Below are 72,089 nucleotides of genomic sequence, written 5' to 3' on the forward strand. Positions count from 1 at the left end.
TGTCATCACCTTTTTACTTTTTCATTTTCCTCTTTTTTTTCTATTTATTTTTTTATTAGTTCTTTTATTTAATTATCGATTCTGAAATTTTCTTTTCTCCGATTTTATTTGACAGTTAGGTCAGGAGTCAGCTCTCGGGGTCAATTGATCAAATTGCCCCTCGCCGGTTCATTCCGGTTTGCAATTAATTCCATATTTCTTCCAGCTCTCTGACTTAATTATTTGACTGGCTTAACAGTTCTTTTTCGTGATTTTATCTTTTCTACTGTGTTTATAAGGGTCCTAAGGACCGCGGCGTCACATTTTACGGTTCAAAATTTGAGTTTAAAACGACTTCACAGTCGTTCCCGAGAAGGTCATCTATCGCTGTGACTCTCGGCTCATTTAATTTCTTATGTTCTGTTTTTCTTGTTTATACTTAACTAATTGGATATTACTAATTATTTGTGTTTATGGCTTCTCTAGTTGTCTTAAGTGTGGTTCTAATCTCCTTAATTTTTCGGACTGACTCTGGTCACCGGAACAGTGAAATATACCAGGCTATACAAATGGGGGTGTTATATTACCCCTCTGTAAGGCATGACATGATCCTGTAGAATACCTAATGACCTACCGAACTTCACCTACCGATAATTCATTACGTACACTACAAGGGATTTTAAATCATTTTCTCACATTTTGGAAGTGGTGAGAATGTTGGTACGAATTAAAAATATTTAATTGAAGTCTCAAAATTAGTAAAAAAAATTTTCCATTTTATTCTTTTGCAAATTTTATAAAAATTTCGGCAGAGTACCATTTGTATTTGGAGAAAATAGTTCTTCAAAAACCTATGAAAACACTTCCAATAAATTTTTCCACAACTCCTACCCTCCAAATAATCTCAATTCAACATAACTCAAGTCAAATCCACTTCAAAATAATTCCACAATTTAATCCCAGTTTGTCATCTCAAAATATTTCATCATTTCATTCAATAAAGCTAATTTACATTCACAAGTTTAATTTACAGATATTAAATACAAAAATAATATTTACATCAAATAATTACATTGATACATACAACATTAAAATATTTACATCAAATAATTACAAGGGTATAAATAAGTACCCGTACAAAAATATCAGTGTAGTCCTCAATATCAATAGCAGCTCACTCTATTGCTTTCTCCTTGCTCTTATCTGCGACAGCAAAATAAGCTATCGCTGAGTATAAAAATACTCAGTGGTGCAAAATAAAAATTTGAAATACAATACATAAATCATTCATTAACAAAACACAATTTAAATGTTACACAATTAAATTTCACAAATTATCAAAGCTCATTATAGCAAAATTTTTGGGTCAAATAATTTAATAAACACAGTGTTGTCAATTCATACACAACTTTAGCCATGACACAAAATTTCTGATCAATGCCGCGTTGTACACCACGACAAAATAATCTACAACCCCACTAATCGAAATCAATGAGGGAGGTGGCTAGCTAGCTAATGAGTACTCGTCCGATCTACAACCTCAACTGGTAAACTAGAAAGTGTGGAAAATAATCGATCTCAACTCCATAAATGGAGGAGGAATAATAATTCATTGTCATGCAAAGTGTGAATCAGAAACCCATTTCAAACATTTTATTCAAATATTGCATACAAAAATCAAATCAATTTCCAAAGTTACAATTTCATCACAAAGTGGCAACACAAAAGTTCTTAAACTCATAATGAGTACTAAATCAATTTTTCAAGGATAAAATGCTTAAATAGGGCTTATTGTGGACAAACCTGATGTGAGTTGCCTCTAGGCCTTGACTCGGTCTCTTAGACTTTTCGAGCCTTTTTCAGTTGAAATACACAGTTTCACAATATTTCAGTACCATAACTTAGCATAAATCTAAAAATAAATTCAAATTCACTTTTATCTAGCTTATATATGCGAAACTTGACATTCTTTAAATTTTGTGTTTCGGGGTTACTATTTACTATACTATTCAAGTTAATTTGTTGACTTTCTAAGGCTTAATAGGTATGGGTATTCCAACTTTATCTACATACCACATTTTGGTCACTAAATTTGTTGGTTTTGGTCATTTTCTCAAAACTTAGGTCTTTTAGGCAAAATTGCAAATTTTCAGTTTTGGTGTCTTAGGTTGCACTGTTCCATTGGTCATTTTGCTGTTAGAATTTGGCAAAATTTTCTTCATAGAAAATGTTCCATATTGTCTTAAATTTATTCTCCTTTTTGAATTACTCCAATTGGAGTTTTGTAGCTCAAGTTATATCCATTTAAATCATGGCTGCTGGATTGGACTTAACCCAGATTTTTGGGCACTAAACTGGTTCTGGCAGTTTTAGGTCACCAATTTTGAGTGGCCAAATGACTTGGTTAAGAGCACAATTTGGGTTTTTGTTCTTCATAAAAGTTTTAGGTCTATATCTCAGCTGTCCACTGGTAAAATTTCAGGTCATTTAGACCTGTCTAGCCCAAGTTATGGCCAAATGAACAAACACTGTTCATTTAGTCATTTTTGTATAGGTCAGACTGTAATAATCCGGATTTGGTCAATTTGTTCACTAGGCTATGGTCACTTTTTGGGCATAATTCCTAAATGAAAAATATTCCATTTTGTGTCTATTTTCATTCCCAATTGGCCTCACACTAATTGGACTTGTAAATTTTCATTTTTTGCCCCGCAAAGGGACCTTGGTCATGCTGCCTGCAGCATGACCCTAGGCAACCCGAATTTGCATTTGGTTCCAACACTTCTAACATACTCCAATTGGTCACAAATGACCATTTCTCACCTCAAACTAAGTCCAACACACCATTTAATACATTCTCACATTTTTGTCTCCAAAACCCTAGATGCCAAAACCCTAGTTCATGCCATTTGTTGCATTAAACCAATTCAACACCTATAACATACTTCCTCAACTCAATCAAGCTTAGATACAATTTTAATTCCATCAAAATACATGTATATTCATATCAAACCCTAGCTGGCCAAAATTACTTCTAGTCCTCCAACAATTATTTTCATTTCATTTTAAGCATAATTCTAAGTTAGTTAAGCTATAATTACAATAATTAAACTATAAATTCCAAGTTTAGCTACTAACCTTGAATGAAGCTTTTCAATCTTCAATTCCCTCAACTTTTTCTTCTTTCTTTCTCCTTTAACCTTCTTTCCAAGGTTTGCTTATAATTTTTCTTCAAGAAAATTAAAGGATTTATGGTGAAATTTAGTGTTTAGAAAGCTTAAGAATAAGCTTTCATGGAGGAAATTTTGAGAGAGAGACAAGGGAGAGATGAGAGACGGCAATGATAAAGATGATGACCCAAAATGATTTTCTTTCTCTTTTTTTTTTCATTTGTGTATATTTATCCATTATTTGACTTAGTCAATTGAAGTAATTAAATTAAAATGAATTTTGACATCATGATGATGTCATAAGGGTGATGTAATAAACTTTTCCTTTTTCTTTTTTTTATTTATTTTTTTATTAGTTCTTTAATTTAATCTTCAATTTTATTTGACAGTTAGGTCAGGAGTCAGCTCTCGGGATCAATTGACCAAATTGCCCCTCGCCGGTTCAACTCGGTTTGCAAATAATTCAATATTTCTTTTGGCTCCCTGACCTAATTATTTGACTAACTTAACAAATCTTTTTCATGATTTTCTCTTTTCCAATGTGTTCGTAATGGTCCTAAGGACCGCAGCGTCACATTTTACAGTTCGAAATTTGAGTTTAAATCGACTTCGCAGTCCTTCCCGAGAAGGTCACCCATCATTGTGACTCTCGGCTTGTTAAACTTCTTATGTTCTATTTTTCTTATTTATACTTAACTAATTGACAATTACTAATTATTTATATTTAGGGCTTAGCTAGTTGTCTTAAGTATAGTTCTAATCCTTTTAATTTTCTAGACCGACACCGGCCACCGGAATAGTGAAATATACCAGGCTATGCAAATAAGGGTATTACAATCGAGGTGAAATCCTAGCATATGCTTGATAAAGAGATGATTAAGGCATTCTTTGATATAGCCACACTAAGCCTTAGCCATCCCCCAACTAAAATATTTACCCCTTGCAGCCAACTTGAGCCTATAATTTTACCTGTATAATTTTTCTTGTTTACTTATATATATTTACCTAGCCCCTAGCCTAAACACTCGCCTCACCCTTTTGAGGAAGTCTAGTGTATGAAGGATAGGTATATTAAGTGCAAAAGAAAACATGGGGAGAAGGTGTGAAAACCAAGAAGAGTGCAAGTGTGCAATTAAAACCAAAGAAAAATTTATCTTTCCAACCCAACAAAAGTAATGAGTTTGGGGGAAAAAACAAAAAGGAAAAATTAAAAAAAAAAAAAGAAAAGAGAGAGAAATCCCAAAATAAACATCATAACAGCATACTAGGCACTATAAAAATCCTCTTCTACCCCATGCAAAATCAACAAGAGTAAACTTAGTATACTTACAACCTTATGCATGAAAGGCTATCCTCATATTTGCATTCCTTAAGACTCTTAATTGGTAACCAAATCATCATCCCTTAACCCCGTTACAACCTTTCTGAAGATCTTTTGATCTTTTCAAAGTTTGTGCTATATTAGTGGAGATAGAAAATTGAGATATGCATATGGAGTAGAAATTTGAGTACTTCATCACAATTATCCATAATAGTGGCAAATTTCGAGGGAAGTGAGTATTTCTCAAGTCCATCCTAATAAAATAGGTTATTTGTGACTCATTAATAGCCTTGCATACAGGAATAACTAGTTAAAACACCATGAAGGGTGTGAAGGTTTAAGTAGGCAACTATTGAAGCCCTTATGCCTTGAAGGAAAGGAATTGGTATGAAGGTAGAAGGAGTTCAATTATATGCATATTGAGTTTATGGTTATGTTTCTAAGTTATCCCCTAAAAAGTGTTCTAAAAAGGTTTTGATTTGCTTAAGGACAAGCAAAAGTTTGAGTTATGGGTTATTTGATGCACTTGTATTATATAGATGTTTTTAAGTATATTTACATAATATTTCATAGCATTTAGACTAGTAATCTAATGCATAATCATTAATTTCATCAACTTTTATAAATTTCATTGCCAAGCTCTAAATTTCATATTTTCTGCATCATTTCAGGTGTTTGGATGAAGTTCCAAGGCATAGGAGTGCAGAAGAAAGCTTGGAAAGACCAAAGGAAAGAGAAGTGTTGCTGATACACTTTACACAGGTCATGTAAGCAAAGCCATAGACCCGTGTAACCTACTGCCAAGAGAAAACTAAAAGAGCCAATGGAGAACCACAGTACACGGGCCGTGTACCACAATCTGTGTAAACTATGGAGACCCATGTAAGTCTCTACCAGACCAAGCTTGAAGAATTCTCTGAAGAGCAGAAGAACACGGGCTGTGTAATCAGACCCATGTAACTAGCAATGCCCCGTGTAATCTCCTGTGCCAATACAAGATGCAACCATTCAAACTCCAGTAAGTTACATGGCCCTGGACCATGTAGTGACACACGGGCCGTGTATCATGTGGTAGCCAGTTTCCTGATTCGATTCCAGCTCCAGTTTACACACTCAAAACAAACTTCTAATGCTTTTGAAACTCTAAAAACCTAACCCTAGGCCATTTAATATAAATAGAAGCAGCAGATAACAACAGAGAGAGCTTTTTCATTTATTCATATACAAATTCTTCACAGCCGTCTTGAAGAACAAGAGCATCAGCACAAAAGGGAAATCCTCAGCCGAAGTTCCACAAGTTCAAGGCTGTAGAAAATCCTCATTGGTTCTTTTGTTTTATTTCTTTAAGCAGACTCTTTATGTTCTTTCATTTTATTTTCATTATATTTGTTAAACTCACCATGAGTGAGTAATCTCTTTATTTTGGAATTAGGAAAGTAGCTCTTGTAATCATTATTATGGATCAATATTGAGTTTTATTTATTGGATCTGAGTTTTGTTCTTTGATTTAATATTCTGTGTTCTTAATGCATGCTATGTGTTGTTACCCACTTAGCCATGATATAAGATACTAATTGAAGGACTAAAAGATGAAGATTAGTGTTGAAAAATCAGAATATTGAACTTAGGAAATCTGACATAGAGATAGGCTGAAATCCTTCGTGGGGTCCCATAATTGATCATAGGTCTTAAAGGGTTTTCATTAGGACTAATCACCAACGAAAGTAGGGTTTAGTTCTGGTTGAAACACCCCTTAGGTGCTTTAAGATAGGACCTAAGATACCTTAGGATTAATTCCCATCAAAGCAACAATCCTCAATCTAATGAATAGACAATATTAAAATCCATAATAAGGTTAAAATGTGAAATCTTAATTCTGGAATTGCTTTAATAGATAGTTCAATTCAAAATTTATTTTCAGCATTCAAAATAGATCTAATTCACTCTCCATCTATATTCGGTAGCCTAGACAGCTAGAATTGCTATGTAGCTTGGTACTTGCTAACTAAATTCCTCATGGAAACAATACTTCACTCACTACTTTATTACTTGTTAGCGATCCGTGCACTTGCAGGGTTGTAAAACCAGCAAACAAACAACCTTGAATGAACTCTCAGAACAAAGAATTTACAACTCAAATATCAAGTTCTCAACATTAACTATGGTAGCTCAAGTTCTAGAGAGAGAGAATGAAGAAAATCTTTAGAACACAATAAATTTCTAAAAAGATTGTTGTTAAAAACTTATTTCCAATCATAAATAGTGTCTATTTATAGTTTTTGCAAGAAAATAACCGTTGGCAGTACATTAAATGTTAAACTAGCCGTTCAACCACCCAAAGCTCTATTTTTTCGAGTTGCAGAAACCCAGGTTCAATTACCGAAGTTATTTACTTTGGCTGCCGAAGGTTGGAGCTCCAAAAAATAGCTTTTGAAAAGTCACTTTCAGCTGCCGAAGTTTCCACTTTTGGCTGCCGGAGTGCTCTCTGGATAAAATGGCTTTTAACACTCAAAAACCATGATTTAAAGAGTGAACTTCGGTAGCTGAACTTCCCACTTTCAACTGCCGAAGTGCTCTCTGGACAGAAAGTGTCAAAAGGGTACTTAGGCTTCAGAAATGCGTAACTTTTTCACCGGAACTCGGATTTTCGATCCGTTTGAACCATTATAAAGCTAATTTGATAAAATTTTTAATGAAAATACTTTCAAAAACAAATTTGTATTTCCCAAATATGAAAATTTCATTTTACTCCCCCTTGGTCAAGAAAAAGTTACAAGTAAAGACACTAAGAAATTAAGAGTTTAAAAAACTCATAACTTTTTTATCCGAACTCGGATTTTTGATCCGTTTGAACCATTGGAAAGTTAATTCAATGTATTTTGCAACTAAAATACTTTTCAAAATTAATTTTATATTTTTGAAAATTTTATTTAATTTTTCCTTGATAAAGAATTAGGTGAAAACTAAGTTGAATAAGATATTCTTAGTACTACCTAGACTTGAGCTAACACAATTAATTAAATGAGATTTACAAGATATAAGATAAATGAAAGTTACATTGTAGGGTCCCATAAATATTTGCTTCCTTATCTTGCTCTTTCTTAACTTTGATTTGAAGCAATTTGGTAATTTTGAATCTAGTGCCTACAAACTCAACACAAACACTTCCAAAGTATATTAGTAGCACACTAATTATTTATTGTCATCAAAGCATAGGTTAAGACACCTAGGTCCAGCAATCTTTCCCTTTTTGATGATGACAAACAATTAATGGATGAGGAAAATTAAGCACAAGTGAAGTGTGTGTTTTTCAAAAATTTTCCCCCTTAATGTACTCCCCCTTTCATAAACAGTTTGTGCCTTAATAAATAGAATTTGGAGAACACATAAGAGAGGCTTTGACTCAATGAATGCAATTTCATGAGTCCTAGATGAATGATGATGCAAAGTTATTTTGATATCAAAAACAATTCAAAATATGTATCAAAGGATTACTAAGAACCATCACATAAGTATACCCAAAACATGTATCCCACTAAATCATCATTTATATATCATGTTTAAAGCCTAAAATTTGGAATTATTCATCCACTAGCTTTATATCTCCCCCTTTTGGTATTATTAAAATACACTCTAGAAGGAAAGATATACAAAAATTATAGCATTATTCAAAGGCATACCACCATGCCAAAAGATATAAGAACATAAAGCAATATATAAATATTACAAGAACACTTCATATAATGGCAAACTTACAAGGTGCAATTCTAAGACAAGGCATAGCTTATTGAATTTGAATCCTATCGTGAATACAACTGTATTGTTTAGACACTCAAACCACATATCTATTGTATGTTCAATCTTGTCACACCTTACCCCTCTGTAAGGCATAACATGATCCCGTAGAATACCTAATGAACTACCGAACTTCACCTACCGATAACTCATTAAGTACCCTACAAGGGATTTTAAAACAATTTTCTTATTTTTGACAAGTGGTGAGTATTTTCTAATAAGTACCTAAAACATTTAGTTAAATTAAAACTAGTTAATATTTTTGGCCCATTCTATTTTTACGCAAATTTTATAAAAATTTTGACAGAGTTCCCTCTGTATTTTGAGAAACCAGTTCTTCAAATACCTGTAAAAAGGCACTTCTAAAAATTTTCTCAACAACGGCTTCAATTTCATACTCAATCTCAATCAATTTCTCAACACATTTATCAACTTTCAAACTTCAAATCCACTATTCAATGATCATCAAAATACTAGCAATCCATTTCATTCATATTTCATTAGAATCAAAAAAATTTAGATACATCATTACAAAATTTACATTAAGAGAATTTAAAACTACAATATATATTACAACTTTATACAAATTTTATACAAACTGCTCAAGACCCATTTTTACATGTCCATACATTTATGTGCAATATATACATCAAAAGAAATATTTACAGTTAGGGTATAAATTATACCCGAATACTTTAAGCTGATAGCTCCTCACACCTCAGCAGCTCAATCTGCTGCTCCTCTAGTCTCTGTATCTGCGACAGCAATAGAAGCTATCGCTGAGTACTAGGACTCAGTGGTGCACAACATACTAAAATAATCTTTATGCAAAAATTAAATCACATTTATTCAAAATTTGAACTGAGCATGCGAGTTAAACACAAAATATAATTTATGAGGTTTTAATCCCAAACAATTTCATTTTGAAGTATCAAATCACATTTCATAAAACCCACAGTTAGATCATGCCATTCGAAACAAATAGAATCTCAATAGCCAGAGGCTAAAGAGAAATCACATCACAAGGCTAGCTAGCTCAAATATATGGATATCCATTCAAATCCTCTTCTACTGGCACACCTCAACACTTCTCCAGAGAAGGAATCAAAATTCGAAACTAATTACCCCCACTAGTCGTGCTAGTGAGGTGTTCAAATATATGGTCATGACACTGTGGTTTCAAAACTTATCTTAACAATTTGCTAAACATTGTCATTTCAAATATACACAATAACTTTCACAATTTAAATCAAACATCATAAGAATGCCATAATTCAATATTTCACATTGTTCAAAACAGTATGCAGAAGATAATTATAAAAGTATACGTTGTGCACAAACCTTAAACGAGTCACCTGTTGGCCTTGACTCGACTCCTCGGGTTCTGTCCCGGTATTCTTTTCCACTGAAACATACAATTTCACAGTGTTTCAGTACCATAACTTAGCATAAATCCAATAATAAATTTAACTTCACTTTTATCTAGCTCTAACGTGCTAAATTCGATGTTCTTGAAATTTTGTGTTTCGGGTTACTATTCACTACACTATTCAAGTCAAATTGTTAACTTTCTAAGGCTTAATAGGTATGGGAACTCCAACTTCACCTACATACCACATTTTGGTCACCAAACTTGTTGGTTTTGGTCATTTTCTCAAAGCTTAAGTCCTTTTTACAAAATTGTCAAATTTTAGTTTTGGTGCTCCTAGTTGCACTGTTCCATTGGTCAATCTACTGTTAGAATTTGGCAAACCTTCCTTCATAGAAAATGTTCCTTATTGTCTTAAGTGTATTATTATTTTTGGATCACCCCAATTGGAGTTTTGTAGCTCAAGTTATAGCCAAAATACAGTTACTGTTCACGTGCACTATTCATACTGCTATTTTGGTTCTGGCAGATTTTTTATCCAACTTCGTTCAGTAATTTGATCAAGTTAAGTCCATAATTTGGTCTAATTTCCGTCATACAAAATGTTCTTCTATGTCTTAGGTTTCCATCGGTTCAAGAATCGCCTAAATCGGAGTTTTCTAGAGAGAGTTATAGCCATTGGAACTTTACTATTCAAATAGAAATCTGCAGTTTTGCAGGTTCAGTAACTCAACTTTGCTCAATAATTTGATTAGGTTAATGGCATAATTTGGGTTAGTGTTCTTCATGAAAGTTTTAGATCTATATCTTATCTAATTACTGGTAAAATTTCAGGTCATTTTGACCTGCCTAACTCGAGTTATGACCAAATGAACAAATACTGTTTATTTGGTCAGTTTATCTTGATGTGATGCTCTTAACCAACTTTGGTCAATTGGTTCACTAGGTTTTGGTCAGTTTTTGGGCATGGTTCCTTAATGAAAATTGTGTCATTTTATGTCTATTTTCATCCCCAATTGGTGGCATATCAATTGGACTTGTAAAATTTCCGTTTTGGTCCTTCAAAGTTGGCTTGGTCATGCTGCCAGCAGCATGACCATTTACCCTACGAATTTGACTTCCATTCTAACAATTCAAACACAACTCATTTGGTCACAATTGACCATTTTTCAGTTCACAATAGGTCAAACATTCCATTTACTCATTTCTTGCATTTTTGGTTCACAAACCCTATGTCCCAAAACCCTAACTTACTAAATTATTGTATTTAACTACATTTATGCATTTCCATCTTACTACCATACTCATACAAGCTTACTAACACCTTTAATTCATTCAAAATACATCAAACTCTCATACATCCATGGCTGGCTGAAATTTCAGTAATGGTCCCTCACAAATTTTTTTTTATTTCATTTTAAACATATTACAAGTTAATCAAGCTATAAACACAACTACTAAATCTCAAACTTACAAATGGATGTGCTTACCTCACTTGAATTTGAATTCTCTAGTTTCTTTCCTCTTTTCTTCTTTTTTTGATGATCAATCTCCTTTTCAAGTGACTAAAACAAGTTTTTATGGGTGAATTTGGGGTAAGGTAAGATCAAATGGGTGTTTAAAAGCTTGAAGCAAGCTTTAATGGGGTTTCACTAATGGTGAGATGAGGGAGAGGGTTTCGGCTAGCTTGAGGAAGATGAGGGAAATGATTTTTTTCTTTTCTTTATTTTGGATATTTAACCTTTAATTGACTTAGTCAAAATATTAAGTAAATGAAAATTATTTATGACCTCATAGGTGATGTCACCTTGATGATGTCACTACTCTTTTTACTTTTTCATTTTTCTCTTTTTTTTCATATTTTTCTATTAGTTCTTTAATTTAATTATCGATTTCGAAATTTTCTTTTCTCCGATTTTATTTGACAGTTAGGTCAGGAGTCAGCTCTCGGGGTCAATTGACCAAATTGCCCCTCGCCGGTTCATCCCGGTTTGTAAATAATCCAATATTTCTTCCGGCTCCCTAACCTAATTATTTGACTGGCTTAACAGTTCTTTTTCGTGATTTTCTCTTTTTCACTGTGTTCATAAGGGTCCTAAGGACCGCGGCGTCACATTTTACGGTTTGAAATTTGAGTTTAAAACGACTTCGCAGTCGTTCCCGAGGAGGTCACTCATCGCTGTGACTCTTGGCTCGTTTAACTTCTTATGTTCTATTTTTCTTGTTTTTACTTATCTAATTGGACATCACTAATTATTTGTGTTTATGGCTTCTCCAATTGTCTTAAGTATGGTTCTAATCTCCTTAATTGTCCAGACTGACACCGGTCACCGAAATAATGAAATATACCAGGCTATACAAATGGGCTGTTACAAATCTAGAGGTAGCATAAAAAGCTATTCTTAAGAATAGCCTACAAAGAGCTAAAAAGACTAAAATACAAATTTAGTAATTTCATTTGCATAAGATTTGTAAAACCATCAAGGAGTTTATTCAAAGCAACAATAGAATTTTGGCAAATAACGTTCATAGAGCAATCAAGGAGAACAATCTAAATTAATGAGGAATGGTATTATAATCATATGGCAGCTAAAAATAGGAAATCAATATTTTGTTCATGTGAACAGTAAATCACAATCTCAAGCATCAAGGTTATCATGCATGCCTAATTCTTTCTTAATGAAATTAAACCTATCCTCACACAAAGGTTTTGTAAAGATATAAGCTAATTGGTGATGTGTATTAACAAACTCAAGAACAACATCACCGTTCAATACATGATCACGTATAAAATGATGTCTAATGTCTATATGCTTGGTTTTAGAATATTGTATGGGATTCTTAGTCAAATTGATTGCACTTGTGTTATCACATTTAATAGGAATGTGATCAAGAGATACTTTGAAGTCTCTCAATTATTGCTTAATCCAAAGTATTTGGCTACAACAAAGATCCGCAACCACATATTCGGCTTCGGCTGTGGAAAGTATAATCGAGTTTTGTTTCTTGCTACACCAAGAAACTAAAGAGTGTCCTAGGAGTTGACAAGTACCTGAGGTACTCTTCCTATTAAGGATACTTCCAGCAAAGTCCGCATCCAAGTAGGAACATAAATCAAAGGATGCATTTCTAGGATACCATATACCTAAATGCAATGTACCATTCAAGTATTTGAGAATACGTTTAACAGCATGCAAATAAGACTCTTTAGGACATGATTGAAAATGTGCACATAAATATACGAAAAACATAATGTCCATTCTACTAGCTGTGAAATATAAGAGACTACCAATCATACCTCTATAGAGCTTTTCATCAACCATTTTTCCTTTTTCATCCTTGTCAAGTTTGATGTTTGTGCTCATTGGAGTTCTACTTGGCTTGCTATTCTGCATTCCAAACCTCTTGATCAATTCTTTGGTGTACTTGGCTTGGTTGATGAAGATGCCGTCCTTAGCTTGCTTGATTTAAAGCCCAAGGAAGAACTTGAGTTCTCCCATCATGCTCATCTCAAACTCACTCTTCATGGTATTAGCAAATTCTTCACACAAACACTCATTAGTAGCACTAAATATAATATTATCAATATATATTTGTACTACAAGGATGTCATTTACATGATTTTTAACAAAAAGAGTTGTATCAACTTTTCCTTTTAAAAAACCATTTTGCAAAAGAAAGTTACTAAGCCTTTCATACCAAGCTCTAGGAGCTTGTTTCAAATCATACAAGGCTCTAGTCAATTTAAGAACATGGTTTAAAAACTCATGATTTTCAAAACCAAGAGGTTGCTCAACATATACCTCCTCATCAATTAAACCATTTAGAAAAGCACTTTTAACATCCATTTGAAAAAGCTTAAAATTCATGTTTGATGCATATGCAAGCAAGATTCTAATGGCTTCTAATCTAGCTACGAAGGCAAAGGTTTCATCATAATCAATGCCCTCTTCTTGGTTATAGCCTTTGGCTACTAACCTAGCTTTATTCCTAGTTATGTTTCCATCCTCATCTAATTCGTTTCTAAACACCCATTTGGTGTTTATGGATGGATGGTCCTTTGGCCTAGGAACTAAGATCCAAACCTTATTCTTTGCAAACTGATTGAGCTCCTCTTGCATTGCCAGTACCCAACTCTCATCATTAATGGCCTCATCTATGCTCCTAGGTTCTATATGAGAAATGAATGCAAGGTTATTATATATATTTCTAAGCGAGGATCTAGTTGTTACCCCTTTTAATGTATTACCAATGATTAGGTCTTTAGGATGATCCTTCTTGAATGTCTAATTTTTGGGTAGATCTTATTGAACTTGTTGATATGGAACTGGTTGACCTTGTTGCTCTTGAAGCTCAACTTGATCAACTCCCAAGTCCTTCAAGGGATCTTTCATGTGTTGATCTTGAATTCCATTAGATTGAGGATCTTCAAGAGTCAACTCATCAAGATTACCTACAATATCATTATCATAAGAAATATCCTTTCTAGGACCAAAGGGGTTAGCGTCATCAAATACAACATGCATTGACTCCTCTTATTGAAGACTCTATATGCTTTACTAGATGTAGAGTACCCCAATAAGATACTTTCATTAGTTTTGGAGCTAAATTTATCTAAATTATCTTTGGTATTCAAAATGAATCATTTACAACCAAAAACTTTAAAATAATCTATTTTAGGTTTCTTGCCATTCCATAGCTCATAAGGGTTTTCTTCAAAATAAGTTTAATCAAAACTCTATTTGAAACATAACAAGCCGTATTAATGGCTTCCACCCAAAAATAAGTAGGCAAATTATATTCATTTAACATAGTCCTCCCCATGTCTAAAAGAGTTCTATTTTTTCTTTCAATAACACCATTTTGTTGGGGAGTCCTAGGAGAAGAAAATTTGTGAATGATCCCTAGTGAGTTATAAAACTTATCAAATTTCTCATTTTCAAATTCTCTACCATGATCACTCCTAATAAAAGAGATTTGAAAACCTTTTCATTTTGAACCCTTTTTGAAAATCTCTCAAAAATATCAAAACATTCATCCTTATGAGCAAGGAATACAACCCAAGTATACCTAGAGTAGTCATCAACAATCATCAAGGCATAATATGCACCACTTAAACTAGCTAATCTAGTAGGACCAAACAAATCCATATGCAATAGTTGAAGGGGTCTAGAAGTAAATACCTTATGAATAGATTTAAAAGAGCTCTTGACTTGCTTACCCATTTGGCATGCATTACACACCTTGTCCTTTTGAAACTTGATCTTTGGCAGCCTATCAACTAGCTCATCCTTGTTCAAGTTTGCAAGAAGGTCCATGCTAGCATGTGCAAGCCTTCTATGCCAAGTCGAAGAGTCATTACTAATAAAAACAAAATACTTGACATCTTTGTTAGAAAAAACATGCAAATCAATAACATAAATATTTTCAATTCTTTCATCAATAAACAATATTTTGTTATCACTCATCCTAGACACAAAGCAAAATTTGGACTCAAAATTAACTCTACAGCCCTTATCACATAATTAACTAATACTAAGCAAATTATGTTTTAAACTATCTATCACACCTTACCCCTCTGTAAGGCATAACATGATCCCATAGAATACCTAATGAACTATCGAACTTCACCCACCGATAACTCATTAAGTACCCTACAAGGGATTTTAAAATAATTTTCTTACTTTTATAAGTGGTGAGCATTTTCTAATAGGTATTAAAACATTTAATTAAGGTTGAAAACTAGTTAAAATTTTTGGCCCATTTTATTTTTCCGTAATTTTTATAGAAATTTTGGCAGAGTGCCGTCTGTATTTTGAGAAAACAGTTCTTCAAATGCCTGAAAAAAAGCACTTCCAATAATTTGTCTCAACAACTTCTTCAAATTCACAACCATCCCAATCAATTTCAACATCATTTATCAAGTTCCAAAAATTTAAATCCATAATTTCCAATATTCAACACTCATCAAAATACCATTAATCAATTTTATTCAATTTTAAGCAAAATACTTCCATTCATATTTCATTAAAGATAAAACAATTTATATACATCATTATAAAAATTTACACTAAGAGAAATTCAAATTAAAATTTATTACAAACTTTATACAAACTGCTCAAGACCAGTTTTACATATCCATACCTTTACATACATTACATACATCAAAATAATTTTTTTTACAGTTAGGGTATAAAATATACCCGATAACTCCAAGCAAGTAGCTCCTCTAGTCTCTAAATCTGCGACAGCAATAACAGCCATCGCTGAGTACTAGGACTCAGTGGTGCACAACATACTAAAATAATCTTTATGCAGAATTTAAATCATATTTATTCAAAAATTGGACTGAACATGAGAATTAAATACAAAACATGAATTATGAGATTTTAATCCAAACAATTTCATTTCGAAGTGTCAAAACCAATTTCATAAAACCCACAGTTATATCATGCCATTCGAAACAAATATAATCTTAATAGCCAGAGGCTAAGGAGAAGTCACATCACAAGGCTAGCTAGCTCAAATATATGGATATCCATTCAATTTCTTCTTCTACTGGCACACACCTCAACACTTCAGCCAGAGAAGGAATCAAAATTCGAAACTGATTACCTCTACTAGTCATGCTAATGAGGTGTTCAAATATATGGTCATGACACTGTGGTTTCAAAACTTATCTTAACAATTTACTAAACATTGCCATTTCAAATATACACAAATAACTTTCAACAATTTAAATCAAAAGCATAATAAATATTTCATCACAATGATGTCACAATTCAATATTTCAAATTATTCAAAACAATATGCAGAAGAGAATTTACAGAAATTCTATGTTGTGCACAAACCTTATATGAGTTGCCTTTTGGCCTTGACTCGACACTTCGGGTTCCTTCTCGGTATTCTTTTCTACTGAAACACACAGTTTTATAATGTTTCAGTACCATAACTTAGCATAAATCCGAAAATAAATTTAAATTCACTTTTACCTAGCTCTAATGTGCTAAACTTGACGTTCTTTAAAATTTGTGTTTTGGGGTTACTATTCACGATACTATTCAAGTCAATTTGTTGACTTTCTAAGGCTTAATAGGTATGGGAATTCCAACTTCACCCACATACCACATTTTGGTCACTAAATTTGTTGGTTTTGGTTGTTTACTCAAATTCTAAGTCTTTTAGGCAAATTTGCAAATTTTCAGTTTTGGTGTCTTAAGTTGCACTGTTCCATTGGTTATTTTTCTGTTAGAATTTGGCAAAACTTTCTTCATAGAAAATATTCCCTATTGTCTTAACTTTATTCTCCTTTTTGAATCACTCCAATTGGAGTTTTGTAGCTCAAGTTATAGCCATTTGAATCATGGCTGCTGGATTGAACTTAACCCAGATTTCTGGGCACCAAACTGGTTCTGGCAGTTTTAGGTCACCAATTTTGGGTGGCCAAATGACTTGGTTAAGGGCATAATTTGGGTTTGTATTCTCCATGAAAGTTTTAGGTCTATATCTCAGCTATCCATTGGTAAAATTTCAGGTCATTTAGACCTGCCTAGCCCAAGTTATGGCCAAATGAACAAATATTGTTCATTTGGTCATTTTTATACAGGTCAGACTGCAGAAATCCGGATTTGGTCAATTTGTTCACTAGGTTTTGGTCACTTTTTGGGTATGATTCCTAAATGAAAATTGTGCCATTTTGTGTCTATTTTCATTTTCACTTAGTCTCATACCAATTGGACTTGTAAATTTTCAGTTTTGGTCTTTCAAAGGGACCTTGGTCCTACTGCCTGTAGCATGGCCATTTTCAGTCCGAATTTAAACTCACTTCTAATACTTCCAACACATCTCAATTGGTCACAAATGACCATTTTTCATCTCAAACAAGGTCAGACACAACATTTGACCCATTCTCATATTTTTCCTGCAAAACCCTAGATGCCAAAACCCTAGTTCATGCCATTTGTTGCATTTAGCTAATTAAACACCTATAAACATGCTTCCTTAACCCATTCAAGCTTACCCACTCTACTAATTCAATCAAAACACATGTATACACCATCAAACCCTAGCTAGCTAAAATTCAACTTTGGTCCCTCAATAAAAATTTTCTTTTCATTTAAGCATATTTCCAAGTTCATTCAATCATAAACACATGTATTAAACTCAAAATTCCAAAGTAAATAGCTTACCTCAACTTTGAAGTTCAATAACCCAATTTCTTCTTTCTTTTCTTTTTTCTTTCTTGCTCAATCTCCTCTTCTAGTTGTCAAAGCAAGTTTTAATTAAGGGGCTTGCAATTTCTATGGCTAAAGTTTGATTTCTTCAAGCTTAAAAATGAGCTTTCATTGAGTATTTTGTAAGGGAGAGGGTGTGAGAGAGAGAGAAACGGAAATTGAGGAAGAAGATGATTTTTTTTTTGTTTTTTTTTCTTTTCTTTATGCTTTTAGTCTTATGGAAGACCAAAAAATCAAATTAATTAAATTTATTAATTATAATATTTATGGCATCATGCATGATGTCATTTCTTTTCACCTTTTTCATTTTCTTTTTTTTTCTATTTATTTTTCTATTAGTTTTTTAATTTAATTTCCGATTCCAAAATTTTCTTTTCTCTAATTTTATTTGATAGTTAGGTCAGGAGTCAGTTCTTGGGGTCAATTGACCAAATTGCCCCTCGCCAGTTCAACCCGGTTTGCAAATAATTCAATATTTTTTCCAGCTCCCTCTCCTAATTATTTGACTGGCTTAACAGTTCTTTTTCATGATTTTCTCTTTTCCACTGTGTTCGCAATAGTCTTAAGGACCGCGGTGTCACATTTTACAGTTCGAAATTTGAGTTTAAATTGACTTCGCAGTCCTTCCCGAGAAGGTCACCCATCGTTGTGACTCTCGACTCATTTAACTTCTTATGTTCTGTTTTTCTTATTTATACTTAACTAATTGACAATTACTAATTATTTGGGCTTATGGCTTATCTAGTTATCTTAGATGTGTTTCTAATCCCCTTAATTGTCCGGACCGACACCGGTCACCGAAATAGTGAAATATACCAGGATATACAAATAGGGGTGTTACACCATCAACCAAAAGCACTTTGTCAAAAATAGGGGAATTTTCCTTACCAACCATACCTATTCCCACAATTTTACCTTTACCATTATCACCAAAAGTCACTTGCCCACCTCCATTTTTCTTTTTAAGTGAAAGGAAGAGATTGGCATTTCTGGTCATGTGTCTTAAACATCCACTATCCAAGTACCACTTGCTTTCAAGCTTTGAGGATTTCAAGCACACCTACACATGATAATTCAATTTACTTTCGGTGCCCAAATGTACTTGAATCCTTGAGGGTTAGTAGTTTCATCATTAAAATCAAATATTCCATCATATCCAAGATGGATTTTCCTAATAGCACACCTATAGTTGGTGTGACCAATCTTACCACAATAGTGACAATGTCCATTGAACCTTCTATGTGTATGAGGGTGAGCAAATGGTCTCATATGACCAATCTTTTTATGTCCATTATGTGAATGTGAGTATGAGGCATGGTGAGTGTGATGATAGTTATGAGGCCTAGTAGCATGTCCCCTATGAAGGTTTGGCCTAGATGCAACTCTTTTGGATGTATATGTCCTACTTACATTTTGTCTGGAAGCATATTGATGAATTGAGATCTTTCTAGTTTCATTTCCCCTAGATGTCTTTAGTTCTTGTCCTCTAGGATTAGAAACCTTTAGGCTAGGCATTTGAGGACTAGGCTCATTAGAACTAGATGCTTTAATAAAGACGGTCTTGGAAGGAGGTGCTTGGGCAAATTTACTATAGCCAAGTCCATACTTAATGCTAGGAGACCTTTGAGAGTCCAAAATTGCATCAAGTTTGTCCTTTCCTTTAGCAAATTTGGAAAGAGAAGTTTTTAGCTCAATAATTTCATTTTTCAATTTTTCATTTTCTAATGAGAGCTCATCTAATGATTTTTGCATATCATCCCCTAAAGGTTTATCATCCTTAGTTAAGGTCTCATTTTCCTTCCTCAAACTAACTAGTTCTTTTTTTAAGAGCTTGTTTTTCTTATAACTCAACTCAAGTTCATCATTCATAACTTCAAGTGCATTAACTAGTTCATCATAAGAAAATTCAACAACATCATCATTTAAAGTTACCTCATTGGAGCTTTCCTCCATTGCCATGAAGCACATTTGGGCAACTTGATCACCAATCTCCTCATCTTCAGAGTCACTTGATTCATCCCATGTTGCTTTAAGTGCCTTCGTCTTGAACTTTTTGAAAAGCTTCTTCAATTTGGGACAATCCACTCTAATGTGACCCAGCTTGTTGCATTCAAAGCATATGGGAGGATCCCTCTTGCTACTTTCACCCTTGTCCTTCTTAAAGATCCTTTTTGGGATGAACTTCTTATTTTCGAAGAACATCTTCCTTATTCTCCTTGTCACTAGAGCCAATTCTTCCTCATCAAACTCATCATCTTCATCACTTGAGTTTTCAGAAGATACTTTAAAGGCAATGGTCTTTTTGGCTTTGTTAGGTTCCTCCACTTGCTCTCTTTTGAGGGTCATCTCATAGTCAATGAGATTTCCTAAGAGCTCATCAAGTTATACCTTGCTTAAGTCCTTGGAATCCTTTAATAAAGTTACTTTGGGTAGCCACTCCTTAGGAAGACTTCTTAAAATCTTCTTTACTAGCTCCTCATTTGTGAATGTCTTTCCAAGGGATTTAATTCCTCCTTTAATCTCCACAAATCTATCATACATCTCACTTATGGTTTCATCTGTCTTCATCTTGAATAATTCATATTGATAGATGAGGGAATCCATCTTATTCTCCTTTACTTGACTAGTACCCTCATGAGTAATCACCAAGGCATCCCAAATTTCTTTTGCAGTAGACTTCATACACACTTTATTATATTCACTTATATTTAATGCACAAAATAGAACTTGAATAGCCTTATCATTTAAAGCCAATCTTCTTTTCTCTTGCTCACTCCATTCACCGTTATGTTTAGCTACATGCACACCATCCACAATTTTAGTTGGGGTGAATGGCCCATTTTCTACAACATCCCACAAGTCAACCCCTTCTGATTTAAGGAAATAATATATCCTATTTTTCCAATACAAGAAGTCATTACCATCAAAGAAAGGAGTTCTTACCACCGATAGACCTTTTTGTGCGTTGAGGTTTGCCATTGATCTTTACTCCAAGATAATTAAATCTTATAGAATGAAGACTAGCTCTGATACCACTTATTGTCCCTTGTAGCAACCCAAGATGAGGGTGAATTAGGTTCTAATTGCAAAATTAAAGATTAAAAGAAATTTAAACACAAAGAAGAATAAAGGAAGAATGATGACACAAGAGATTTATAAAGGTTCGGCTATCCCAAGCCTACTTCCTCTCTTCAAGGCCCTCCTTGAGAGTCAACTCCAGTAAAATTCTTCTTTAGGTGAAGAATAAACCCCTTACAATCATCACAAGAGTAAACCCTTGCTCTTTTATAAATCTCTTTACACTCAATAGCTATTTAAAGCTCTATCACACTCAAAATTACAATAAGTACTCACAATAATCTTGAATAAACTCTCAGAACAAAGAATTTACAACTCAAATATCAAGTTCTCAACATTAACTATGGTAGCTCAAGTTTTAGAGAGAGAGAATAAAGAAAATCTTTAGAACACAATAAATTTCCAAAAATATTATTGTTAAAAACTTGTTTTCAGTCGTAAATGGTGCCTATTTATAGTTTTTGCAAGAAAATAATCGTTGGGGGTGCATTAAATGCTACACTAGCCGTTCAACCACCCAAAACTCTGTTTTGTCGAGTTGCAAAAACCCAGGTTCGGCTGCCGAAGTTATTTACTTCGGTTGCCGAAGGTTGAAGCGCCAAAAAATAGCTTTTAAAAAGTCACTTTTGGTTGCTAAAGTTCCCACTTTCGGCTGCCGGAGTGCTCTATGGATAAAATGGCTTTTAATGCTCAAAAATCATAATTTAAAGAGTGAATTTCGACAGCCGAACTTCTCACTTTCGGCTGCCAAAGTGCTCTCTAGACAGAAAGTGTCAAAAAGGCACTTAGGCTTCAGAAATGCGTAACTTTTTGACCGGAACTCGGATTTTCAATCCTTTTGAACCGTTGGAAAGCTAATTTGATAAAATTTTCAATGAAAACACTTTCATAAACATATTTGCATTTCCCAAATGTGAAATTTTCATTTTACTCTCCCTTGGTCAAGAAAAAGTTACAAGTAAAGATACTAAGAAATTAAGAGTTTAAAAACTCATAACTTTTTGATCTAAACTCGAATTTTTGATCTGTTTGAACCATTGAAAAGCTAATTCAATGTATTTTGCAACTAAAATACTTTTCAAAATTAATTTTACATTTTTGAAAATTTTATTTAATTTTTCCTTGATAAAGAATTAGGTGAAAAATAAATTGAACAAGATATTCTTAGTACTACCTAAATTTGAGCCAATATAATTAATTAAATGAGATTTACAAGATATATAATAAATAAAAGTTACATTGTAGGGTCTCATAAATATTTGTTTTCTTATCTTACTCTTTCTTAATCTTGATTCGAAGTAATTTGACAATTTTAAATCTAGTGCCTACAAACTCAACACAAATACTTTTAAAATATATTAACAGCACATTAATTATTTATTATCATCAAAATATGGGTTAAAACACTTAGGTCTAATATTATATATCTCATCATTTTTGTGGATTAGGTTCCACTCAACGAAGCTTAACATTATCTAAAAATTTTCAAGATATTAATATATTATATTGATATAAGGAAATATACTTTTAAATTTATTAAAAAAAATCAATTTCAATATATTTTTAAATTTATTAAAAAAAATCAATTTCAATATATATTGAAATTGATTTTTTTTTTATAAATTTAAAAGTATATTTCCTTATATCAATATAATATATTAATAATTTGAAAATTTTTAGATAATGTTAAGCTTCGTTGAGTGGAACCTAATCCACAAAAATGATGAAAGGGTAAATAGTAAAAGGAGGTGATAAATCGCTAAGAAAATGAAGAGAGAGTATCCAATCGTCCATGTGGAGGCTGATAAATGGTTGGAATTTGTCGTCATCGCTGACGAGTTCACACGTAGACTTTAAACAACTCGCAATCAGAAACGTGGTTTTGGTGTGAAATAGTATAGTAGTACACTTTGTCAAACCACATGCATCTCATCCTCTTTCTTTATTAATTGCAATTAATCGCGTTTTTGTTTCCAGTGGTAGCGACTTTGGAAATGCCTTTCTTAGCACTTAATATATTTCTTTAAAATAGAATTTTTAATCCTCTATTATGCTATCTTGACGTGTGCCAACCGGCGACATTTTACTATTTTCTGTATTATTAAATTCCGATTCTTTATAAAAAAAAAATAGATTCAATTAAAAAAATTTTGAAAAATTATTTTATTAACAATTTAATTTATTTTTTTTTTTAAAAACCCATCAGAAACATCTCAATCAAACACTATTATTATGTTTTTAAAGATAATGTGCCCTCAGGCACATGAATTTTGACTTAAAAAAAATCTTCTAGAGTGGGGCTCTCCTTCTCTTTAAATTATTTTTCTTTTATATTTTTTTTTCCTTTGATTTTATCTTTAATAATGTATTTTCACCGATAACAACAGTTTCTTTATATATTCATTTTAAGATTTATGTTTATTTAAAATAAATTTTAAATATATCTTTTTAAATTTATTATTATTAATAGATTTTGATTAAATAAATTTTAAAATTTATTATTAGTGATAGATTTTAAATTTTATGGTGTTCTTTATCTTTTCATGAAACTTTTATATGTTTTTATTATTGAAATATTTTATTTTCTTCAAAAGTGTACTTTATAAAGTGTAAATCTTCTTTTCCATATAAGATCTAAATTTTGAAGCAATTTAGAAGATAATGGAGTAAAAGTGGAGCGTACAATCTATGCGTGAGTGATTAATTTTATTTATATAAAATTATAATATATTAATTTATATTTTTATTTATATACTATTTTTAATTAATAATTTTTTTTCATTTCTATATATAAAAAAAAAAAAGGATAGTGCATCCTCATATGGAAAATAATTAATTTTTTATTCCCATAAAGAGTTAAGTTTAAGAAAACTCTTTTAAAAAAAAATAGTTTTTATTAAATGGGATATAATATAATTTTGAAGTAAAAAATTTTGTATTACTATATTTTTATATAAATACATGTAAAATAAATTATTTATATAAATAATAATTATTATTATTGTTATATTAATTTAAAAGATCTAATAATATTAATAAAATACTTAAGTTATTAATCAACGAGAACCGTGCTCCATCTAGTGAATATAACTTCATGATCTTTCGATAAATTCAATCTAATAATTATTAAATTTTTAATTTTATATTAATTAAAAAGAAAATTTACATCTCGTATTATACTCTTATTAAAAGATAAGCACAATGACTCCATAATATAGATAAAAAAACAGATCATCACAAAAATTAAAGGAGTAAAATGATTATCCCAAAGTAAATCATCATTAAATTATGATTTCAAAGCAAATCATTATTTTGACTCAAAATAATTTATAATCAATGGTTTAACTTGAATTTAATTTAATTTAACTTTTTTAATGTAAAATATTTAACAAATAACTCAAATTAATCTACAATTTATCTTAAACTTACATGTAAAAAACCATTATTCAAGATTATATGCTAAGTCAGTCCAAATCTAAATGATACAAACCTATATATACCCAAGCTGGCTGCTTGCCACCTCTGATTATAAGTTTTTTTTTTTTAAATCAATAAATAATTAATGTCTCAAATCCTCCTAACAAAATAAAATATTTTATTTGAAATTCATAAATTCATCAATATCATTTTTTTTTCCCTTCTCAGAGAGCAGGTTCAATGCCTAACAAAAACAAACCGCCAAAAGAAAAAGAACACATGCATAGAGTCTGTCGGAAATTAAAAAATCTATGAAAAGACATCCAAACCTAAGAAAGAATTCAAGAAAGTTAACAAAGGATATAAATGGATTATCGTTAAAATTATAATAATTTTAATAAAATTTTTATTTTTGTATAATTTACATATATTTATATTTTATATAATTAATTTGAGATTTTGAAAAATCAATTCACTTACAGATTGATTTACCTCGAGTTTTTTTACTTTTAAGAGTAAAATGCATATTATAATAAAATATTGCAATGAAATTTTAATGGTTCAATGAAATATGAATTAATAATTTCTAAATATATCATCACACAAGATTTTTATATAATTTTTAATTATATTTATTTCAATTGTTTAAGAACTCACATTTATTTTTCCACATTACAAATTATTTATAAAAATTTAATTGATAATATTTTCATTTTAAACAAATAAACTTTTGTAAAACATAAATTTTAAGAGATTAAAATGTTTTATTATATTAATTATTAAAGTGTACACCCGCTTTAAAAGTTAAGGAATAAAGTATAATAAAAAAAATTTTCTTTTAAAGTAATAAAACTTTAATTATTGAATTAAGTAGATTAAGTAAATAAAATAAAAATTAATATATTTTATTCTACAAATTTCATTGTTCCATTGTAAATTCATCAAAATAAAATACATTTTTTTTGGAATAATAGAGATTAAATCATTATTTTTAGAAACCTTTAGGACCGTTTATTGTAGAAAATTAAGTAGTTTTTCCAGGAAAGTTTAGAAGAATGAATAATAGGGTTTCGTATTCATATATGTCAATTTTTCAAATAAGAACTAAAAAATTAGTTTTATAATGTTTCCAAATAGAGAACTGAAATTGAAAATCATTAATTTTAGCATGGATAAGTTGGGGGGACAAAGTTGAAAGGTATTTATGCATTATGAAATGCATGTTTAATTACTTTCATTTTCGTGGATTGATTTTTCGCTTTTACTTTTCTCTGATCTTTGTTTATTTGCGGAAACCATCAACGATAATTAAGCATTATGTACTTCACAACTCTACTTTTATTCATCCAATAACAATTTTTTATTGTACGATAATGACCTTTTTTTTCATTATTATTATTATTATTATTATTATTACTTATTCATTCTAAAATCATTCTATAGTACCTCCAAAGTACCATGCTATTTTTATATTTTATGATATTAGGAGAATTTAAAAATATTAATTAACAGAACATTTTTTTAATAAAAAAATAAACCATTTTCAAAGAAAATAATTTTCATTTAAAAAAATTTATTTTTTAATTTTTTAATTTTAATAATATAAATATATTTTTATGCATAAAATAAATTCATATTATTAATTTTATATTATAATAAAAAATTTTAAAAAATATATTTTTTATAAATTTTTTTTATATATAAGTTATTTTCTATGATAAATTCATTTATTTTATGAAAAATAAATTATATATAAAAATATTTTTTTATAAAAGTTATTTGTTAAGAAAATATTTTTTATTATTTAATTATAATATTAAATTAATAATTTATATTTAAATATTTTTTTAAATAATTTATTTTTGCAATAAAAATATATATTTTTTATTAATTTATTTTTTAAATATATTATATACTAAAAGATAAAAAATATTTTTTATAAAATAAACGTAATGATTTATTTATTTATTTATTTGGTTACATGCTCGACCAATTATGCAAATAAGTGTCAATAACATGAAATCGACTATTCAAACTCTCTTAATTTCTGTTTCTATCATCTGATGGTGATTATTTTGACCAGTAAATAAAATTTATTGGCAAGAAAATGAGCGACTGATTGCTCCATTTAATCTTTGCATTGGCTTTTTTAAGGCATTCAGTGACATTGCTACGTTATTTTGCTACACCTTTGTTACAAGTTTGGAGCTGCACAGGCACTCGTTCTTTTTAAGATTTTTATGATTAAGAAAATAATTAAATAATTTTATTTTTATTAAAAAAATAAAGTATTTTTATATTTAATTAAGATAGTGAAACGCAGTTAAAAAAAAAAAGATTGATGCATGCAAAATTTTAAAAAAATAATTAATAATTTTTAATTTTTATAAAAAATAAATAAAGTGGAATAACTTTTTTTAATTAAAAAATATCACTTAAATTGGAACGAAGAAGCAGGTTTTAAAATTTAAATTGAAGGCTTATGTTAGTTTTACAAAATTAATGACATCATTGTAGGTGACAAAATAGGAGTCAATTAATCCTTTTTTTCTATTATATTATTTGTAAATATATGTATTTATAAATGTTGATTCCTCATAAATTTAATTATTATATTTTTTAAAAAAATTAAAATTAATTAAAATAAAAAAGCATATTGTCTATTCAAAAAGTTGTCATTTTTAAAAATTTAGTGTCATTTTTTAATAATTAACTTTATCGAGAAAAAATAGAAAATGTTATATGTGATAAATTGATAATCTATTTATTTATTTAAAGAAATATGTATACTTTTTTATAATTTTTTAAAATATTAAATTTCATTGAATCTAATTATAAAAAAATAATATTATATTTTTAAATTTTAATATATTTATTTTTTATATATTGACTAAAAACAATTCTTGATCTACTGACGCCATTAAATTTTGTTTTGCTGCTAAGACTTTTAGTGGTGTTCTTATGTTTTTATATTATAATTTCAATTTTTTTTTTTAAAGAAGTTTGTATTTCATAATTTCAATTATTGAAAAATAAACTAAAAAATTCACTATATGTTTTCATAATCTAATATGTTTTCATAATTTGTTTCATCCACTCTAAGATAATATATGTGCAAAAAAAATTAATTCAAAATCTAACCTCCAAAAGTTAGATAATGAAAATAATCGAATTTGAAAATGTAAATTATAAATAAGATAGAAAGATATATAAATTTTAATTTATTATGATTAAAAGTATTTAAATATATCAATTAAAAATTATTGATAAAAATTATCAATAATTACAAATTTTACAGTAAATAGAAAATTAATGTCTTCTGAATTCATAACTATCCTTTTTAACAATTGCACTCAATATTTATTGTAACACCCCCGTTTGCATAGCCTGGTATATTTCACTATTCCGGTGACCGGTGTCGGTCCGAACAATTAAGGGGATTAGAACCACACTCAAGACAATTAGATAAACCATAAACACAAATAATTGGTAATGTTTAGTTAGTTAACTATAAATAAGAAAAATAGAACATAAGAGGTTAAACGAGCCGAGAGTCACAGCGATGAGTGACCTCCTCGGGAATGACTGCGGAGTCGTTTTAAACTCAAATTTCGAACCGTAAAAAGTGACGCTGCGGTCCTTAGGACCCTTATGAACACAGTGAAAAAGAGAAAATCACGAAAAAGAACTGTTAAGTCAGTCAAATAATTAGGTCAGAGAGCCGGAAGAAATATTGGATTATTTACAAACCGGGATGAACCGGCGATGGGCAATTTGGTCAATTGACCCCGAGAGCTGACTCCTGACCTAACTGTCAAATAAAAACGAAGAAAAGAAAATTTCGGAATCAAGAATTAAATTAAAGAACTAATAGAAAAAAATAAATAGAAAAAAAAAGAAAAGAAAGAAGTTAGAAAAGTCAAAGGTGATGTCATAAAGGATTAATTAATTTATTTTATTAATTTGGGATTTTTGGTCTTAAAAAAGGGGATAAGATTAAAGAAAATAAAACAAAAAAATAATAGAAAAGTCTTCTTCTTCTCCCTTGTTTTCACCCCATCTCCTCCATAAGCTCCCATGAAAAATCTTTCCTTAAGCTTACATTAAGCTTAATTTTCTTCACCTAATCAACATAACTCCCACCTAAAAACTTCATTCTTGCATCTTGAAGAGTATAGAAAGGAAGAATAGAGGAAATAAAAAGTGTGAAGTTGGAACAAAGAGTAAAGATTAGAGGCTTCACCTAAGGTTGGTATTCTAACCTTCAAATTCTATTTTAAGTGCATGCTTATTACCTAAAATGAGCTTAGAATTTATTAAATGAAGTGAATATATGGGGGAAGGACTATTAGTGAATTTTCAGCCAGCCTAAAGGGAGTATGAATTGCATGAATTTAATGGGTTTGAATGAGTTTAGGAACCATACTTAGTTGAATGATTAGCATTAAAACCATTAAATGTAGTTAAAGGCATGAGGTGAAGGAGATTAGGGTTTGGAGGCTAGGGTTTGTGAACCAAATTTTGGAGAAATGCTTAAATGATGACTTTGGTCTATTGTGAGATGAAAAATGGTCAATAATGACCAAAAGAGATGTGTGGAAATTGTGAAAATGAAAACCAAATTCGTAGGTCAAATGGTCATGCTGCTGGCAGCATGACAAAACCCACTTTGAAGGACCAAAACGGGAATTTTACAAGCCCAATTGATATGCCACCAATTAAGGATGAAAATAGACATAAAAGGGCACAATTTTCATCAAGGAACCATGGCCAAAAACTGACTAAAACTGAGTGAACCAATTGACCAAAGTGAAATGAGAGCAGGCTGCCACTGCACCAAACTGTCCAAATGAACAGTAACTGTTCATTTGGTCATAACTCGACCTAGACAGGTCAAATTGACCTGAAATTTGGCCAGTTATTAGATGAGATATAGACCTAAAACTTTTATGAAGAACATCACCCCAAATTATGCCATTAACCCATTCAAATTATTGAGCAAAGTTGAGTTACCAAACCTGCAACTCTGCAGAATTCCCATTGAGCAGTAAAGTTCCAATGGCTATAACTCTTTCTAGAAAACTCCGAATAATCGATTCTTGAACCGATGGAAACATAAGACATAGTAGAACATTTCATATGAAGAAAGTTAGACCAAATTATGAACTTAACTTGACCAAATTACTGAACAAAGTTGGATCAAAATCTGTCAGAACCCAAAATCTCAGCATGAACAGTACACGTGAACAGTAATAGTATTTTGGCCATAACTTGAGCTACAAAACTCCGATTGAGGTGATCCAAAAATGAGAATACACTTAAGACAATAAGGAACATTTTCTATGAAGGAAGTTTTGTCAAATTTCAACAGTAGATCGACCAATGGAACAATGCAACTTCGGAGCACCAAAACTGAAAATTGGCAATTTTGCCAAAATGACCTAAGCTTTGAGAAAATGACTAAAACCAACAAGTTTAATGACAAAAATGTGGTATGTGGGTGAAGCTGGAGTTCCCATACCTATTAAGCCTTAGAAAGTCAATAATTTGACTTGAATAGTGCAGTGAATAGTAACCCGAAACATAAAATTTCAAAAACGTCGAATTTAACACGTTAGAGCTAGGTAAATGTGAAGCTAAGTTTATTTTGGATTTATTTTAAGTTCTAGTACTGAAACATTATAAAATTGCATATTTCAGTGGAAAAGAATACCGGGACAGAACCCGAGGAGTCGAGTCAAGGCCAACAAGTGACTCGTTTGAGGTTTGTGCACAACATCACTATGCTTTAAAATGTATTGATAAAGTGAATGAAATATGTATTTTACATTTGCTTGAATTGTTGAAAATTTATTTGTGATATTAGTTATGATGTTTTGACTTAAATTGTTGAAAGTTATTGTGTATATTTGAAATGACAATGTTTAGCAAATTGTTAAGATAAGTTTTGAAACCACAGTGTCATGACCATATATTTGAACACCTCACTAGCACGACTAGTGGGGGTAATTAGTTTCGAATTTTGATTCCTTCTCTGGAGAAGTGTTGAGGTGTGCCAGTAGAAGAGGATGTGAATGGATATCCATATATTTGAGCTAGCTAGCCTTGTGATGTGATTTCTCTTTAGCCTCTGGCTATTGAGATTCATGTGATTTCTCTTTAGCCTCTGGCTATTGAGATTCTATTTGTTTCGAATGGCATGATCTAACTGTGGGTTTTATGAAATGTGTTTTGATACTTTAAAATGAACTTGGTTTGTATTAAAACCTCATAATTCGTGTTTTGTGTTTAATGCTCATATTTAGTCAAATTTTTGAATAAATGTGCTTTAAGTTTTGCATAAAGATTATTTTAGTATGTTGTGCACCACTGAGTCCTAGTACTCAGCGATAGCTTCTATTGCTGTCGCAGATACAGAGACTAGAAGAGCAGCAGACTGAGCTGCTGAGGTGTGAGGAATCATTCAGCTTGAAGTCTTCGGGTATAATTTATACCCTAACTGTAAATATTTCTTTTGATGTATATATTGCACATAAATGTATGGACATGTACATGGGTCTTGAGCAGCTGTACAAAAATTTGTATGAAGTTTGTAATAAAGTTTAGTTGCATTTCTTTTGATGTAAATTTTGTAAGAATGTATATAAATTATTTTGTCTCTAATGAAATATGAGTACAACTATTTTATTTAATTTGAATGAAATGGATTGCTAATATTTTGATGATCATTGGATAGTGGATTTGAAATTTGAAAGTTGATAAATGTGTTGAGAAATTGATTGGGATTGAATATGAAATTGAAGTAGTGGTTGAGAAAAAAGAAGTGCTTTTTACAGGTATTTGAAGAACGGTTTTCTCAAAATATAGAGGAAACTCTGTCAAAATTTTTATAAATTTTGCGTAAAAATAAAATGGGCCAACAATATTAACTAGTTTTAATTTTAACTAAATGTTTTAAATACTTATTAGAAATGCTCACCACTTATCAAAAATAAGAAAATTGTTTTAAAATCCCTTGTAGGGTACTTAATGAGTTATCGGTAGGTGAAGTTCGATAGTTCATTAGGTATTTTACGGGATCATATTATGCCTTACAGAGGGGTAAGGTGTGACACTTATTACTTTAAATATTTATTTATTTATTTATTTATTATGAAACATATGATATAATTTCTTCTAGAATACCTCAAAGATTATATGGCACTCAACTAATCTATAACCAATCTATGTAAGATGTGCGACCCTTTGAAATTTCTGTGATATTGCTTACTATTACATGAAAATTGTTACAATAATACATGTCTTTAAAATTCTGTGGTTAATATGTCTCTTGGAACAATGAAAAAACACTAATTTTAATGCCATGTCATCTTTATATATATCTTCATTATTTCATTTTTTTTTTAAATATAAAATATTCAAAAAACACATATGTATGTACGTACCATTGGCTGAACTAATTTAGATTTAGGTGCATACCATTGAGTATTCTCATCAGTATTTACTTCCTCCTCATTCATATTTTATAAAGTGTTCGAATGTGTATTTTATTATCTTGATAGGAATATAGCATGAGGTGTATTTTTTTATTAAAAAATTAAAATTTAAAAATTATCAAATTAATGAAATTTATAAAAAGACTATAAAGTTAAACATATATTAAGCATAAATTATTAAAGAGTGGAGCGTGCTTCTTCTTGATAGACTAAATTAAGTGCTCTATCACTCTTCAAATCAATAAAATTATTATTTTTTTAATATAAGTTATTTATGTTGGATTTTTTTATTTTTGCAAAATATAGTAACTTAATATTCATATTTGAAATTTGTATTTAAAAATGAAATATATTTTCTCTAAAAATTAGGGTCACATTTTGTTAAAGAATAACAAAAAATAAATGATTAAAGACAAAATTAAATAAATTTAAAATACATTCTAAAATATAATTATAAAGAAATTAATTATTTCTATAATTAATATTAAATTTCAAAATAAAAAATATTTTTCCAAAATTTAACTAAATAATATTAAAATTATTTTTAGATTATGAGCCTAAAAATTTAAATTTCAGTCAAAATTTTACTTTTACTTTTTAAATTTGTATAAAAGAAATAAATCTATAGAAAATAGAATAAAATATTTATTCATTAATATATCAATTACCAACGGCCATAAGCACACTTTATTTTTTTTTTTATATTCAGCCTAAAAAATTTTAAAATAATTTTTTTTTTCAAATACAAGGAAAAATATTTTCTAATTTTCAAAAATTAACAGAGAATAATTCCATTTTTCATAAAAAGAAAGTTCCTCAAAATATATTTCAAAAATAAATTATTTTCCGTCAAAAGACGGATCAAGCTTAACTCATTTGGTTCTTGCTAGTTGCTACATACATATCCTTAAAGATGACGTGTGTTAAAGTTGAGTGAAAGACTTGGAAAATTTTAATTAGTTTTATCATAAATTATTTATCTAATTATTGTGGCTATATAAGCATGCAGCTCCAATGAAATGGTGCTATAGCTGCACACTACTCTTTCCAAGCTAAATATGGCATCTGCTACTGCCACCGTTGACAACTTCCCCCCTGTGGTCAGTGTTCAGGAGCTCATCAAACAGCCTTTCGTCTCAGTCCCTCAAAGCTATGTTCAATCTGATCAAGGAATCTTCAAGCCTGCAGATTGCTTTCCATCAGTTCCCACTATTGACTTGAAACTCCTGCTTTCAGAGGAAACTGCAGAGTTGGAGCTTGAGAAGTTGCACTCTACTTGCAAAGAATGGGGCCTCTTCCAGGTTTTTCCTTTTTTCCAAGTTTATCTTCTTCCATGTTTTTCTCAATTCTATCTTTCTTTTTCCTGGTTTTTAATTTCTTCCATCATTTGTTAGAGCTTCAAGTAGTTGTATATATATTTGATTTCAAGAATCCAATAATACGGAGAGGAAAGCGCCTAGAGTTTTCGTAAATGATTAATATAAGATTTTGGATAAACTTGCACACTTCCATGTTTATTTGTTAATTTTATTAAAAAATTTCTGGATGATTTTAAAAAGGACGAGTGCAAATACAGCCAATATATATAGAATAATATTAATCTAACTGCTGTGAGATACAAATGGGTTTAAACAGTTGGTGAATCATGGAGTTAGCTCTTCATTGCTGGAAAATATGAGGAACGAGATTGAAGAATTTTATAATCTTCCATTAGAAGAGAAAATGAAATACAAGAGAAGGCAAGGTGATTTTGAAGGGTATGGAACAATGGCCAGAGTAGGAGGAATTTTCGATTGGGGTGATAGACTCTCCATGATAACCAACCCTATCCATAGGAGAAAGACTCACCTTCTCCCAGAGCTCCCTTCATCTCTGAGGTCTTCTGTCTTTGACCTTGTCCTTTCTCTTCATAAAAAATAATAATTATGTTATTTAATTACCAACTTATTTTGTGTTCCGCAAACAGAAATAACTTGGAAAGTTATATACTGGAACTGCAAAAACTTTCCATGAAGCTTGTTGGTTTTATGGCAAAAGCTCTGAAGATAGACAGAAAGGAGATGGAGGAGATGTTCGATGATGGGATGCAATCTGTGGGGATGGCATATTATCCTCCATGTCCACAACCAGAGCTAGTTCTTGGCATTTCTCCTCATTCAGATGCAACTGGCATCACAATCCTCAATCAGATTAATGGAGTGGATGGTCTTCAGGTTCAAAAGGATGGGGTTTGGATCCCTGTGAGCTTCCTCGAAGGTTCTCTTGTAGTAAATGTGGGAGACATACTTGAGGTTTGTCATATTTAATTTTCGTCTCCAACTTTCTCTCTTGACCTGAAAGAAAACACTAATTATTATGCTATAAAAAATAAATAAATTATTAGTCATGTATAAAAAATTAATTTTGAAAAAAAAGAGACACGTGGTATATTGAATCTAGTTTGTGTATTAATTTTTTTTTAATAGAAACTAGAAACCCTAGCTAAATGTCACCTTCATAGTTTATTTTGTTGGCTTAATTTCCTTTTACAAAATAATTTAAAATAATAATAGTTGCACCTATAATGCAATGACATATACCTATTAATATTCCTAACATTTTCTAACAATGATCTAATCAATGATCTAATCAATTATTCTTTTGAAAGATCTTTAGGGATTGTGCATATCTTGATATAAATTTTCATATATATTTATATTTATGATATTACTGTGGACAAACCCATTTATTTATTTATTTTTGGTTTTTTAAAGATTTTGAGCAATGGACTCTACCATAGCATCGAGCACAGGGCAGCAGTGAATTCAGAGAAAGAAAGGATTTCTATTGCATTTTTCGTCAACCCCAAATTTGAGGCAGAGGTTGGGCCTGCAGCTAGTCTGATTAACCCTCAAAACCCACCATTATTTCGAAGAATTGGGATGGAAAAATATGTCAAAGATTTCCTCTCTCGTAAGCTCAATGGGAAATCATACTTGGAGCATATGAAAGTTCAGATTGAGGATGGCAATTAGCTATTTATCTATCCATATCAATTAATGTTATACATGACATCTCCATCTATGATGAGATGATAATATAAATTACACATTAAAAAAAAAAAAGAAAAAAAAACTATACCCATCGTATATATATAGTGCATGTGCAATGAAAAACAAATTAGTCCCAGGATTATGGTCTGTGTGTTTATTTAAAACAAAAAAAAAAAAAGAAAGTATTGTGGTTTGTGTAATATATATATCTTTTCAATGTATAAAAAATATTTATGGAAATAAAAATGAAGTATTTATTATAAAAGAATATGTGTTATTTTATGTTACTCAAGGTATATATAATAGATGGATATTATATATTGTGTCTTGAATTCATAATAAATTAAATTTAAATACAAAAATTCTTTTATATTAAACCATGCCTATATAAGATAAATCTCTCTTAAATGTCTATGAAATGAAGGCTAGACATCTTATAGTTTGTGGTATATATGATCGTTCGATCATTCATTCTCTTTGTTTTAATTCTTTTTAAAGTTGCAGAAATATATAATATGACAACTGTAACAACTCTTCAAAAGATATATATAAAAGCTAGTTATGAGTTGCATATGTGGGTGTGCAATTACGACTATACTGAATAGGTATAGATGTGAATATTGGTTGCTGCATGCAGGGACAAGATCATCAATATATATATATATATATAAATGCATTGGCATCATGTGTCAAAATAAGGAATGTAAATTCAAGATATAATAAATGAAGACTCGAAAGGGCCACGCCTGCGTGATTAATGTCTTGTCCCCTGACCCCTCTCCTCTTCAATACTACTACATGTATTAAAGCATGTAGATTGTTCAATTAATTTAAATTGTTTGTCTACTCTTTTAATCAATTATCAATTTATAGGTTACAACTCATCTTAATTGGCATTCATTTTTATTAGATCTTCACCATATTCGAGTGAAAATTTTTATTGTAATTGGAGTGAAAATTTTTATTGTACATTAATTATGGAAATGAGTGATATAATTATAACAAGCATTTTACACGCATATAATTCTTTGATTTTTTTTTATTAATTAATGGAAAAGGTAAATATATTAAAATAAAATATAAATATTTTTCATTGTTTTTTAAAAAATTTTAACTGTTTTAACCTTTAATCTCTCATACTATGAGGTGATCATTGGACTACTAAACAATGGCATATAACTATATAGATTTACACATAAATTTCTTGATATAATGTACTTATTTGGAATTTATTGAACGAGTAGTCTAATAATTGCTTTTTTTTAAAAAAAAAAAGGAAAAATAAAGAGTATTCTAATAATTGAATATCATATATAATATAGGAGGTTAGAAAATTCAAATTTTTACATACTCATTTCACATTTGGGGGAATAAGTTGATCATGCATGTGTGTGTGTATATATATATATATATATACATGTAGATTCTTTTAAAACTTTTAAAAGAATTTAATCTTTTATATTATAAAGTAAATACTCGATTACTGAATTACTGTTTAAAATAAAATATACCTAAATTTATTAAATAGGGTGTAATTGATACATTTAGAAGCCATTGACTAAGTAACCTGATTAAGTGTTTATGTCATAATACAAGTTTAGATACCTGGAAGAAACCCCATTCTCTGCAAGCGGAATGCAAGCTCTCCAACCCCGAATCCATGGAATCTCCAACGGCCAATCTTTGAAGATCTATGACTGGAACTGACGAAGGCAACAACATTTGACCAGAAATAGTTGGCGCGTCCTGATCGAACGTTACATAGCGAGGTGGGATCGTGAGGAAGGATTCTTCGGCCAGCTTTTGAACACTAGGTACTATAATGGATTTTCCAAAGTTTACTGTTTCTATTGATGATTCCATTCTTCGTAAGGCCAGTTTTCTGGAACTGGGACGAGAGGAGACCTATCCAAAAACAAAGCTTCAAATATTTGCTATGATACAGATGATGATAAAAACAGTAACATTATTATTGATAAAGAAAACCTTATGTTAATGGTTCTTCTCGGCAACTGGGCTATTTGATTTTTTTTTTTTTTAATATTCATCTTGGATATCTGTAGTTTGAAAAATAAATAAAAATATTTTTAATTTTTTATTTTATTATAATTATGTGTATTGGTTATTTTCATCAATTATATATAAGAAATTAAAATATTAACAACAATGCAAAAATATGTATAAAATAATAATTTATTTAAAGAATATTAAATTATTTTATTAACAATGAAAATTAAAAAGTATGATGAAAAATTTTAAAGTTGTATCAAATGTGAATAATTATATATTATAAAATCGATAATCTCTTATAAATAGTAATAGTGTATGACTATAATTAGTAATTTAATATATTTTATAAATAATTATTGAAATCTAATTAAATTTTGTATATAATATTTTTAAAAAATATTTGAACATTTTTAATTTAAATTTTAGAATAAAAAATATTTATAATAAAATTTCATAAATAAATTTTAATATATTAAAATTTTATAGCGTAATAAATAGAGAAAATTTTATCCTTTTACCATATAAAATATTTTAAAATTAAAAAAAATAATAACTCAAATTAATATATAATAAAATAAATCATTAACATTATTAATTATTCAAATCACAAATTAATGAAATAGTAAAATTTTATTTATTTATGATTATCACATATTAATTATTATTATTTATTTTATATAAATATAATATAAATTAAAATAATAAAATAATAAAATAAATAATTAATGAAATTTGTTTTATATGGCCATCATTGGCCCATGACCTTCACACAGGTTAAGGAAAATATGCTCCAAACACATGTTTTTGGAAAATTGTAGCTTATCTACATGTGAGAAATTAAAAAATAATAAAAAAAAATTGCCCGTCTTCTGGAATAAATAAATAAATAGAATAAAAAAATTAAAAATTTGTAAAATGTATAAAATTTGAAAAGAATAAGCAATTATCTAAATTAAAAAAAGAGGAACAAACATTTTATTATAAATTGAGAAAGCTAGGATTAATTATAAATTTATAACCCAAGCTCAAACAAAAAAAAAATAAAGCTGTTTTCTCAAGTTTTAATTATTTAAAAAAAATTAAATTATGAATTTTTGTTTAAATAAATTATTACATTTAAATATAAAAATTATATTATTATTATTATTATTTCTAATTTTCTTAGTAAAATGTTTTCAAAAAATCATCACAGTATTTTCAATGTGACATTAACAAACTCAAATATGCCATTGGCTGAAAAAGATTTAAAATCAAAATCAATAAATTATTATTTTATGTCATTTAACTGTGAAATTTTTAAGTTAAGTGATTTACTGATATAATATCAGGGCCTTTCATATTAAAAAATTTAAATTCTAATTAAACAAAATTTATAGATTAAGGCTAGAAAATATTTTCTTGGACAATATTTTTTGTATTTTTTGACGTTTGGGATACTCAAAAAAATTGATTAACAAAAAAATATTTTCTTGATTAAAGAGAACATTAAATTATTTTTTAAAAAAATAACTTTCATTTTTCTAAAAATGAATTCATTTTCCGTTTTCTAAACTTTAATAATTTTATTAAAATATGAACACACTAATCTTATAAAAATGTGAACATTCTTATACATGTATGAAATAAACACATATTATTAATTTAATATTATAATTAAATAATAAAAATATATTTTTTATGAAAATATTTTTCATATATAAATTATTTTTCGTGAAACAAATGGAGCTTAAGATCATGCACTATACTAATTCGATGAAACATATTATCCAAATTGAAATTAAGAAATTTTTATCTTCACTTTCAATTCAAGTTCATCTTCGTGATTATTATTATTAGGTGAGAAATTAGAAAGATTAATATTAATGATGTAGGAATATTTTGCTCACATTAAATATAGAACTGATGGTGAATGTCACGACCCAACCTATGGGCCGGACCGGCACTAGGACCTGGGCCAGCCTAAAGCCCCCGAGGCCCGTAGTAAGCCTAACTGTTCATTAACCCAACTCTAAGGCCTATTTGGGCCCAATTTCAAGAAACCAAACGGACAGAGTCCGACCATAAAATGGACTTTCCAACGGGGAGTTTTCGACTCACCCGACCTGTAAACATAATAAATACTCAATTGGGGAGCTCAGCTCACCCTCCACATACTCATATCCTCATAAAAATAAATGGGAGCTCAGCTCCCTCATCCAATCCATCAAACATACATATCATTATACGTTCTGTGTCCAACATGATAATAATATTACAGACCATAATCAAATAAATACTTCTAACACATGCGAAAATTCTAGGAGTAAATAAAATTACACAAATATTGATAAACAACCTGCGAAGGAGAAAAGCAGGTTAACCAAAAATAAAATCCTCTTGTAGCCTGAAAAAAATATTGAACAGGAGTGAGCGTTCGACTCAGAGAGTAAAATATCAATTTTAACCATAATCTCTATAACTATCTAAAACTAATGCACCATGTAGAGTGAAATGCAACATTAACATCATTTTCACATCATAACATCAAAAAGGTAATTTGGAGCACTCACGCACCCTGTAACATCAATCATAATATATGGGAGCTGATCCCCTATACAGCTCTCTTAAATCCAACACAGTGCCGAAGAACTCAGCTCGGACTTCCACTTAATAACCAAATCGGGGGTCCCAGCGAAGAACTCAAGCCGTGACTACCCCCCGAAGGATCGGGTCCCAGCGAAGAACTCAAGCCGTGACTACCCGTCCTATCCATAGTCCACACCACATCACACGCACGCCAACGCACGCACACTGCTCCAAATTACCACAACAACACTCATGGCACGTTAACAGTTATGAATGCAACATAAATCGTGCCTAGAGTTTAACTACATAAATATATGCATATAAGTGATGCATGGGCATGCTTGAACATATAATAATATCGAAATTACAATTAAAATTAATATTTTACTCACAGTACACCGATGACTATTGTGGCTGCTGGATGCAGAAAAATAGCTGACCTCGATCACCTAATAATTAAATTATAAATTTATTAGTACTAAGTTAAGATAAAACTCTAAAGAGGCAACAGACAGCCTAATTCATGCCGGAAATTCGGCAGAGTTTCCCCTATACCTGGGACCTACCCAACCTGCAAAAAGGCTCAAATAACACTTCTAGATTCTCAATTAAATATTTACATATTTAAACTTCCATCCTCAAGCTTCAACCAATTATGTAAAATTTAATTATCTTAATTTCAAACAATCTTATATGCCTATATGCTAAAAATTTAGCTAAAATCCATCCATATTTCTCAAAAATATTCTACGATCACCCAAAAATTCAACTAACACCATAGAATATCTCCAAATAATTTTACTTTCATCATATATTTTTCTTAGAATTTTTCTCCATTTTTTCCTGTTTAAGAAACACTGTATTTATGCTCCACAGACAGCGAAATAATGAAAATTGTCTTACCCGAAGTTTATCTGTGTCTCAAAAATTCCAAAAATTTATGAGGAAGCCTCTGGAAGTTGAATCATCTCCATAGCCCACCGGAGCCACCGCGCACGGTGGCCGGCCGCCGGCGACATTTGCCGGATCTGATCATACCACCATGTTCCTCTCCTCTTCCTCAGTCCATATGTGGTCTCGGATCGTCGATCCAACGGTCGGATCGTCGTAGATCTGACGAAAAAGCTTGAAAAACCCGAAACTTCTCTCCTCCATATCTCACTCATCCGACCTCCATTTGCTGCAAAATTGGTATCAAAAGAAAGCTCTCGGAACAAGCTTTCCAACGCCACCTGAATCGCCTCGATCGGACGTCGGATGAAGCCGGAATCGCGCCGGAAAGCCGCTGCCCACTGTGCGCGCGTTTTCTCTCTCTTCTCCCTCTCTTGCCGCCGTTTCTGGTGGTCTGGCCGTCGCCGGAGGGTCGCCGGCCGGGTGGGGAGCTGCTTGGGAGGTCGCCGGCCGGTCACCGAAGAAAGGAAGAAGAAGAAGAGAGGGAAGGAAAGGGAGAGAAGAGAAAATGGGGGGGGCTTCCTCCTCCCGTTTTTTATTTTGATTTTTTTTTTTTTTTAAATAAATGTTGGCTGTGACGGTGGAAACCCACTGTCACACGCCAACAGTCAAATCCTTTTTTTTTTTTTTATTTCTAAGTTGTTACAGTGAAATCGACATATTATCGACAATGTATGTATTTGTTTACTAAATAATTATATACAAGTTCAGTCGGGGGAATATATAATTATTAAAATAATATCCCATCCTTTTTCTTTATTTGCCATGAGTTCTATTTAAAATTTCAAAATTTATTTTTAAAATTGCTAATTTAAATTTTGCTGAGGCTTTTGATGAGCTTGTAAAATTATACTTAACTTGACTCTTAACAATATAATATGAACAATGTGATGGGTATATTACTGTTTATTATTTCATTTTATATATAAAAAAATAATTGATAATATTTTGCTAATTAATTAGATTACACGTTTCCATTATATGATAGTTAAAAAAAAGAAATTAATTAATTAGATAAGAAGTAGGAAGGGATTTAAAATCTTAATTAATTAGCTACCCATTTTATATTTATATTATATAGAGTATGATATTTTAGGGATCCAGCCAACAAACTCATAATCAACATTTCTAATTATATAATGCGTCTAGCCCCATATTTCAAGCGAAAAGGTAGATATTTTTATTATTAAAATGAGCTACACAATAAAAAAAAAAAAATCCTATTTTGTCATAAAATACTAAATATTTTAATATAAAACCTTAGGATAGAAATGTGGATGTCCCATTTGAGATAAAGTTAAAATATCACTTCATTAATCATTTCATTTGTTGACCCGGTTATATATATATATATATATATAAAATTTTAACATATACAGTTTTTTTTTTGTTGGCACAATGATAAAAAATCTAATACTTTAACCTTTTTCCAATTATAATTTTTTTAATTTTTACATAATTTAAAATTTTAGTACTAATTATGGAGAGAATTTTGGATGCTAATACGAAGACTTGTGTGATGAAAATATTAATTTTTTGTATGCCGATGCTAACATAGTGGATGACATTACATAAATTTTAATTTTTTATTATGTTATTACTGTTATGATAAAAATATTATTATTTTATATATTATTACTGATGTTAAATAGTTATAATAAAAGAAAAGTCAAAATTATTCAAGTTTCTCAATTATAGTTAAGGAATATTTAATTTACCAAAACTTTTTGATACAGTTGATAGACATCCAATAAATAAATTAAAATATTTTTAAAAAAATAAAATTAATAGTTGATAAATAATTGATATGATATTTATCAGTTGTAATTTGTATCAACACTATTTTTTAGAGTTATTTTTGATAGTTGATTTAATTTTATTTTTTATTTTAACTATATCATCCTTTCATTTTTCATGTAACATGAAAATTAATATTATTAATATTATTTGTCTTTATTTTCTTCATTTACAATCTTAATACTTTAATTATCATATTACATTTTTGTTAAAATATTTTCCGTTAATAACATAAAATATAAAATACTTATTCATTATGAAAATTTTTTTTTTTCTAAAAGCTTAAAATTATAAGATTTCCTTTCTTTATCAACGATAAATTACTTTATTATTTTTATAACTATAATTTTAAAAATATTTAATTATTTTTTTAAAGAATTTAATTATTTCTTATTTTAATAATAAAATAAATAATATGATATAATAAATCAATAATTATATTTTTATTTTAATAATATAATAAATGATATAATATATTAAATTAATGATTATATATTTATTTTAATAATAAAAAATACAATATAATATAATAAATTTATAATTTTATATATTTTTTAATAATAAAATAAATGATAAAATATATATCTTTATAGTTATTTTACATATTAATAGCAATAGTTAAATATAATTTTACTAAATATTAACATGAGCTAGTTATCACAAAAGTTATCGACTGCATTTAACAATTAAACCAATATATCATAAATAAGTTTGTTTTATTTATTGTTGTTACTTAAAAATTAATATTTTATAACTTAATACAATTATCAAAAATAAATATTTATATTACTTAGTCTAATAAAAAAATAATTCTCCCATCTCTCTTTTCCCTTATATATGTTCTTTTAAATATATTTACGAAACTTGTCATGCTAGACTAGATAAAATTCATAATGAGAATATTAGAGAAAAGGTATGAGTAGTGCCAATTGAGGATAAGTTGAAAGAAGAAAAATTTAGGTGGTTTGGTAATGTGAAACGTAGATATATGGAGGCTCCAGTTAGACAAATAGAACACATTAAGTTTGGGGATAGAAAGAAAAAATGAGGTATACCTAAACTAATTTGGAGGAGAGTAGTACAACATGATCTAAAAGCAGTACACATTTTCGAAGATTTGACTCAAAATCGTTTAGAATGGAGAAAAAAAATGTAACACCCCAAAATTTTAAATTTTATGAGCATTTTGGTATTTTAATTTTATTTAAATTTTAGGAATTTTTTTGAGATTTTTCAGATTTTAAAAATCGGGTTCGATTTTTCGAAAATATAAACTTTGATGAATTTTAAAAATTAATTTAAAGACCACGTGGTAAAACTAAAAATATATTTGGAGTCTACGTATTTTTCTGAGTTTTCTGGAATTTTTTTCGGAATTTTTGGACCTCGTTTTCGATCCCGAGGCAGAGTAAAAATTTAAAATTTTGTATTCTGAATCGAACCGGTCTTCTTCTCTTTTTCTCCTCCCTCCCGCGCGCGTCGACCCTCCCCTCTTCTCTCTCTCTTTTCTCTCTCCTCCCTCCTCCCCTTGCCGCGCCGCCGCCTCCCCTGCGTCCCCACCTCGCCGGCACCCCACCTCGGCCTTCCCCCACGGCCGGCCACCGCCTGAAACGCCGGAAAACGACCTTGGAACGGACGCGCAGCGCGCGCGCCACTGTTGGACTTCCCGGCCAAAATCTGGCCGATCCAGCCACCAATTGGACCGGGTCTTGTGTCTAAAATCATCTACTCGGCGAGCGCTTTCCATAGACACCAAGAACGCCGAAATCTATCGAGCGGTTTCTCCGATTTTTGCTCGGGAAGATTTTAGCCCATTTCGATTTTTGGGCTAGATTTCTCGAAAACCGTGAATCCCACGAGAAAACCGAGGCTACCAGCGCGCTCCACTCGTCGAGAGCTTCGCGGCGACATAAATTTCGAATTTTTCCGACACCGTTTTTCGATGGGTCCCACGGAACTTCGCAGTGTTTTTCCGAGCATTAAATGAGCTTAGAAAATTCTGAAAAATTTATGTACTAACCCCCGTGTTATGGGCTTCGTGTAGGTATCCTCGATTCGCCGAAATTCGACGATTGGCCAAGTGCGAAATTCGCCGAATGCACCGTTCTAGGAAAAGTCTCCGAATTGGACCGAGGTTTTGGCTAGCCCCACATTGTCAGATGTCCCGAGCGCGTTCCCGAAGTCGAAATCGGAAAAGGTAAACCCGAACCTTGCTTTTTCATAATTTTCTAGTGCTTAAATAAGATTAAAAATCCATAAAATATTCGTGGTAGCTTAGAAAATTATGATTCTTTTTGCAATAGCTTAATAATATTGCTAAGGACCGCAGGGCAAAGTTTTAGAATTTTTAGAGCTTATTTGGGCAATTTTTGCAAAAAATGGTCAATTATAGGGACTAAATTGAAATTTTACATGTTGTGATGGATGATTGAATTGGTGGGCCCAGGAGGGGCTGTGTGATGTGATTGAGTTGTGGACATATGGATTGTGAATATAGAAGTGTGTTTTGAGCCCTTTTGCAGGTTGGGTAGGTCCTAGGTATAGGGGAGACTCTGCCGGATTTTCGGCACGACTTAGGACGTATTGGTCTTTTTCTTTGTTTGTATTGAGTCAGATTGTATTAAATAATTGTAATATAATTGTCAGGTGAGCCGGGACAGCCTTCTTCCTCCGCCCAGCCGCCACAGTGATTGTCGTCAAGTCTGTGAGTAAAATATTAATTTTAATTGTAATTTCGATATTATTATATGTTCAGCATGCCCATGCATCACTTATATGTATATATATTTATGTAGTTAAACTCTAGGCACGATTTATGTTGCATTCATAACTGTTAACGTGCCATGAGTGTTGTTGTGGTAATTTGGAGCAGTGTGCGTGCGTTGGCGTGCGTGTGATGTGGTGTGGACTATGGCTAGGACGGGTAGTCACGGCTTGAGTTCTTCGCTGGGACCCGATCCTTCGAGGGGTAGTCACGGCTTGAGTTCTTCGCTGGGACCCTCGATTTGGTTATTAAGTGGAAGTCCGAGCTGAGTTCTTCGTTGGCACCAGGTTGGATTTAAGAGAGCTGTATAGAGGATCAGCTCCCATATATTATGATTGATGTTACAGGGTGCGTGAGTGCTCCAAATTACCTTTTTGATGCTATGATGTGAATTTATTGCTGATGTTGCATTTCATTCCACAGGTTGCATTAGTTTTAGATAGTTATAGAGATTATGGTTAAAATTGATATTTTACTCTCTGAGTCGACGCTCACTCTGTTCAAAAATTTTTACAGCCACAGGAGGATATTTTTGAGGTTAACCTGCTTTCTCCCTCGCAAGTCAATTATTACTGTTTGTATAAACTTGTTAAATCTTAGAATTTCCGCATGTGTTAGAAATGTTTATTTGATTTGGGTCTGTAAACTAAATTATTATTTTGGGACCTGTAAACTTAATATGCTATGCATGTTTGATGGATTGGATGAGGGAGCTGAGCTCCCATTTATTATTATGTTGATGAGTATGTGGAGGGTGAGCTGAGCTCCCCAATTGACTATATATTGTGTTTACAGGTCGGGTGAGTCGAAAACTCCCCATTGGTAAGTCCATTTTATGGCCGGACTCTGTCCGTTTGTTTTCTTGAAATTGGGCCCAAATGGGCCTTAGAGTTGGGTTAATGAAAAGTTAGGCTTACTACGGGCCTCGGGGGCTTTAGGCTGGCCCAGGTCCTAGTGCCGGTCCGGCTCATAGGTTGGGTCGTGACAAATGTGGTATCAGAGCTTAGGCTCCAGATTCTTAAGGAATGTTCATCTAAAGTGTTGGGAAGAGTCTATTAGGAGTCACATGCGGAAAATAGGATTCACATTCGTCTTGCATTGTCATCTTTGCTTCTAGTTTCTGCTCCATATATTGTGTATAAATATGAGTCTATAGAGCTGTGTAATGTACAGTTTTGAATTTTGTGGGCTAATGCTGCTGAATTTCAGGAAAATGCGTAGAAGCATGAGAGCGCCATCGCACTGAACGGATGTGCCTGACGAGGTGTCGGACAGATGAGGCGCCGCCAGGAGGCGGGGTAGGAGGCCTAGAGTCTCAAGTAGAGGAGTAGCCACCCCGATCTGAGATCGATCCTTTATGGCACAGGGTCCCATGGACCCCATGGCAGCTACTCTAGCTGGTCTGCAGAGAACCATCGACATGATGGCGCAGTATATGGTCCACCCTCCACAGCAGCAGCAGTCCACCGCACCAAGAGGGGAACCTTACAAACAGATCATAAATTTCAAGAAGTTGGTGCCTGGTACTTATGATGTGTCAGACGATGCATATCGGTTTTGGATTCTATGCAGACAGCGAGCGAATTACTGATTGGTGATAGAAGACTGATAGAGTGTGTGCAGCATGTCATGGGGCCTATGCCTAGACAATGGATGAATGACTATGTGTTACCCCGGATGGAGGGCTTAACATGGGCTCAGTTTGTGGAACTTTTTATCAATCGGTTTGTGCCAGAAAGCTTCAGAGATCAGAAACAGTGGGCCTTTGAGGCCTTAAGACAGAATGGCAGGTCTGTAGATGAATATGCTCTGAGAATTTGGAATTGAGCAGATATGCCCCTCTGGCAGTATCTCTGAGAGACTATGAAGGTGAAAAGATTCCTAAAGGGGCTTGAAAGGAGGTATGCAAACCTGGCCATGATGTCTGATCAGTCTTTTGACGTGGTAGTTGATCGAGCCAGACAGATAGAGATTAGCTATGCTGTGGATGACAGCGGAAGAGCAAAGAAAAACAGAGCAGAGGGTTCTTCAGGTGTTCCCCAAATGGGTACTCCGGATAGTGGTGGCCAGAGTAATTACAGAGGAAAGAGTAGGAACAAGAGAAGTGGTTTTAGACACAAACCACGAGGATTGCACCAGTGCGGATCCAACGGTGGTCACGATTGGGTACATTACAGTGCAGTTCAGATCCTCTTTGGCACCGTGTGCACAGTGTGGAAGAGGACATTCAGGACCTTGTTTGATGGGGTCAGGAGTATGCTTCAGGTGTGGCCAACCAGGTCACTTTGCTAGGGAATGCCCCATGTTCAGCGAGCCACAGATGGGGTCACAGGGTTCTGTTGCAAATGTTCCTCGCCAGTTGTATCCGGGTACTTCCAACATGGCGGCGATCGATTCGGTATGAGGCCGAGGACAAGGGGGACGTGGATTTGGAGGCAGATCAGGAGGTAGAAGTCAGTATCAAGGTTCTGCCACTCAGGGTAGGGGTCAAGCTCGGGTTTTCACCCTGACCCACCAGGATGCTCAGGCTTCCAATGCAGTTGTGGCAGGTATTCTTCTGGTCTGTTCTTATGAGGCTCGTGTTTTGATAGATCCGGGTGCTACGCACTCATTTGTCTCCCCTGTGTTTGCCATGAGGTTGGGTAGAAACCCTACAACTTTAGAGTGCCCTTTGTCAGTAGCTACCCCACTTAGTGACAACATAGATGTAGATATGGTTTTTCCGGGTAGCCCAGTGGTAGTGGATGGAAAGATCCTCCCAGCAGACTTGGTTCCTCTACCAGTAATGGATTTTGATGTAATCCTGGGGATGGATTGGTTGTCAACTCACTATGCCACTTTAGACTGCAGGAACAAAAAGGTGTATTTCCACATACCTGGTGTGGAAGAGTTTAGCTTTGATGGTGACAGGAGCGTGGCTCCATATAATTTGGTGTCAGCAATTAGTGCTAGAAAAATGTTGAGGCGTGGATGCCAAGGGTATTTGGCATTGGTGAGAGATACATCTGTAGAAGGTGTCAGCATGGAAAATGTTCCTGTTGTCAGAGAATTTATGGATGTCTTCCCTGAAGAGCTTCCAGGGTTGCCACCAGAAAGGGGAATAGAGTTCTGCATTGATGTTGTTCCGGGTACAAACCCCATATCCATGCCACCTTACAGGATGGCACCAGCAGAATTGAAAGAGCTGAAGGAGCAACTACAGGAGCTTTTGGACAAGGGTTTCATACGTCCGAGCACTTCACCCTGGGTGCTCCTGTTCTATTCGTGAGAAAGAAGGATGGGTCATTGAGGTTGTGTATTGACTATAGACAGCTGAACAAGGTGACTGTGAAGAACAAGTATCCACTTCCTCGGATCGATGATTTGTTTGATCAGCTCCAAGGAGCTAGATTCTTTTCCAAGATAGACCTGCGATCAAGCTACCATCAGTTGAGAATCAGGGATGAGGACGTGTCCAAAACGGCTTTCAGGACAAGATATAGTCATTATGAGTTCTTGGTGATGTCTTTTGGACTCACTAATGCACCAGCAGCCTTCATGGACTTGATGAACAGGGTGTTCAAGCCATTTTTGGACCGTTTTGTCATCGTATTCATAGATGACATTCTGGTATACTCTCGGACCGAGGAAGAACACATGTGGCACTTGAGGATGGTGTTGCAGACGTTGAGGGAGCACCAGCTATATGCCAAATTTTCAAAATGTGAATTTTGGCTAGGAAGCATCTCATTCTTGGGACATGTGGTTTCTAGTGATGGTATTCAAGTAGATCCCAAGAAAATTGAAGCTGTAACTGATTGGCTTAGGCTTACAACAGTCACTGAGGTGCGAAGTTTTCTGGGTTTAGCTGGCTACTATAGGCGTTTTGTACAAGATTTCTAGAGGATAGCGGCTCCCCTAACTAAGTTAACCAGGAAGAATGTTTCATTCATTTGGACAGATGACTGTGAGGTGAGTTTCCAGAAGCTTAAGGAGTGTCTAACCACTGCCCCTGTGTTGACACTACCTGTGAGTGGTGAAGGATACACCGTGTATTGTGATGCCTCCAGAGTTGGCCTAGGGTGTGTTTTGATGCAGAATGGTAAGGTAGTGGCTTATGCTTCAAGGCAGCTGAAGAGGCATGAGCAGAACTACCCCACCCATGATTTGGAAATGGCGGCTGTAATCTTTGCACTAAAGATCTGGAGACACTATCTGTATGGTGAAGTGTGCGAGATATACACCGACCACAAGAGCTTGAAGTACATCTTCCAACAGAGGGATTTAAACTTGAGACAGAGGAGATGGATGGAGCTTCTGAAAGACTATGATTGCACCATCCAGTACCACCCTAGAAAGGCCAATGTTGTGGCAAATGCCTTGAGCAGAAAATCTTCTGGCAGTTTGGCGCACATTTCAGTAGAGAAGAGACCATTGATTCAGGAGGTACATGAGTTGATGGATCAAGGTTTAATCCTAGATCTTTCAGATGAGGGGGTATTGTTGACTCACTTTTCAGTGAGGCCAGACTTGAGGGACAGAGTTAGAGTTTCCCAGCACAGAGACCAACAATTGATGAAGATTATAGAAAGAGTACAGCAAGGTGAAGGTGGTGAGTTTGGATTTGCCAATGATGGCGCCCTAGTGCATGGTTCGAGGATATGTGTGCCCGATGTAGACAATCTCAGAAACGAAATCATGCAAGAGGCACACTATACACTGTACAGTGTCCACCCAGGTTCTACCAAAATGTACCACGATGTGAAAGATAGCTACTGGAGGAATGGCATGAAGAGAGACATAGCAGACTTTGTGTCCAAGTGCTTGACTTGTCAGAAGGTGAAGTTTGAACACCAAAGACCGTCAGGGAAGCTGCAAAAGCTCCCTATCCCGGAATGAAAGTGGGAAATGATCACTATGGATTTTGTGACTGGGTTGCCTCGTACCATGCGAGGATATGACTCGATATGGGTAATTGTAGACCGTCTAACCAAATCAGCTCACTTCTTGCCTGTAAAGACTACATACTCTGTGGCACAGTATGCCCGGCTCTACATTCGAGAAATAGTCAGATTGCATGGAGTTCCGACTTCCATAATATCTGACAGAGGGCCCCAGTTCACTTCTCGGTTTTGGAGAAAGTTGCAGGAGGCACTTGGCACACGCTGAACTTGAAGATGCGGCTTTCCACCCTCGGGCAGACGGACGGTCGAAAGGACAATCCAAACACTGGAAGACATGCTTCGCATGAGTGTCTTGGATTTTGGAGGTCAATGGGATGAGCAGCTAGCTTTGGTGGAATTTGCCTACAACAACAGTTACCACTCCAGCATAAGGATGGCACCCTATGAGGCACTATATGGAAGAAAGTGTAGGTCTCCTCTGTGTTGGACAGAAATGGGGGAAGCGAAGGTGCATGATGTAGACCTAGTGCAGTACACTTCAGAGGTAGTTCCTTTAATCGAGCAGTAACGACTTTCAAGATGGCGTAAGAGTTATGCACCCTGCACGGAGGGATGTGGAGTTTGCAGTGGGTGACTATGTATTCCTGAAGGTTTCTCCAATGAAGGGAGTCATGAGATTTGGAAAGAAGGACAAGTTGGCACCTCGGTATATCGGACCTTTTGAGGTTACTGATAGAGTTGGAGCAGTTGCCTACCGGTTGGAGCTACCACCCAACCTCTCTCACGTTCATCCCGTGTTTCACATCTCCATGCTCAGGAAATACATTCCCGATCCTTCTCATGTACTACAGCCGGATGTGATAGAGCTAAAAGAGAACTTGACATTTGAGGAGCAGCCTGTAGCCATAGTGGACTACCAAGTGAGGCAGCTGAGATCCAAACAGATCCCTATGGTTAAGGTTTTGTGGAGGAGTCAGTCAGTGAAAGAGTGCACCTGGGAGTCAGAACGGGACATGCGTAGCAAGTACCCTTATTTGTTCAATGTATAATCATGTGCTTTATTCTGCCTTGTGTAAAATTCGAGGACGAATTTTCTGTAAGGGGGGAAGAATGTAACACCCCAAAATTTTAAATTTTATGAGCATTTTGGTATTTTAATTTTATTTAAATTTTAGGAATTTTTTTGAGATTTTTCGGATTTTAAAAATCGGGTTCGATTTTCCGAAAATATAACTTTGATGAATTTTAAAAATTAATTTAAAGATCACGTGGCAAAACTAAAAATATATTTGGAGTCTACGTATTTTTTTGAGTTTTCTGGAATTTTTTTCAGAATTTTTGGACCTCGTTTTCGGTCCCGAGGCAGAGTAAAAATTTAAAATTTTGTATTCTGAATCGAACCGGCCGAATCGAACCGGACCGGATCGGACCGGTCGAATCGGACCGGTCTTCTTCTCTTTTTCTCCTCCCTCCCGCGCGCGTCGACCCTCCCCTCTTCTCTCTCTCTTTTCTCTCTCCTCCCTCCTCCCCTTACCGCGCCGCCGCCTCCCCTGCGTCCCCACCTCGCCGGCGCCCCACCTCGGCCTTCCCCCACGGCCATTGTCGCTGGCAACGCCGAAAACGGCCTTGGAACGGACGCAGCGATGCGCGCTGATAGACTTCCCGGCCAAAATCCGGCCGATCCGGCCACCAATTGGACCGGGTCTTGTGTCTAAAATCATCTACTCGGCGAGAGCTTTCCATAGACACCAAGAACGCCGAAATCCATCGAGCGGTTTGTCCGATTTTTGCTCGGGAAGATTTTAGCCCATTTCGACTTTTGGGCTAGATTTCTCGAAAATCGTGAATCCCACGAGAAAACCGAGGCTACCAGCGCGCTCCACTCGTCGAGAGCTTCGCGGCGACATAAATTTCGAATTTTTCCTACACCGTTTTTCGGTGGGTCCCACGGAACTTCGCAGTATTTTTCCGAGCATTAAATGAGCTTAGAAAATTCTGAAAAATTTATGTACTAACCCCCGTGTTATGGGCTTCGTGTAGGTATCCTCGATTCGCCGAAATTCGACAGTTGATTGGTCTGCGAAATTCGGCGAACGGACTGTTCTGGAAAAGTCTCCGAATTGGACCGAGGTTTTGGCTAGCCCCCTATTGTCAGACGTCCCGAGCGCGTTCCCGAAGTCGGAATCGGCAAAGGTAAACCCGAACCTTGCTTTTTCATAATTTTCTAGTGCTTAAATAGGATTAAAAATCCATAAAATATTCATGGTTGCTTAGAAAATTATGATTCTTTTTGCAATAGCTTAATAATATTGCTAAGGACCGCAGGGCAAAGTTTTAGAATTTTTAGAGCTTATTTGGGCAGTTTTTGCAAAAATGGTCAATTATAGGGATTAAATTAAAATTTTACATGTTGTGATGGATGATTGAATTGGTGGGCCCAGGAGGGGCTGTGTGATGTGATTGAGTTGTGGACATATGGATTGTGAATATAGAAGTGTGTTTTGAGCCCTTTTGCAGGTTGGGTAGGTCCTAGGTATAGGGGAGACTCTGCCGGATTTTCGGCACGACTTAGGACGTATTGGTCTTTTTCTTTGTTTGTATTGAGTCAGATTGTATTAAATAATTGTAATATAATTGTCAGGTGAGCCGGGACAGCCTTCTTCCTCCGCCCAACCGCCACAGTGATTGTCGTCAAGTCTGTGAGTAAAATATTAATTTTAATTGTAATTTCGATATTATTATATGTTCAGCATGCCCATGCATCACTTATATGCATATATATTTATGTAGTTAAACTCTAGGTACGATTTATGTTGCATTCATAACTGTTAACGTGCCATGAGTGTTGTTGTGGTAATTTGGAGCAGTGTGCGTGCGTTGGCGTGCGTGTGATGTGGTGTGGACTATGGATAGGACGGGTAGTCACGGCTTGAGTTCTTCGCTGGGACCCGATCCTTCGAGGGGTAGTCACGGCTTGAGTTCTTCGCTGGGACCCTCGATTTGGTTATTAAGTGGAAGTCCGAGCTGAGTTCTTCGCTGGCACCAGGTTGGATTTAAGAGAGCTGTATAGGGGATCAGCTCCCATATATTATGATTGATGTTACAGGGTGCGTGAGTACTCCAAATTACCTTTTTGATGCTATGATGTGAATTTATTGCTGATGTTGCATTTCATTCCACAGGTTGCATTAGTTTTAGATAGTTATAGAGATTATGGTTAAAATTAATATTTTACTCTCTGAGTCGAACGCTCACTCCTGTTCAAAAATTTTTACAGGCCACAGGAGGATATTTTTTGAGGTTAACCTGCTTTCTTCCTCGCAGGTCAATTATTACTGTTTGTATAAACTTGTTAAATCTTAGAATTTTCGCATGTGTTAGAAATGTTTATTTGATTTGGGTCTGTAAACTAAATTATTATTTTGGGACCTGTAAACTTAATATGCTATGCATGTTTGATGGATTGGATGAGGGAGCTGAGCTCCCATTTATTATTATGTTGATGAGTATCTGGAGGGTGAGCTGAGCTCCCCAATTGACTATATATTGTGTTTACAGGTCGGGTGAGTCGAAAACTCCCCGTTGGTAAGTCCATTTTATGGCCGGACTCTGTCCATTTGTTTTCTTGAAATTGGGCCCAAATGGGCCTTAGAGTTGGGTTAATGAAAAGTTAGGCTTACTACGGGCCTCGGGGGCTTTAGGCTGGCCCAGGTCCTAGTGTCGGTCCGGCCCATAGGTTGGGTCGTGATAAAAAATCTATATAGCCAACTCCAAATTTTTACGATAAAAGTTTAGTTGAGTTAAGTTGAGTTATATTTATAAAATTTATTTAAAAAAATAAATAAAATTATTTATTTATTTAAAAAATAAAATTCATTTGTAATCATCATCATCATTATTTTAGCATATCTACCTTAATAATCAACATATGAGTGAATATATATATATATTGAAATTAATTTTTTTAATAAATTTAAAAGTATATTTCCTTATATCAACATAATATATTAATATATTGAAAATTTTCAGACAATGTTAAGATTAGTCGAGTGGAACCTAATCCATAAAAATGATGAAAAGGGTAAATAGTAAAAGGAGGTGATAAATCGCTAAGAAAATGAAGAGACAGTATCCCAAGCGTCCATGTGGAGGGTGATAAATGGTTGGAATTTGTCGTCATCGCTGACGAGTTCACACGGAGACTTTAAACAAGTCCCAATCAGAAACGTGGTTTTGGTGTGAAATAGTATAGTAGTACACTTTGTCAAACCACATGCATCTCATCCTCTTTCTTCATATACATTCTTTTATTAATTGCAATTACCCACGTTTTTGTTTCTAGTGGTAACGACTTTGGAAATGCCGTACTTGACACGTAATATATTTCTTTAAAATAGAATTATTAATCACCTATTATGCTATCTTGACGTGGGCCAACCGGTGACATTTTATTATTTTCTATATTATTAAATTCCGATTCTTTCTTAAAAAAAAAGATTCAATTAAAAAATTTTAAAAATTTATTTTATTAACAATTTTTTTTTTTAAAAACCCATCAGAAACATCTCAATCATACACTATTATTATGTTTTTAAAGATAATGTGCCCTCAGGCACATGAATTTTGACTTAAAAAAATCTTCCAGAGTGGGGCTCTCCTTCTCTTTAAAAATTTTTCTTTTATTCATATTTTTCATTTTTGTTTTTCTTTAATTTTATCTTTACTAATATATTTTCACCAATAACAACATTTTTTCTATATATTTTTTTTCAAGATTTATATTTATTTGAAATAAATTTTAAATATATCTTCTTAAATTTATCATTATTAATATATTCTATTATTATTATTAGTACATTTTAAATTTTTATAGTGTTCTTTATTGTTTAATAAAATTATTATGTGTTTTTATTATTAAAATATTTTATTTTATTCAAAAAAGTATTTTATAAAGTGTATATTTTCTTTTCAATATAAGATCAAAATTTTGAGGTTATTTAGAAGGGAATGGAATAAAAGTGGAGTGCACAATTCATACGTGAGTGATTAATTTTATTTATATAAAAATATAATGTGTTAATTTATATTTTTATTTTATATACTATTTTTAATTAATATTTTTTATTCATTTCCATATAAAGAAAATGATAGTGCATCCTCATATGGAAAATAATTAATTTTTTATCACATAAAGAGTTAAATTTAAGAAACCTCTTTTAAAAAAGAAATAGTTTTTATTAAATGGGATATAGCATAATTTTAAAGTAAAAAATTTTATATTACCATGTTTTTATATAAATACATGTAAAATAAATTATTTATATAATTATAATAATAATAATTATTTGAAATTAATAAATTGTTAAATATATCATCACATAAGATTTTTATATAATTTTTAATTTTATTTATTTCAATTATCTAAAACTCACATTTATTTTTCCACATGACAAATTATTTATAAAAATTTAATTGATAATATTTTCATTTTAAACAAATAAACTTTTGTAAAACATAAATTTTAAGAGATTAAAATGTTTTATTATATTAATTGTTAAAGTATGCTCCAGTTTTAAAAGCTAAGGAATAAACTATAATAAAGATTTTTCTTTTAAAGCGATATACTTTTAATGATTGAATTGAATTAAGTAGATTAAGTAAATAAAGTAAAAATTAATATATTTTATTCTACAAATTACATTGTTCCATTTTAAATTCATAAAAAATAAAATACAATTTTTTTGGAATAGTAGAGACTAAATCATCATTTTTAGAAACCTTTTAGGACCTGTTCAATTGTGGAAAATTAGGTAATTTTTTAAAAAAGTTTATAAGAATGCAAAATAAAGTTTCGTGTTCATATATCTCAGTTTTCTAAATAAAAAAATTAAAAAATCGATTTTACAGTTTTTTAAATTTTAACTAAAATTTGAAAAATAACTTTAAATTGTTTTCTATTGTTTTCCTTTATAACAATTTTTTTTTTCAAGTGGAAAACCATGATTTTTTTATAATTAAAATTATGCTATAATTTTTTAATATCTATAATTGAATAATTATTTATAAAGATATTTATTTATAATAATAAAAAATTAGTCATATTATTATAAAATAAATGAATAACACAAATTGAAAATTTTAAAAATAAAATAAATTTATAAGCATATTTTACAATGATTTATATTTTTAATTATAAAATATATGAATAATTTTTTAAATTCCTTTAAATTAAAATATCATTTTTTTATTTATAGGTAAGCACGTTTTGTGTATTTTCTCTTATTTTACATAAAAAATGAAAACTATAATTTTCTTAAAAAATGAAAAATAAAAAAACAGAAAACTGTTTTCTATCCTTAATAATTTTTAGTTAAATACCTGTTTAATTAGGTAGTTGATTTCTCAAATTAAAGTCAAATAAAAAAAACAATTAAAATAAATGAATCAAAATAAGTCTTAAATTAAAAATAATTAATTTGATTCAATTTTAAATTAAAACTGATTTTTTTAAGAAAAAATTAATCATTAAAATTAGTCAAAATCATAATGTATTTATGCATTATGAAATGCATGTTTAATTACTTTCATTTTCGTGGATTGATTTTTAGCTCTTACTTTTCTCTGATCTTTGTTTATTTGTTAAGCATTATGTACCTCACAACTCTACTTTTATTCATCCAATAACAATTTTTTATTGTACGATAATGACCTTTTTTTCATTATTATTATTATTATTATTATTATTATTATTATTATTATTATTATTATTATTATTATTCATTTTAAAATCATTCTATAGTACCTCCAAAGTACCATGCTACTTGACTTTCATTTAAAAAAAATATTTTTTATTTTTTAAATTTTAATAATATAAATATCTTTTTAATGTATGAAATAAACACATTATTAATTTAACATTATAATAAAAAAATTTTATAAAATATTTTTTATAAATTTTTTTTTCATATATAAATTATTTTTTGTGATAAATTTATCTATTTTATAAAAAATAAATTATATAAAAAATAATTTTTTATAAAAGTTATTTGTTAAAGAAAATATTTTTTATTAAAATATTTTTTATTATTTAATTATAATATTAAATTAATAATTTTTATTTAAATATTTTTTAAATAATTTATTTTTTCAATAAAAATATATATTTTTTATTAATTTATTTTTTAAATATGCTATATACTAAAAGAAAAAAAATATTTTTTATAAAATAAACATAATGATTTATTTATTTATTTAATTGGTTACATGTTCGACCAATTATGTAAATAAGTGTCAATAACATGAAATGGACTATTCAAATTCTCTTAATTTCTGTTTCTATCATCTGATAGTGATTATTTTGACCAGAAAATAAAATTTATTGGCAAGAAAATGAGCGACTGATTGCTCCATTTAATCTTTGCATTGGCTTTTTTAAGGCATTCAGTGACACTGCTATGTTATTTTGCTACACCTTTGCTACACTGCATTAACCTTTACTATGTTAATTTTTTTATTATGAAAATCAAATAAATTAAATAATAATTAATGAGTTGTTAATTTTTTTATTATAAATATAATAAATTTCAAAATAAATAAATGAAGATATTTAAATTTAAAATATAATTTTATTTATCTTTAAAAATATTAAAAAAATAAGATTACCTATAATATTACTACACTAAAATTTATTGATGGACCCAATATGCTATTAAATTAAAGGATGGAAAGGATTGAAAGATTGAACCCAACCCATCCCCCGATGATGTGTTGTGCTGTTCCTTGTAATAATGGGATTCATTCAATTGGGTTCATGACCAGACATAAAGAAAGAACTCATCATGCTACTCTCCTATTTCTTTCTTCTAATTATTATAAAATAAAAATTAAAAGAAAAGTTCTTGCCTTATCTTCCCTTGATACTTAGCTCCGTTTATGCTGTGAAAAGTATTTCTTAATTAAAAATCATTTTTTTTTGCCATTATATTATGGTCCTCATAGTGGCAATCACAATTATTATTCAACCTTATCTAATTTGATTTAAATTTAATTAATTTATTTTTAATTTTAATATATTATATGGACCAGATAGGAAATTTTTTTCATAACTCATATGCATAATAATATATTATTTTTTATTAAAAATAATATATATATATTTTTATATATTTAAATATTATAATTTAATAAAAAATATAAATATATTTTTAAAATCATATTTAAAATTTATATTTCTAACTTATAATTTTTTTTAATAAATAAATTTATATTATATAACAATAAATTAAAAAAAAAAAAAAGGAAAAGTCCATAGAGAAATCCACATTGCCTTGCCCCCTAATAAAAAAGTCCACGCCTTGATCTCAAACTCTTATGAGGTCGAGAGGGGGGAAGCGATGCCCAACCCACCTTACTGCCATTCCTGCCTTAACGAGAGACTCTTCTTCTCTTTAATTTTTTTTTTCTCTATTTTACTCTCTCCCTCCTTATTCATTTCTTTTGGGTGTATACCGATGAGTATTCTCACCAGGATTTACTTCCTCCTTATTCATATTTTATAAAGTGTTCGGATATGTTATTTTATTATCTTGATAGGAATATAGTATGAGGTGTATTTTTTTTTTAAGTAGAAAATTAAAATTAAAAATTATCAAATTAATATAATTTATGGAAAGACCATAAAGTTAAACATTAAACATAAATCGTTGAAAAGTGGAGTGTGCTTCTCCTTGATAGGCTAAATTAAGTGCTCTATCACTCTTCAAATCAATAAAATTATTATTTTTTTATAAAAGTTATTTATGTTAGATTTTTTTATTTTTGCAAAATATAGTAACTTAATATTCATATTTGAAATTTGTATCTAAAAATGAAATATATTTTCTCTAAAACTCAGGGTCACATTTTGTTAAAGAATAACAAAAAATAAATGATTAAAGACAAAATTAAATAAATTTAAAGTATATTTCAAAAATAAATTATTTTCCGTCAAAAGACGGATCAAGCTTAACTCATTTGGTTCTTGCTAGTTGCTACATGCATATCCTTAAAGATGACGTGTTAAAGGTGAGTGAAAGACTTGGAAAATTTTAATTAGTTTTATCCCAAATTATTTATCTAATTATTGTGGCTATATAAGCATGCAGCTCCAATCAAATGGTGCTATAGCTGCACACTGATCTTTCTAAGCTAAATATGGCATCTCCTACTGCTACCGTTGACAACTTCCCCCCTGCGGTCAGTGTTCAGGAGCTCATCAAACAGCCTTTCGTCTCAGTCCCTCAAAGCTATGTTCAATCTGATCAAGGAATCTTCAAGCCTGCAGATTGCTTTCCATCAGTTCCCACTATTGACTTGAAACTCCTGCTTTCAGAGGAAACTGCAGAGTTGGAGCTTGAAAAGTTGCACTCTACTTGCAAAGAATGGGGCCTTTTCCAGGTTTTTTCTTTTTTCCAAGTTTATCTTCTTCCATGTTTTTCTCAAATTTATCTTTCTTTTTCCTGGTTTTTAATTTCTTTCATCAGTTGTTAGAGCTTCAAGTAGTTGTATATATATTTGATTTCAAGAATCCAATAATCCAGAGAGGAAAGCGCCTAGAGTTTTCGTAAATGATTAATATAAGATTTTGGATAAACTTCCATCCTTCCATGTTTATTTGTTAATTTTATTAAAAAATTTCTGTATGATTTTAAAAAGGAGGAGTGCAAATACAGCCAATATAGAATAATATTAATCTAATAGCTGTGAGATACACATGGGTTTAAACAGTTGGTGAATCATGGAGTCAGCTCTTCATTGCTGGAAAATATGAGGAACGAGATTGAAGAATTTTATAATCTTCCGTTAGAGGAGAAAATGAAATACAAGATAAGGCAAGGTGATGTTGAAGGGTATGGAACAATGGCCAGAGTAGGAGGAATTTTCGATTGGGGTGATAAACTCTCCATGATAACCAACCCTATCCATAGGAGAAAGCCTCACCTTCTCCCAGAGCTCCCTTCATCTTTGAGGTCTTCTGTCTTTGACCTTGTCCTTTCTCTTCATAAAAAATAATAATTATGTTATTTAATTATCAACTAATTTTGTGTTCTGCAAACAGAAATAACTTGGAAAGTTATATACTCGAACTGCAAAAACTATCCATGAAGCTTGTTGGGTTTATGGCAAAAGCTTTGAAGATAGACAGAAAGGAGATGGAGGAGATGTTCGATGATGGGATGCAATCTGTAAGGATGACATATTATCCTCCATGTCCACAACCAGAGCTAGTTCTTGGCATTTTTCCTCATTCAGATGCAACTGGCATCACAATCCTCAATCAGATTAATGGGGTGGATGGTCTTCAGATTAAAAAGGATGGGGTTTGGATCCCTGTGAGCTTCCTCGAAGGTTCTCTTGTAGTAAATGTGGGAGACATACTTGAGGTTTGTCATATTTAATTTTCGTCTTCAACTTTCTCTCTTGCCCTTAAAGAAAACACTAATTATTATGCTACAATAAATAAATAAATTATTAGTCATGTATAAAAAATTAATTTTGAAAAAAAAAGAGACACGTGGTATATTGAATCTAGTCTGTGTATTAATTTTTTTTTTAATAGAAACTAGAAACCCTAGCTAAATGTCACCTTCATAGTTTATTTTGTTGGCTTAATTTCCTTTTACAAAATAATTTAAAATAATAATAGTTGCACCTATAATGCAATGACATATACCTATTAATATTCCTAACATTTTCTAACAATGATCTAATCAATTATTCTTTTGAAAGATCTTTAGGGATTGTGCATATCTTGAAATAAATTTTCATATATATTTATATTTATGATATTACTGTGGACATACCCATTTATTTATTTATTTTTGGTTTTTTAAAGATTTTGAGCAATGGACTCTACCATAGCATCGAGCACAGGGCCGCAGTGAATTCAGAGAAAGAAAGGATTTCTATTGCATTTTTCGTCAACCCCAAATTTGAGGCAGAGGTTGGGCCTGCAGCTAGTCTGATTAACCCTCAAAACCCACCATTATTTCGAAGAATTGGGATGGAAAAATATTTCAAAGATTTGTTCTCTCGTAAGCTCAATGGGAAATCATACTTGGAGCATATGAAAGTTCAGATTGAGGATGGCAATTAGCTATTTATCTATCCATATCAATTAATGTTATACATGTAATCTCCATCTATGATGAGATGATAATATATATTACACATAAAAAAAAAAAAAAACTATACCCATCGTATATATATAAAGCATGTGCAATGAAAAATAAATTAGTCCCAGGATTATGGTCTCTGTGCTTTGTCGCAAGGTGTTTTGCGGTCACCTGGACGAACACTCACCGAAGTGGAAAAGTGTGAGGAGTCGCCACTTTAATTTTGAGGGAAATTAAAGAAAACCATTTGCGAAAATAAATTAAAATGAAACCACTTCAAAAATAGAGATTCTAGGTTCGGGGTCCGTAAACGGGTGGGGAAGGTGTTAGGCACCCCACCTCGTCCCTCAATAAGGATAAGCAGATTTAACTTCACGTTCTTTATAAATTAGAATTGATAGTTAGGAGGGTTTGAATGGAAATGTTAATCCTTTTGACAAAAAGGAATATTTGATTTTTCACTAATTCGGATTACCCAGATACATAAGTAAATGAGACAACCTTAGTGAGTTACTGTTGTATATTAGTTTTGTCTAAAGGGCCATTTTATATATTTATTAGAATTCAATTTGAGAATCGGATAAGAACTCTCCTCCGATCTCTTTTAGATTAAAATTAGAATTTTGGATTGAGAATCGGATAAGAACTCTCCTCCAATCTTTTTTAAATATTTGTTAAAATTTTTAAGTGAGAATAAGATAAGAACTCTCATCCGATCTCTTTTAATATTTATTAAAATTTTTAAGTGAGAATCGGATAAGAACTCTCCTCTGATCTCTTTTTGATATTTGTTAAAATTTTGGATTGAGAATCGGATAAGGACTCTCCTCCGATCTCTTTTAAAATTTTTAGATTGAGAATCGGATAAGAACTCTCCTCCGATCTCTTTTAATATTTATTAAAATTTTTAAGTAAGAATCGGATAAGAACTCTCCTCCGATCTTTTTGATATTTATTAAAATTTTAGGCTTGAGGATCGGATAAGAACTCTCCTCCGACCACTTTTAAATTATTTGTTAAAATTTTAGGTGAGAACCGGATAAGAACTCTCCTCCGATCTCTTATATTTTAATGGGGGTCGGATAAGGACTTTTCCGACCGATTGAAATTTGATTACAGCTACACATCGTAAGAGCCTAAGACTAAGGGTTCTGGCATTCAAAGGTGCTGGGGATCGGAATAAGACTTCTTTTAACTCCTTGGTACCTCGTGACTGGACAGGGGATACCGAACTGAATTTTACCGACCTCCTGAGTGGTCGCCTAGCCAGTACCCTTTTGATACCCGATCTGTTCTATTTATTTATCTAAGATTTAGTTTTATCCCGCCTTGTGACGTCTTTCCCAATCGTTTTCTATGTTGTTCTAGTGATTCGACTTTACTATTTCCTGACTTATTATTCAGACCTTTCAATATTTTAAAGAGACTCTTAAGATACGATTACCTACATTTTGTCCAATTACTCATACGCTACTCGGGACTAGAACATTTACGTTTGAGAGTTCAAAAAGAATGAACTGATGAACAAAAAGAAAATTTGAGAAAAGCTTTCTTCGGGGGCCTTTAACACAATATGAAACTAACGAACATTGCTAGTATGAAGCGAAAGAAATACGTAAAATAAATAAAAAACGAGCACTAAGTAAAGCAGCAGTAAAGCACACTCACCTGTAGAGAATCGGAACTATGGGATTAACTTATGGAGTCACAAAAGCGTGGTAAAGTTACGAGCTGATATCCCAAGGACTGAGGTTTGCCTTGAGATGATGAATATCTCGTTAAGATGCAGTCAAGCCGAAGCAGTAACCTGGTCTGACGGGGTTAAACTTGGAAACGGGAACGGAAATGAAGATAACAAAGACTGACCTGATGGTGAGAATGCCACGGAGCAATGAACAAACTGAAAATAAAGAGTTTCAGTATTTAAAACCACGTTCAAGAAAATACTTTAGAAAACTGGTTTCTGAAGTTTTTCTATCTATCCAAACTAAAGAGAATAGCAGAGTAACAAACTGAATCGAGTTTCAGAGTTCTTCCACTATAATTCCCACCCTTTTTTTTTCGTCCGTCCCCTTGAACAGTTTTCATGCAGGTATTTATAGGAACCGGGTGCTCCACCTGAAGGGTCAAGATCTATTTTGAGGGAGATGGAGGGTCAGGATTTCAAAGGACAACATCTGAGGTTCAGGAATTAAAGAGAATTAGAACGGACGGCCGAGATCTCTTTTAGAATATTTGTCCTTTTCCTCTTCTAATCTGACGGTCCCAAATTCTCTTGTCCGGGGCGATCCGAGGGCTAGGAGTGAAAGGCGCTGGTCTTGTCGTCTTCCTCTTTGATCCAAGGGTTCCGGGCTCGTCCTTACAAGTCGGATCAACGGTGGAGATTAAGATGTACAGCACTGTCATGACATGTCCTGGCATATGTCAGTAATGCGGGTGATTCTGGGGCGTGCGGTTGAGATTTCATTTGCAACGCTTTAACTACCTCGGCTTTGATCATGACGATCGTGGTAGGCGTCTTATTCTCTTCGCTTTCCGATCTCTTCTCTTTTCCGATCTTCTCATGCCGGGCTCCTCTTTTCCGATCTCTCCTACTCCGGTCTCCTCCTTCATCCGGTCCGGTTTAGTTAAAGCATTTATTCCCTCTATTTCTGAGGCGTTCGCTTCGTTTTCCGCTCGCAATAAATGCTCGAATTTTTCCTATATATATATATCTTCAACTGGGAAGCCCCCCCCCCCTCGCCCCGCATTTGAACTTCTCCTCTTTTCCTCTCACATTTTCTGCTTTAATTGCTCCGGCAATAATCCCGGACATGATAACCGTTTTTTATCTTTTTCCGGTTGCCCACTTTGTTCCTAGCCTGAAAATTTATGATCCTGGTGAACGCAAAATTATGATAACTTCTTTTGATGACCGTGAGAGAACCGGACTAATTTACAACTCGGATCGGAGACCTCGATCTCATTGATTTCGAATCGTTCGACCAATGCAAATGGCGAATTGATTTCGGGCGAGAAGACTACTAATATTCCCCTTAACACCGGTGACTGCTCCTCGGCGTTCATCTGGCTCCTCACCACACTGGGTGTTCTGACAGCGGCTCGGTTTCGAGCGGTAACTTTGATGACGACCTCTCTCATTCTCATGAGAGTCATATTCCCCCCATCTAAGCTGTACATCTATCCGATGTCAACAGCCGGTCTTCTGGTCAAACACATCTTTTGACTCAGCCACGAGACTAGGCTTTGACATAGGCCTTTTAGATAGGATGTTCCACCGATCTCTAGATATCGCTCTTATGATGTAATCAGACCTTTAATGTAATCTGATCTCTAGAGATCGCTCAAATGATGTAATAAGACCTTTAATGTAATCCGATCTCTAGAGATCGCCCAAATGATGTAATCAGACCTTTTGGAAATAAAATTTTGTTTTGTCAATTATCATTTTTATTATTATTGCATTGGTTATTTTCCGATCTCTGAAGTATTTATCCGATCCAGTCCCTAACTGAACAGCCCTTAACCAATCCGCACTTGCAAACATCCGACTTAGTTCACCGATCTGTAACCAGCCGATCTCTTCTATTACGGGATTTTGGAATATTCGTGAGACGTGCCAGAAAAAGCTGGCGAATCCCGTGAACCAATGCGCCGCCTGGGACACCATGAGCATTAAATGCTCAGACGGGTATAAATAGGGGATGGGTCAGCCAGTTGCTCTCTTATGTCATTTTCAGCCTCTCGCGAACAACTTTAAAAATTCTCTCGTTTTCTTGAGTTCTTCCGACACCGATCAGACTCCGATAAGGGTTTTGATCTTTCTTTTTAGTTTAAATTCTCTATTTCCTTTGAAAATGAGCGACGCCGAGGGTCAGAGAGGAAGTGAGCAAAATGTATATCAGGCTAGGGGTAATCCTCCAGCCGAATGACTTGTACAAATTTTAATATGAAATGAAATTCCCTTTTTGTTCAGTGAATGGATGTGACCGGAATATCTCTAGGTTACTTAAGCACTTGATTGTCTGAGCATATTAAAACAACAACTAAAAGTGATTATTAATCTAAGTGTAAGAGGTCGGAAAATGCAATAAGCATGAGATCGGCAGGGAACCAATGCTAAACGGGACTTGATTGAAATTGGAAACTTAACTTGAACCTTAAGATCGGGATCATCATTAAACCGGATCGAAACCTTAACTTTAATATTCCCAAATTTTAAATGAAAGATCGGCAATAAGACTGGTGGCACGAAGGCCTAATGTTGGTTGAATCTCATTTGACGAGAAAGATCAGAAATATAATTGACTAGTCACGAGATTTGACAATTGGTTTGAGAGGTCGGTGTGTTAGTAGTATGCCCTAGAGCATATCATTTAGTATGTATCTTGTACATATTTTATTAATAAATGGCATTTCCACTTTTCTGTTTATATAATATATTTATGTGTAATAGAAAAGGTCCATTGATATTTTGTTAGAAATATTATTCTTAAGTTGTTAAGAATATGAGTGACAATATTTCTAGCACAAAGTATCATAAATAGGTTCACAATCGAGGATACTTCATAATAAGGACATGACTTATCCAGAAAGATTGTATTCATGTTTGTTCCCAAGTTATTTATATGAGATATAAATAAGATGGAATGGTGAGTCTCATGCCATATAACAAACATGATAGGCACTTATAAATGATAAGTAGGCCGAACCAGTGACACTTATGACAAGCACATGGAGTTTACTCTTGTCAATGTTTTGTCATAAATCATATCAGTGCATATAATCTTTAGACCTGAGATAGCATAGTTATCTTGTATATAGGTAGTTTGAGTTTGATACTGCTTTCATACTTGTACTGTATGGGTATATGGGCATGTGTTGGCTCCTACTAGTTATATATGGAGGTAGGTGTTGATCAAGATGGAATCTGCCTCTAAGTAAATAGAGATAAAATCCTATGTTCATTTAATTGTTCTTGATGTTTCAAGTTCCTGGCCAGACAGATAAATTTATTCGTAAAAGAGTTTCGATGAGAAAATCTTTTAATCAAGAACTGGAATTAAAAGAGAACATAATATTCATAGCAAATGGAGTTTGACATAAACCATGACTCAAACTTGAGTTGGGATTTTGTAATGTAGAGATTCTAGTGCATGGTAACATATGATTATAGGTTCATTTAAGGTAAACCTTATTACTAATTGGGTGGCCATGGCATGCTATGCTAGGTGTTAACCATGGTCTATGAGGTTCATAAAATGATTTAGAGAAATCATTTATGGTAAGAAAGAGTTCTAATGATATTAAGAGTTGATATCATGTCTCATTGCCAATTAGTGATGAGCCTAGTAAGTCACACACATACACAAGTTATCACCTATTTAAATATGATTTAATTAATTAATTAAAGAGTTTAATTGATTAATTAAATAGGTTTAGTTTGCAATTAAATTGCAAAGTCCCTAGCATGACTTGAAACCAAATCTAGATTATTGGATGTGTAGTATAAATTAAATTTATATTTAAAGTGTTTAAATATGAATTTTATTAATGAGAAATTAATTAATAGAGATTAATTAATTAATTTATATTTGATATAAATTAATTAGAAGAAGAAAAATAATTATTTTGGGTTGAGAACTCAAAATTAAGACACAGGGGCATTTTGGTCATTTTGCAGTGTGACACGTGGCACCATGAGATGGTGACACATGGCATAACACATAAGCTTGCCAAATATTTTTTTAATCATGTAAGATGATTAAAATCAAGATTAAATATAGGTTTGACACTTGGCACAATGTGATTGGGTCAATTAAACCTATAGCTAATCAAAGGGTGACATGTGGCAAGGGTTTAATGTGTTAACCTAGCTATTTAAGTGTTGTTATGAAAAGAAAAGCAACCAGCAGCCACTCCTCTCCTTTGTCACGCCACTTTGAGGGTTTTCATCTATTCTTCTTCATCAACCATCAATTCAAAGAGATTAGCCATCAATCTCTTGAATTGAGAACACTAGAAATTGTTTCTAGTGTCCTGTTTACATCTCTAATCTCTTAAAAGGCAGAACTTGAATTTCTAATTAATAGAAAAGGCTTTAGAAGCTATTCAAGGGCTGCCATAGGTGTTCTTGGTGTGGACAAGCTAGAGGGACAACATCTGGTGTCCTGAAGACGAATCTCAAAGGCGCAGACACGCTGCAGTGCATCAAGAGGTTAGTGTAATCGTTCTTGATTTAATCTAGGGTTCTAAAATTAATCTGATTAATTTTAAAAACTTAAATGGCAAATACAGATCCAAAAACATATTAAAAGAGTTTTAATATGTTGTTTATTATTGAAATCAAATAGATAAAAATAAATCTTGCATGATGCATGTGACCCTAGGTGAAAATTTTTGAATTCAATGGTATAAACTTGTGTTTTTCACGCTTCCGTTCCTTCAATTGGTATCAGAGCCACTATATTTGCCATTTAGATTGTTGATTATATGATTTAATTGTGTGTTTGATCATGAGATCAAGAGTTTATTGCTGGTTGCAAAGTCAAAGTGGCGGCACAAATGATGAACACCATGGCGTGCATGGTTGATGCATCACAATGGTGTGCAAAGGTAAATGGATGGTGAATGTGCAATTGTTGTATGATTTAAGATCCATTTTATGTCTAATTAAATTGTTTAATTAGAATTTTTTTCACACAATTAAATTATGATTCAAATCAGAATTTTAAAAAATTGTTTGAATGTGATTCAAATCTGAATTTTAAAAGTTGTTTGAATGTGATTCAAATCTGAATTTTTAAAGTTGTTTGAATCATATTTAAATCTGATTTTTTAAAATTGATTGAATAAAATTCAGATCTGATTATATAAAAAATATTTGAATGTGATTCAAATCTGATTTTTTAAAAAATGTTTGAATGTGATTCAAATCTGAATTTTTAAAGTTGTTTAAATGTGATTCAAATCTGAATTTTTAAATTTGTTTGAATGAGATTCAAATCTGAATTTTTAAATTTATTTGAATCATATTCAAATCTGGATTTTTAAGTTGAATATGAGATATTCAATTTAATTTAAGTATGTATGTTTTATTTAATTGTTAAATAGTGATATGCATGATGGATGATCATGGACTATAAAAGACCAATGTGATTGGATTTATTTCTTTTATGTTTCTTTGGGATTGTAAATTAATTAATTTATTTTAATTTTTTTTTGGGCATGTATTATTAAGTTTGTAATAATTTTTGGGTTGTAATTTCATTTATTTAAGTTCTTGTAAATTCGCCTTGGTATGCCAAGGATTACTATGTCATATTGGATTGCAAGAAGTTCAAGGAGGTCAAGAGCATTGGTGGGACTAGTGGGAGGAATTCAAGATCAAGTGTTGATTATGTACTCCTTCAGCAACTCTTGTAAAATGAATGAATGAAATGCACCTAGGAATGCCCTGATTCAATTCTTGGTGGCTCAGAATTGAATCCCTTAGAAAGTCCATGATCATACCATATTTACTGCTTATCCATGAATGCATGAGATGTATGGGAATGTATGTAATTATATGATATATGCATGCTAAATGGATAATGTGCAAAGTGAGACCTTAATAGTAAATAGAATGACCATAAAATCTTCCAAACAAATGATTAAGTTGGAAATGCTATAATTAAAGTAATTATAACATAGGCCCTCCATTGGGGCAATTATTTTAAGAAATTTTAAATAGTTGCATAAGATGCAATTTATTTAAGAGATTTTCTTAAGAATAATTGTTAAGCATGAGATGTTGTAAATATGTAAATGGTTTAGTGGCCAATATTGGATGTACCTGAGGACATTAAAATTATTTGCATAATTACTGGCTCAATGGGATCAACTTAACTAATGCAAGATAAGTCAATAATGGATGTACCTGAGATTTTGAGCATTAGGGGCTAGGTAAAGAATTGAACCTCACATGAGATGTGATGGGCAAAGAGTTGCTCACTTATAGTTTATTGTAATTCCAATAATGGATGTACCTGAGGATGATAAATAGAATTATAAGAATTCAATCACCCACTAGAAATCCATCCAACTAGGATTTCCGTTTTCTACTTTGGAAGTGTAGGATTCGCTAAGTTAGTGGGAGGACCAATTTGATTAAAAGACCATAATCATTTTGGTTAATGACATGATACATTTACTAATTAATCTAGTTATTTTCTGCAGTTAATTTTCTGATAAAAATGATCACAAAACAACCACCACCATCCAATATCCTTGCAAGCATACTTGATCACAATAGGTTGACAGGACCTAATCATCGATTGGCTAAGAAATTTGAAACTTGTCTGAACCTTGAACATATAGGATATGTTCTAGATTCAAATGTTCTGGTCCCTTACCTCCAGAGGACACACAAGAGGAACATGAAACTTTGGACAAGTGGAAGGAGCATGATATGAGAGCTAAGTGTTACATGCTTGCTTCCATGAGTAATGAGTTACAGAAGCAACATGAGAACATGCAGAGTGCGAGTGAGATCCTCCTTCACCTACAAGAGTTGTATGGTGAGCACACAGAATGTTAGGTATGAGATATCTAGACTATTCTCAGATGAGGAAGTCCGAGGGATGTAATGTTGGGGATCATGTCCACAAGATGATTCGGTGATTGAGCAGTTGGAACATCTTGACTTCAACATGGATTTTCAACTACAGACGAATTTGATCCTTCAGTCCCTTTCTGAGTCTTTTGGAAATTTTGTGACAAATTTCCATATGACTCAACAGGAATGCACCTTAGCTGGTTTACTCAACATGCTGGTTATTGCCCAAAAGAATATGCCAGGCAATAAAGGAAAAGAGGTAGCTTTGGTTGCATCTTCTTCTCTGGAAAGTCCAACAAGAAGAAGGGCAATAAGAAAAAGAAACCTCGATTCTGGTCCTTCTAAGAAAATAGCTAAACAGAAAAGGAAGACTAAAGTCGATGAAGGCAAAGGAAAGTGTTTCCACCGCCAACAGAAAGTGTTTCCATTGCCAATAGGAAAGTGTTTCCATTGCCAGTAAGAAAGTGTTTCCACTGGCCAGAGTATAGCAATCTAAATGAATGCAATGCCGTGGTGAAAACCAACTCAAGTTCAAAATATATTTGGCACTTAAAGTTATGTCATGTTGCAGAAGATAGGATTACAAAATTGGAGAAAATGGGGATTCTATCCTTATTGGACTCGAGCCTACTCCAACTTGTGAATCTTGCCTTGTGGCAAAATGACTAGATCACCCTTTGTTGGACAGGCTAAGAGTGAAAATATTTTGGAGCTAATACATAGTGATGTATGTGGTCCATTTAAAAAAATGGCTAGAGGGGCTTTCATTATTTTATTACCTTTATCGATGATAAATCAAGGTTTGGGTATTTGTATTTGATGAAATACAAACATGAATCTTTTGAAAAGTTCAAAGAATTTAAATCAAGTAGAAAATCAAACAGGAAAGAATATTAAAGCTCTTCGATCAGATCGTGGAGGTGAATATTTGAGTACTGAATTTGATGAATACTTGAGAGAGCATGGCATTGTTTCTCAGCTGACTCCTCCATGAACGCCACAGCTAAATGGTGTATCCGAAGGAGAAATCGTACTTATTGGATATGGTACGTAGTATGATGAGCTATACCGATATGCCAATCTTCTTTGGGGATTTGCATTAGAATCACTTTGTATATTCCGAATAGGATTCCATCAAATCGCTTTCTTCCACACCTTATGAGATATGGCATGGAAGAAAACCAAGTCTTAAGCATGTTAAGATTTGGGGTTGTCCAAATTATATCAAAAGTCAACACCGATAAATTGGAGACCGATCGTAAAAGGTCGATTTGTTGGATATCCAAAAGATAGTTTTGGATATTATTTTATTTGCCTACTTCACAAAAGGTTGTGATAAGTAGATATGCCAAATTTCTTGAACAACTTTGTTCAAGAAGGAGGCAAAGGAAGGTAAATAGAGTTAGAATTGGAGAATTTCGACCAACCAATGCATCAGATGGATATAGATCCATCTAGTCAACCTATACCCGTTGATGAAACATCTACAGCTGTTCCTCGTAGAACAACCAGGGTATCTCACCCACTAGTGAAATATGGTTTTCTTCATGAAGAAGAACAAGAGTTGTCTACTCATGAAGAAGTAGATCATGGAGATGATCCACTTACCTATGAAGAAGCTATATCAGATATAGACTCTTCAAAATGGATTGATGCTATGAAATCTGAGATTGATTCCATGTATAAGAATCAAGTTTGGGATCTTGTTGACCCACCTGAAGGTATTGTACCTATAGGGAACAAATGGGTTTTCAAGAAGAAAATTGGTTCTGATGGAAAGGTAGAGACCTATAAGGCAAGGCTAGTAGCAAAAGGGTTTCGCCAAAGGCAAGGAATCGACTATGAGGAGACTTTCTCGCCTGTTGCCATGCTTAAATCAATTAGGATTTTATTAGCAATAGCTGCGTACTATGATTATGAGATTTGGCAGATGGATGTCAAAACAGCTTTTCTCAATGGATACATTGAAGAAAACATTTTCATGGAACAACCTAAGGGTTTTGAATCCCAAAATGGTTCCAAGGTATGCAAGCTAAAGCGATCCATTTATGGGTTGAAACAAGCTTCGAGGAGTTGGAACATCCGTTTTGATGAAGCCATTAAATCCTTTGGTTTTATCAAAAATGAGGATGAGCCATGTGTATATAAGAAGGTTAGTGACAGTGCTATCACTTTCCTTGTCTTATATGTGGATGACATACTGTTGATGGGTAATGACACAGGTATGTTGACGACTATAAAGGTATGGTTGTCAAATACATTCTCCATGAAAGACTTAGGGGAGGCAACCTATATTCTTGGGATTCGCATCTATAGAGATAGAGCGAAACGAATAATTGGTTTATCCCAAAGTCTATACTTGGAAAAGGTGTTAAAGAGGTTTAACATGCTTGATTCCAAGAGAGGATTGTTACCAGTGAGACATGGTATCTATCTTTCTAAAGAGATGTCTCCAAAGACACCAAGAAAGAGATAAGAT

The 72,089-nt window shown here is 32.4% G+C and overlaps 3 protein-coding genes across 4 annotated transcripts; 2 read left to right on the top strand and 1 right to left on the bottom strand.

Annotated features, from left to right (window-relative positions):
* Nucleotides 1-20,250: 20,250 nt before the first annotated feature.
* On the bottom strand, nucleotides 20,251-20,847 carry LOC131175895 (uncharacterized). Its single transcript, XM_058140585.1, has one exon. The coding sequence runs from the start codon at nucleotides 20,845-20,847 to the stop codon at nucleotides 20,251-20,253; it is 597 nt and encodes a 198-aa protein (XP_057996568.1).
* Nucleotides 20,848-32,901: 12,054 nt separating this feature from the next.
* Nucleotides 32,902-35,073, top strand: LOC131175976 (oxoglutarate-dependent flavonoid 7-O-demethylase 1-like). Of its 2 annotated transcripts, none has more exons than XM_058140902.1 (4): nucleotides 32,902-33,160; nucleotides 33,495-33,736; nucleotides 33,826-34,150; nucleotides 34,613-35,073. In XM_058140902.1, the coding sequence occupies exons 1-4, from the start codon at nucleotides 32,918-32,920 to the stop codon at nucleotides 34,871-34,873; spliced, it is 1,071 nt and encodes a 356-aa protein (XP_057996885.1). In that variant the 5' UTR covers nucleotides 32,902-32,917; the 3' UTR covers nucleotides 34,874-35,073. The 2 variants fall into 2 exon arrangements, with proteins under 2 accessions (XP_057996885.1, XP_057996886.1); XM_058140903.1 differs by having other exon boundaries at nucleotides 34,639-34,859.
* Nucleotides 35,074-59,008: 23,935 nt separating this feature from the next.
* LOC110669884 (oxoglutarate-dependent flavonoid 7-O-demethylase 1) lies at nucleotides 59,009-61,141 on the top strand. Its single transcript, XM_021831726.2, has 4 exons — nucleotides 59,009-59,296; nucleotides 59,627-59,868; nucleotides 59,958-60,282; nucleotides 60,735-61,141. Exons 1-4 carry the CDS (start codon nucleotides 59,054-59,056, stop codon nucleotides 60,993-60,995), a joined length of 1,071 nt encoding a protein of 356 aa, XP_021687418.2. The 5' UTR covers nucleotides 59,009-59,053; the 3' UTR covers nucleotides 60,996-61,141.
* Nucleotides 61,142-72,089: the final 10,948 nt, after the last annotated feature.

Source organism: Hevea brasiliensis, chromosome 18, assembly GCF_030052815.1.
Source record: "Hevea brasiliensis isolate MT/VB/25A 57/8 chromosome 18, ASM3005281v1, whole genome shotgun sequence".
NCBI classification, from domain to species: Eukaryota; Viridiplantae; Streptophyta; class Magnoliopsida; order Malpighiales; family Euphorbiaceae; genus Hevea; species Hevea brasiliensis.

Bases quoted from the DNA above. Each gene is read 5' to 3' on its own strand.
- LOC131175895 (XM_058140585.1), bottom strand. From the start codon at position 20,847: ATGGCAAACCTCAACGCACAAAAAGGTCTATCGGTGGTAAGAACTCCT.
- LOC131175976 (XM_058140902.1), top strand. From the start codon at position 32,918: ATGGCATCTGCTACTGCCACCGTTGACAACTTCCCCCCTGTGGTCAGT. The intron at 33,161-33,494 runs GTTTTTCCTTTT...GGGTTTAAACAG, and splicing joins AAGAATGGGGCCTCTTCCAG to TTGGTGAATCATGGAGTTAG. The intron at 33,737-33,825 runs GTCTTCTGTCTT...TTCCGCAAACAG, and splicing joins GAGCTCCCTTCATCTCTGAG to AAATAACTTGGAAAGTTATA.
- LOC110669884 (XM_021831726.2), top strand. From the start codon at position 59,054: ATGGCATCTCCTACTGCTACCGTTGACAACTTCCCCCCTGCGGTCAGT. The intron at 59,869-59,957 runs GTCTTCTGTCTT...TTCTGCAAACAG, and splicing joins GAGCTCCCTTCATCTTTGAG to AAATAACTTGGAAAGTTATA. The intron at 60,283-60,734 runs GTTTGTCATATT...GGTTTTTTAAAG, and splicing joins ATGTGGGAGACATACTTGAG to ATTTTGAGCAATGGACTCTA.